At 33.7% G+C, this 71,514-nt stretch overlaps 8 protein-coding genes across 12 annotated transcripts; 3 read left to right on the top strand and 5 right to left on the bottom strand.

Annotated features, from left to right (window-relative positions):
• Window positions 1-3,326: 3,326 nt before the first annotated feature.
• LOC106113679 (delta-like protein 1) lies at window positions 3,327-10,847 on the bottom strand. Of its 2 annotated transcripts, none has more exon segments than NM_001312360.1 (6): window positions 3,327-4,348; window positions 4,666-4,857; window positions 5,628-5,819; window positions 5,946-6,104; window positions 6,212-6,365; window positions 10,662-10,818. In NM_001312360.1, coding segments are annotated over 6 exon segments (1,038 nt in total). In that variant the 5' UTR covers window positions 10,749-10,818; the 3' UTR covers window positions 3,327-4,094.
• Window positions 10,848-15,368: 4,521 nt separating this feature from the next.
• FucT6 (alpha-(1,6)-fucosyltransferase 8) lies at window positions 15,369-34,072 on the bottom strand. Of its 3 annotated transcripts, none has more exons than XM_013306844.1 (13): window positions 34,038-34,072; window positions 31,832-31,999; window positions 25,644-25,766; window positions 22,341-22,550; window positions 21,844-22,009; window positions 19,105-19,291; window positions 18,727-18,826; window positions 18,382-18,519; window positions 18,081-18,234; window positions 17,443-17,616; window positions 16,811-16,972; window positions 16,206-16,280; window positions 15,369-15,821 (listed from the first exon to the last, which is right to left on the bottom strand). In XM_013306844.1, the coding sequence occupies exons 2-13, from the start codon at window positions 31,963-31,965 to the stop codon at window positions 15,717-15,719; spliced, it is 1,728 nt and encodes a 575-aa protein (XP_013162298.1). In that variant the 5' UTR covers window positions 31,966-31,999; window positions 34,038-34,072; the 3' UTR covers window positions 15,369-15,716. The 3 variants fall into 3 exon arrangements, with proteins under 3 accessions (XP_013162298.1, XP_013162299.1, XP_013162297.1); XM_013306845.1 differs by lacking the exon at window positions 34,038-34,072 and adding an exon at window positions 33,889-33,974; XM_013306843.1 differs by lacking the exon at window positions 34,038-34,072 and adding an exon at window positions 33,276-33,478.
• A 111-nt stretch (window positions 34,073-34,183) lies between these two features.
• On the top strand, window positions 34,184-42,892 carry mael (germ-plasm component protein maelstrom). 2 transcript variants are annotated; one of them, XM_013306847.1, is made up of 13 exons: window positions 34,184-34,389; window positions 34,490-34,622; window positions 35,062-35,155; window positions 35,743-35,850; window positions 36,887-37,033; window positions 37,279-37,506; window positions 38,430-38,593; window positions 39,436-39,579; window positions 40,515-40,577; window positions 41,031-41,109; window positions 41,348-41,401; window positions 41,718-41,792; window positions 42,396-42,892. In XM_013306847.1, exons 2-13 carry the CDS (start codon window positions 34,494-34,496, stop codon window positions 42,443-42,445), a joined length of 1,335 nt encoding a protein of 444 aa, XP_013162301.1. In that variant the 5' UTR covers window positions 34,184-34,389; window positions 34,490-34,493; the 3' UTR covers window positions 42,446-42,892. The 2 variants fall into 2 exon arrangements, with proteins under 2 accessions (XP_013162301.1, XP_013162300.1); XM_013306846.1 differs by lacking the exon at window positions 34,184-34,389 and having other exon boundaries at window positions 34,408-34,622.
• An 837-nt stretch (window positions 42,893-43,729) lies between these two features.
• LOC106113687 (uncharacterized) lies at window positions 43,730-45,344 on the bottom strand. The gene is made up of 4 exons (XM_013306546.1): window positions 45,181-45,344; window positions 44,593-44,751; window positions 44,207-44,336; window positions 43,730-44,112 (listed from the first exon to the last, which is right to left on the bottom strand). Exons 1-4 carry the CDS (start codon window positions 45,301-45,303, stop codon window positions 43,871-43,873), a joined length of 654 nt encoding a protein of 217 aa, XP_013162000.1. The 5' UTR covers window positions 45,304-45,344; the 3' UTR covers window positions 43,730-43,870.
• A 2,200-nt stretch (window positions 45,345-47,544) lies between these two features.
• SrpRalpha (signal recognition particle receptor alpha) lies at window positions 47,545-53,426 on the bottom strand. The gene is made up of 10 exons (XM_013306897.1): window positions 53,200-53,426; window positions 52,844-53,096; window positions 52,458-52,574; window positions 51,564-51,696; window positions 50,188-50,332; window positions 49,792-49,921; window positions 49,372-49,514; window positions 48,925-49,080; window positions 48,493-48,697; window positions 47,545-48,169 (listed from the first exon to the last, which is right to left on the bottom strand). Exons 1-10 carry the CDS (start codon window positions 53,314-53,316, stop codon window positions 47,739-47,741), a joined length of 1,830 nt encoding a protein of 609 aa, XP_013162351.1. The 5' UTR covers window positions 53,317-53,426; the 3' UTR covers window positions 47,545-47,738.
• Window positions 53,427-53,803: 377 nt separating this feature from the next.
• Rpn2 (Regulatory particle non-ATPase 2) lies at window positions 53,804-57,517 on the top strand. Its single transcript, XM_013306766.1, has 2 exons — window positions 53,804-54,444; window positions 54,874-57,517. Exons 1-2 carry the CDS (start codon window positions 53,925-53,927, stop codon window positions 57,354-57,356), a joined length of 3,003 nt encoding a protein of 1,000 aa, XP_013162220.1. The 5' UTR covers window positions 53,804-53,924; the 3' UTR covers window positions 57,357-57,517.
• A 523-nt stretch (window positions 57,518-58,040) lies between these two features.
• On the top strand, window positions 58,041-59,856 carry LOC106113794 (Ribosomal RNA processing 47). Its single transcript, XM_013306765.1, has 2 exons — window positions 58,041-58,153; window positions 58,234-59,856. The coding sequence occupies exon 2, from the start codon at window positions 58,254-58,256 to the stop codon at window positions 58,728-58,730; it is 477 nt and encodes a 158-aa protein (XP_013162219.1). The 5' UTR covers window positions 58,041-58,153; window positions 58,234-58,253; the 3' UTR covers window positions 58,731-59,856.
• Window positions 59,857-59,869: 13 nt separating this feature from the next.
• Window positions 59,870-63,852, bottom strand: LOC106113793 (ADP-dependent glucokinase). Its single transcript, XM_013306764.1, has 3 exons — window positions 63,343-63,852; window positions 62,606-63,048; window positions 59,870-61,969 (listed from the first exon to the last, which is right to left on the bottom strand). The coding sequence occupies exons 1-3, from the start codon at window positions 63,684-63,686 to the stop codon at window positions 61,278-61,280; spliced, it is 1,479 nt and encodes a 492-aa protein (XP_013162218.1). The 5' UTR covers window positions 63,687-63,852; the 3' UTR covers window positions 59,870-61,277.
• Between the last annotated feature and the right edge of the window lie 7,662 nt (window positions 63,853-71,514).

Here is a 71,514-nt window from a genome sequence, read left to right as displayed (position 1 = left end):
TGAATTCATTCATTATACATTTATAGTAACTTTAGCTGTCCGCGACTCCGTCCGCGTGGAATTAAAAAAAAACTTAAATAGTATGTCTATGTGTTCTTCCAGGCTATGTTCTATATGTATACAAATTTCATCGAGATCCGTTCAGCCGTTTTGGAGAAACCTTCAAACAAACATCCATACATCCAAACATTCGCATTTATAATATTATATATATCATCAGCTCACTATACGTCCCCACCGAGGGGCTCAAAGACTACCCTAAGTTAGGGATGACTAGACCATAGTCAACCACGCTGGCCACGTACAAGTTGACTTCACACATATCTTTGAATTTCTTCTCAGATATGTGCAGATTGCATTTTCCTTCACCATAAGAACGTCGGATAAATGTACATATGTAAATCGAAAAACACATTGGTATATGGCGGGATTCGAACCCAGGTTTTGCAGATTACAAGTCAATTGCCTAAACCCCTGAGTCACCGATGCTCTCTCTGCTCTCTGATTTATAATATTAGTAAGATAAGAAAAAATGCTCTATATATTTATTTAATTAACTTTATTAGTTAGATTTTATTTCTTCATCAAAAGATAAGTTAATTCCGTTCCTCCTAAAAAGGGATGATTGGTGAAGTCTTGCAATAATTTACTTGCTATACAAGGTATAAGATATTAAATAAGATCGGTTTCGTTAACACTAACGAAGGTTTCTATAAGGGCATAAAGGTGAACATAGTTTTTTTTTTATTAACTAAGCAATCAGGTCATTGACCGAAATGTCGAGATGCAATAATGAATACATTATCTGACGTTCTTGAATGCAAAACATCATGCAACCTGCACATATCTGAGAAGAAATTCAATGATATGTGTGAAGTCAACCAACCCGCACTTGACCAGCGTGGTTGACTATGGTCTAATCACCCTTAACTTAGGGTAGGCTCCAAGACCCTCGGTGGGGACATATAGTGAGCTAATGATAATGACAAGATACATGTGATTTAAAATACTTTCAACTGGTAATATTTTACGCTTATTAATCTTTAGTTATTTGATTCGAATCAGTTGAAACTAAACGATATTTAATTTAATTTCATAGAAATTTTATCTTCCATAGATAGAGTTCTATTTATGTAATAAAATGAATTTAAAGGTAACACGATTATTGCACGAAACTTTACAAATTTTCGTTTAGTAAAAAATCCAACGAACCTATCTCTATTTTATCTTACTAATATAAATGCGAATGTTTAGATGGATGTCTTTTTGAAGTTATCTACTTAACATCTTAACGGATTACGATAAAATTTGGCATACATATAGAACATTTTATTTATTTATTTAAAACTGCATAGCATCCTTACAGTGTACAACCAATTTGACAATATACACACTTTACATAACAGTTTACACGATAACATATTTTATTATAACAGTAAATAACACATAACAATGATATATAAAAAGAAAAAAAGATACAAAGATAAACAGTGCCAGAATATATCAACGCGTAACTCTCATACTCTGGAAGAAGACATAGGCTACTTATGAAGCTTTTTTTAATTCAAGCGGATTAAGTCACTATACAAATATAAATCGAAAATAAAAACTAATTCCTAGGTAACGCATAAGCAGGAAAATATCGCATTATTATCTAACAGTAAGTAAGAAATGTTCCTAAAAACTATTCCTCTGGTATAAAACCACATAATCACGTAATTATAGGTTAGTCAATTAATTATATTTACAAGCAAAAAGTTACATTTTAAATACCTTCGTAACAAGAATCATAAGTCGGATGGGACGTGGTGCAACTGGGGACCAGTTTTTGTGCGAAATTCACAACTATGTAGTACAAGTTACCGTGGGTTTCTGAGACCAAAATTCCCGTTTATAATAATAATAATAATTTTATTTATCTCAGATAACATAGTTAGTAATGGCTTAAAAGTAATGTTAGTATAAACAATATTAAAAGAAGTGAAGTCCCACAGCGATGCCAGAATGCGCTAGTCTACATGTAATTGTATCCAATACTCTAGCATCGCAAAATCCTGCCAATGTTGATATCTCTATTTTGTTAAAGATGAAAGACAGATGACGATATGTTTTATACATCGATTTTGGTCTCAGAAATCAACGGTTAATCCAGGATGTTTGTACCAATGATAAATATCTCTACTTTCTACTAACTGTTGCCCGAGACACTGCTCGGTAATAAAAAAACTTAATAAGTAGACTATGTGTTCTTCCAGAATATGTTCTACATCTATGCCAAACTTTAATTAGATCCGTTTAGCCGTTCTGAAGATACCTTCTATTATATAATAACAAACATCCAACCATACGTGTTTTACGTGTTTTTTTTTTGTTAAAATATTATATTAGTAGATTTTTTTTGTAAATTTACTATAATATTTCTTTTACCATTCCTAAGCTCTATGCCTGTGCTAGGATATGGTTCACGACAATAGTCGAATGTCGGGATTCGAACCCCCGGCCTCGTGATCGGAAATCCGTACCCTTAACCATTAGGCTATTTTTTTTATAACAGCAGGGGGCAAACGAGCAGCTGGAACACCGAGGTGTTCAACGACGCCCATCGACATCAGCAATACCAGAGGAACGGCGGATGCATTGCCGGCCTTTGAGGTGGTGATAAGCTCGCTTCTTGAAGAACCCTAAGTCATAGCGACCATTCCACAACGCTGCTGTGCGATTGCCGCTTGTTTATAAAATTAGTACGATTATTGTATAATATGCATAGAAAAAAAAGAATTAATATCTCCATGAAATCTACAAGCAGATTAAAAAATACACAGTATTTGAGATCTCATTTTAAAAGTAATTTAAGTATGTTACGTACTGGAAATTTTATATTTTTTACTACCAAAGACATTAGTATGTCGTGTCGGTGGCTTTGAATAAAAATGAGACGAAAAAAAAAGGAATCGACTTTAAATGCCTAAATGGAGAGTAACTTAACCGCATTAGTTGACTGAGAAGGTGATTTTTTAATTGACCAGCTGGGATCGGCAACGCCTTTAGTAAAACTAGGTAAAGTTGATACATATGTATGCGTTTACGGAGTATGTTATTGAAGAATGACTCTGATAAAATAAAAGACGACCGCAATATTTAATCATTAAAAAAGAAAAAATCCTCGCTTCTAATTTCAAAATGAGGGCATAAATATTTAAAAAAAAATAATTAAATAAAAATATTTTAATACGTCAATACCTGGATGACTGTTGTTAAAGAATTTTTTTTTTAGCTAAATTAAATTAAGAAAACACGCTACGTAAGGTAAAAATAAAGTACAAACATAAAAAATTATCAAACTTTATTAAAAAATCAAGCCTCAAATCAAATTAAATCTATATTATATCTAGCGAGAAATAAATAAAAGCAGTTCACAAACATACAGACATACCACACTATAAATAAATTTAAACATATCACTCACATACATAACACGTCAAAAAAAGTTTGCGATCACCAAAGTTGGTTTATATTTTTTTTAAATATTAGCAAATTTTTTTTGTAAATTTACTTATATTTCTTTTACCATTCCAACCAAGCTCTAGGTTTGTGCTATTATATTATTTAAAATATGTCTTTATCAATTGGATTTTTCAAATAAAAATAATGGTTTTTTTTTACTAAAATATACAAAACTAGCTGTCACTCGCGAGTCCGTTGGCGCGAAATTAAAAAAAACTAAGCAACTTGTTCTTCCCGACTGAATTCTATATCTACGTCAAATTTCAGCGAGATCCATGCAGTCCTTTTGAGATATCTTCCAACAAACATCTATCCATACTTACATCCATCCAAACATGTATTAACTTTTGCGTGATCACAATTTTTTTGTTGTGTTTACATACCATACAAAAACCTTTAATATTAAGTACTATAATACCATATTTGACCTAAATTCCACTGCCATCAAGCTTGTAATAAAAAGTGTTGCTGTCTCTATTATATTCAAAGAAATGAGAGAAACGACAATAGTATTTTATACAAGATTTCCGGCAATAGAAGCCCACATTATGATAATTTATTTTTAATGTTGTAAAGAGTTTGTTTATTTTTTATTCAGTCTCATTATCAAGATTATCATCCTTAGTTGATACTTCTATTTCAATTGGAGTGACGTCATCAACATCGCTTCCTTCTGTGCTGTTCTCTGCTGCCGGTGTTGTCATATTAGCTGGTAAGTTTTCACAGAACTTTCCACTCACTCCAGAAGGACAATTGCATCTGAAGTTACCATCGTTTGCCTCCAATGATTGACATCTACCACCATTCTTGCATGTATCAGGATTCTTCTCGCAGTAATTTAGTTCTGCAAAATGTAAATCGTAAAAGAATAAAAAAATACAGTTAGTTTCTGAGACCAGAACCTCTGTATAAAGCATATCGTTATCCCTCTCATTAATTTTGACAAACAGAGATAGCGATATTTTTCAAACGAGGATTTTGGTCTCAGAAAGCCATGGTTAGATATCTAAAATGGTTTCTATAAAGTTTAAAAATGGAACTAAGCAAATATTACTCTTATTAGTATTTCTATCGACTTGAACTTTCAGTAAGGCTATATAAATATACAGACAACTTAAATAATGAAGACAGACAAAGGAGTTTACTCTAACTCTGACATACCTTCATCACACAGCATGCCTCCCCAACCTTCCTTGCAGATACATTCCCAGGGTCGGTTACACGTGCCATGCACACAGCCAGGGTAGGGATGGCATTGCGCGCAGTTCTTGCCCGTCCAGCCAACCTTGCAGCGGCACTCGCCTGGTCGTCGACAATAACCACGCTCCCCGTGACAACCAGGCGCGCAGATTGCTGCAAACATGACAATCTTACTTAATATTATAAATGCGAATGTTTAGATAGATGAATGTTTGTTTGAAGGTATCTCCGGAACAGCTGAACGGATCTCGATGAAATTTGGCATACATGTAGAATATAGTCTGGAAGAACAAATAGGCTACTTATTTAATTTAATTTACTTCCACGCGGACGGAGTCGCGGACGACAGCTAATAGTTTAATAAATTTAACAATGATCAAACTCTCCCCTCTGTATTTCTCTTCTAAAGTATGTAACCTGAGTACGTTTAAATAGTTTCATCAATTTCCTTAAGGTTAAATCGGACACAAGACTAATATAAACATTACTAAGTTAAGATTTAATTACTTCGATGATATTAACTTAAAAAAATCAAGTTTTGATACATGTATAAATGTTATGGTGTACAAGTATTGTCAAGTTATTATGTAACAATTGCAAGCGACAATCGAAGAATATTGATGAGCACTAAAACTTAAATAGAAAGAATAGAAAGTGACAATCTTTTATATGATTGGTTACGTAAGCGAAAGTGCAATAATCTTACTAATATTATAAATGCGAATGTTTGGATGGATGTATGTTTGTCAGAAGGTATCTCCTGAAAGGATGCTTGAATCTCGCTGAAATTTGGCATAGATGTAGAACATAATCTGAAAGAACACATAGTTTTTTTTTATTCCGCGCGGATGGTGTCGCGGGCGATAGTTTTCGCACAAAATAGTCGAGAAGTCTAGCGTTTGATAGACCAGCTGTATACTAACGTGTTTGACACAGTAGTCCAGTGTATCCAGGCAGGCATTTGCACTCTAATGGCTTGTCGCAGTAGCCATGCTGGCAGCCAGGCAGTGGCTGGCAGGCGCGACAGGTGGGCCCTGACCAGCCCAGCCGGCAGCGGCACTCGCCCGGTGCCTCACAGTACCCGCGCGTCGCGTGACAGTCAGAACGACAAATCGCTGAGACAGACAAGTATAAAAACATATTGTAACAAATTATTTTAGTTATAAGTAAACTGGACTAAACCTGTAGAATTACTGACTTGGAATTACTCCAATAATTTTAATTTAGATTCTAATACTTACGTTCAGTGCAGAATATCCCATCCCAGCCAGGACGGCACTGGCATTCAAAGGAGACGTTGCAGTAACCGTGTTGGCAGCCCGGCATCGGGATGCATTTATTGCAGCGCTCGCCGTAGAAGCCCATCTTGCAGCGACATTCACCCGGACGGTTGCAGTAACCTGAACAATTAGACATTATACAACGAAACTATGGTAGAGACCAACAGAAACAGAGACGTATCTGCAATTACGGATGTCTCTAATACTATTATAGAAATGTTACAAACCTTGTAAAGGGTCACATCCCTTCTTACAGATGGGTACGTCGCAGAGATCTCCCTGCCAGCCAGGCAGGCACTTGGGCTCGCCGTTGTCATCGCATACATAGTGGCTGTGTTCGCTCTGCACAGCGGGCAGCTCGCACGCCTGACGGAATGGCTTCTGAGATAACGAGATCATTGTCACAGGTGCATCGTGCAGTCAGTGAGTGAAGCCTTTAGCAGTTTAAGCTGTGTTAGTGACGATGAGGATTGTGATTTGCTTACTTCAATAATTGACGACATACTCTTCATGCTGTAACTTATTATGTTGAGTATTCTGATTAGGGTAAAAGGTAGCCTTTCATTATTTTACCTCAGCCAGATTGGTCATTGGTAGAGTATTACAAGAGCGTCGGTGGCTCAGTGGTCAAAGCACTTGACTTGCAATCTGCAGGTCCTGGGTTCGAATCCCGCCATGTACCAATGTGTTTTTCGATTTCCGATTTACATATGTACATTTACCCGACGTTCTTACGGTGAAGGTAAACATCGTGATGCAACCTGCACATATCTGAGAAGTAATTCAAAGATATGTGTGAAGTCAACCAATCCGCACTTGGCCAACGTGGTTGACTATGGCCTAATCACCCTTAACTTAGGGTAGGCTCCGAGCCCCTCGGTGGGGACATATAGTGAGCTGATGATGATGATGATGAGAGTATTACTGAAAGGTAAATTCATAAAAATGTGACTTCGAGTGACGAAGGGACATAAAATAGGTCTTGGCTTATGACATTAAAGTCACCATTTTTCTCATGTTTATCATATGTTATTAAATAATATTAATATCCAGCTGTTAAAACATAACGGAGCTTAGATGACCTAGCTCGAACGAGACTACTTTCATGCAAACAAACCCCGCCCCGCGCCCTCTTCGCTCCAGCGCCCCCAGTCAGAGCAATCCGGCAACGAACGACCTCGCTCCGCTAACGATCAAATGGGGAGTGAATGTACGAAACGGAAATAAAATAAACGAGTTGACATAACAGTATTATTATTATTATAAACTTTTGTATTTTGCGAACGTCAAGAATATCTGACCCGGTGGGCATAAATCAAACTAAATTATGATAGCTCACTAGCGCCCTCCTGTCAATGTCAAAAAGTATCACAAGGACCTTTTTGTACGGTAGTTGACATGTCATGTTTTTTTCTTTTATGCCATTTTTTACGACCACGTAGGTTTTATATATTTTTGGACAGCATTAACCGCGATAGCAGCGCCTCTAAACAACGCCAAGTATGCTAGTTTGACTATCTTTTTGTAATACTAAAAAGTTTAGCTACAGAAAATGATCGTTTAAATTTAGTAGTACCGAGACAGGTGTATACCAAAAACATATTTGTCTTTTTTCTCTTATCTCTCATTCTCTATGATAAAACAAAGACAACATTATGTTTTTGTAGTTGTAATTTCGGCATTATACTGAGAACTTTAACATTTAGTAAATGCTAAACTGTTTTTAATGCATTATTTCACATAATGGCATATTGATTGTCATTAATCAATTCAGAGAGATGTCATCTTTACTGCTTTAGAGTGAACCTTATGAACTTTCATCTACACGCAAATCATTATAAATACCAAGAGAAGATGAAAAGGGGATTGCGTATATTGCATTTCGTTGTGTTTATAGCAGTCTTATCGGATCCTGTACTCCAGAACATCCATAATCTTATGAATTTACCTTTCAGTAATACTCTCATCATCATAATCATCATTATCCGACGTTCTTACGGTGAAGGAAAACATCGTGATGCAACCTGCATATATCTGACAAGATATTCAATTATATGTGTGAAGCCAACCCGCATTGGGCCAGTGTGGTTGACTATGGCATAATCACCCTTAACTTAGAGTAGGCTCCGAGCCCCTCAATGGGGACGTATAGTGAGCTGATGATGATGATGAAGAAATGCCGATGCTCTGTCGGCTATAAAGAAAAGTGGTTATCTTTGGTTTGAAGTCCTGAATAGTATTTGTTGTATAAATCTAATTTGTTAGAGACTAGCTTTAAGGTAAATAAAAAAGGACATTGGTACAACTCGCGTTGAATTTCAAAGTAGTTCGATAAAACACTAATTATTCATGATTTAACCTTTTATAGTATTTAAACATAAATGTTGAGCACAGGTTAAAAAAGAAGACAGATTATGCGCGCGCAACGCTGTGCCTTACCTTTGCCACATTTAAGGCATCTTAGGAACGCAACAACTTCCAGTACGCCTTGCTTAACTAATTTAATGACTTAGTTTATTTAAATAGTGATCCAACAGCATAGTAAGTTTACTTGGTTGTCACGGTAATATTGGCTTCAATTCTCATCAACGGCAAAAGAATCATCATCATCATCAGCTCACTATACGTCCCCATCGAGAGGTTCAGAGCCTACCCTAAGTTAAGGGCAAAAGAATACTTAGGTATTATTCAATGAAGTTCGATAGTTTTAAAACTAATATTATTTTTTTAAGGTTACTATTATAGTTTTCTAGAGTAGTAATTCTAGGAGATAGCCTTTCCTAATTTTAGTAATATTATAATAAAAAGCGGAAGAGTTTGTTTGTTTAAACGCGCTAATCTCAAGAACTACTGGTCCGATTTGAAGAATTCTTTTTTGTTGGATAGTACATTTATAGAGGAAGGTTTTATGCTGCGACCAATAATTTTTTAATTCCGCGCGGGCGGAGTCGTGGGCGACAGTTAGTCCTAAAAAGTATTGTCTTCTAAAAATTGTCAGTGCAAGCCGATCTTGTTGATGTACCACAAAATGGTTACCACTGCCGAAAGATAGTCATACCTCTCTTATCTCTTTTATCAGACTGTCTTATCACCCTCTCTTGAAAAAGACAATAGAAACTCCTTTTTTTTTTTTTTTTTTAAGAGGGGGAATGCGTTTCGCATACCGGGTGCCTCAGGGAAAGCCACTCCGGTTATGTGGGACTCTCTCCACATCCCTAAAGGGACAAGGAGCCTACCCACTAAACCCCCTCTGGTTCCCTCGTCTCACTGTTTACCGGGGTGTGGGCACATGTGAAATACTCTTCGCACACACCGGTCGGTGACTGGTTTTGAGCCTCCACACTAGTGTAGACTCTGCACGCGGAAACCCGTGCGCGCCCTCTCTATCTCTTACTGGGTGGGGACTTCCCCTCATCCCTCACCCGAAACACAATAGAAACTCCTAGAAAGTTTAATTCGAAACAAAATACAGTTTTAGTAACAACAGCAAATACAATAGAAAAGAAAGCCATGACTCGACAGTTTAATCAAATGACCTATTGAATGTTGACCTAGCATATCTAATATATATTTGACCCGGAATGTTTTTTTTTATCTTTTCCTCCAGGACGGCAGCGCGGTGACTCACGACGGCCACTTTCTAATTTCAACGAGAAAGCAACAGAAAGTATGCTGGGAGGAAAACCAAGGAGAAAACATTGCGATATGCTAAGATAAACCCACTAAGATTTGTGACTCACATATTTTATGGTCATAATTTTATCTTAATGGAATTTGAATTTATTATAATGATTGACAAATAGTTTGTAATATCTTATATCTTTAAATGAGCAATTCTTGTATTGTATATATGAATATATATAATTGGAATCTCGGAATCGGCTCCAACGATTTTCATAAAATTTAGTATATAGGTGGTTTAGGGGGCGATAAATCGATCTAGCTAGGAATCATTTTTAGAAAATGTCATTTTATTCGTGTTTTATCGATAATCAACTTAAACATAAACTTAACTTTTTCTATCGGTAAGATCGAAAAATATTATTCATATTTCATTTTATTAGTAATTCATACTTAAATATAATTTCCAGGTCATCCAGGTACTGTTTTCCTTAAACACATTATTTCTTATTAATCGTATCTCCAATTAACTAATTTTTATCATCAGACACAAAAATTATTTAATATTTAGTTAAACACAAGACTTTTACTCAGACAAATATAAAACTTAACGCATTAAAATGTACCCGATTTTTTCGTCAATTCTTCGTAGAAATAAAAATTGGCAGCCATATTTAAATCACAATATTCGTTATGCAATTTATAATGATCGTAAAATTGTTTAAAAATGAATATTTTAACTTAAATCGTTAAGTTAACTCTATGTTAACTTTACTGTTTATATTTTCTACTTTAAGCCAAAGTATATTAATAAGTTTTTATACATGTTATGTATAAAACCTTAATCTTAAAATTTGCTTCTAATAAAAATGTTGCTAAATTATTTACGAGTTTGTTATAAATTTTATTAGTATTAATTATTCCACAAATTCGAATACATTTTGTAAATCATAAACAGATTATTTTAGTTAAAAACACAACACGGCAACATATAAAGCTTTATAAAAGCGAAAGCAAAATGCATAATTACAAAAAAAAATCATTAAAAAAACTTACCTGTTTTTTCCATTTAGGTAAATATTTCGCTGGAAAAACGATCGGTATAACGCAACAGAGAACAACTAATATAATTAAATATTTCATCTTCAATCCATTTAATATCAAGGTACAGAGCAGAGTGAATAAGATTTGCAATAACGGATGATGTTGGTAACGGTGATAGCAATGATGCGCGCGCGCCGGCTCGCCCGGTACTGTTATGTTGTGTTATTGAACTTGACTTTAGAGAGGCTACTTTCCCCGGATTCGCTTTACACTGGGCCACTAAACGAACGGAGTGAAAGTTACATTATTTGTATGATAAAATATACCGTTAAATAAATATAAAAGGACAGCGATGTAATATTTTAATATCTACACTAAATATAAAGAAAAAATATTTAATTGTTTGTTTGTTTGCATTGAATAGGCTACAATATCCCCGGGTGAGATGGGCTATATTTATTACTTTTTTTATTAATTCCGCGCAGACGAAGTCGCGGGTAATTGATAATTTTCAATATTCAAACATTTACCAGAAAAAGAAATGGTAAAAAAAAATTAAGACATAAAAAAACACAGCAAAATAAAACCGTGAAGTTCGTGGCCCAACGCCATCTAGACTGTACAGGCGACCTAACCAATCGCAGATCTGCAGACAGAAACAATTTCCATACCAATATCAAGTATCGAGATTCGAAATATTAAAGAAATGTTGTTAAAAACTTTCCAGTCTACCTGAAAACCTAAATACCGTACCAGCAAGAAAAGGATAAAATACCACTGTGAAATGACTTGATTACCGCACTCATAGTTGTAAAACGGTCATTTAAGGGTGCCCCTTAGTGTAATATCATAAATCAATAGAAACTGTATTCCTTTGTGAACAAAACGACTCAATAGGTTCAATTAAAAAGTTTTTAATACTTAGAGAAATTCGCATAGTAAAAACAGAGAAAAATATGTTATTATATTCGATTTAAAACAATAATTAGTAGCTTATCTGTTCTTCTAGACTATGTTATTCATCTATGTCAAATTTCTACATCTATGCAGCCGTTCTGGAGATATCTTCTAACAAACATCTATCCATCCAAACATTTTCATTTATATTCTTATTCATTTATTAACCTTATTCTTAATATATTACATTTCATATATAAAATACAAAAATATACATAATAATATATTATATTAAAAATAGAGCAACCAGTGGTCAGGGCTGCAGAGACAGGAACCTTCTCACGATGCGTGCGGTTTCTAGGATAACTGCCTTTTGTATCGGGCTCTTAATCCAACTGTGTAGCGAGAGCTTCTTGAGATGTTGGTCGAATTTATAATATTATTAAGATAATATCTCTTCTTACAACAGTCTTATAACAATGAATTATCCAGTTTTTAAGGAAATTTCACGAACATAAAGTAAACTTTGTCACAGCTAACGCCTATGAGTGCTTAAAGATATAAAAAAAAACTGATAAAAAATTTCGCATTTCGACTAATAGACGACCACTAGTTTTAGTAAATTGTATCAAAAATCTTATGAAAGGTTAAATAATAAAAGACAATACAATTATTTACTATTTAATTTATATAATTAATATTATATTGATCACCCTTTTATATACAATGTTATATACATTATTTAGGTCCATGATGCAGTTTTCATATATCAAAAGCCGGTGTAAATGCTTTACATATGTGCTAAATACATAAACAGAATCGTTTTAAAAAAATATTCAAAATCATTTAAAAGTATACAATATTGCCGTCTCTATCATCCTCAGGAAAAATTAAGAAAGAACAATAAATTATTTTAAAAATATTTCAGTAGTGTAATTTCGATGTTTAATATACAGCGTGGCCCAAAATTCAATAAGCCGGTATTTAACGTTGAATTTTGGGACACGCTGTATAATAAAATTTGTGGTAGAAAAACTGTAAACATTGAATTTTTGTCATCAGAAATCAACAGCCGTGACACTTGTAATATAGTTGTCTCTGTTTTGTTAAAGCGAATGAAAGGGATAGCTATATCTTATATGTTTGTTCCGAGTTATCTCCGAAACGGCTCAACCGATTTTCATGGGACTTCTACTAGAAGGTAGCTTACATATACGGGAGTGATATAGAATATTCGCTTTTTCTATATCTTTAAAAAAAATATAGTTTAAAACATTATTAACCCTTAATTCAGTAGTGTCCAGTGTGACGAACAACTAATTAAAAAAATCTACTGAACTAGTTTAGAGAAAATTACGTAAGTATGACTTTACTAAAAAAAAAAACATTTTTTTTTGCTGCAAAAAATTTCGTCGAATTAAGGGTTAATTAGAATCCTTTGGGACGAATGACGTGCTTTCATAACAAAGTCAAGTGTCAGATTTATTAGTGAGGTGACATAAACGACATTTTAGTTAAGCTAGTGTTGCGCCAGTACAACGACTGTCAGATTTTCTTCCTAACAATACAAGGGTCACGGCGAAGTCACGGCCAATGAAACTATTAAGTTTTTTTACGATAAAATAAATTATGAACACACTATCCATTTAATATTATAAATATTTATATAAATAATGCTAATATAAAATAATCTAAATAAGTTAAACAACATTAAATTATTTACTAATTCGCCCAAAGCACATTTTCAATTGCGATCATTTTGAGCAAGCTTACAAAATATTACACAAAATTATTTAAAAAGCATAATCACAAATATGGCAATATTCATTTCATTATAAACTCAATTAAGGTCGACTTCCACTAACACGTGACAATTTAAAAAAAAAACTTAAAAGGCTTTTTATTTTAATAAAAATATTTCACCAGTGGAAAAGATTTAACAAACATTATATTGAAATTAATTCCAAAATGCTTAAGGATATTTCTAGCCAAATTAAAATAGAATAAACTCATTTAGAACAATCTTTATGACCAAAGAAAAAAGACGTATTAAGATCTCTTTGGATATAACATATTTTCTTAGCATGTGTCTTTTGACCATTTAATTTCAGATTAATAAGTTTTGTTCGATTAATATTGTATTACATATATTAAAAAAAAAAGATTCAGAAAAGTTGTAGATAAACTCAGTAACTATAACTCTATGCAAATAAATAATAAAAATAAGACGTAAATAAGACATAAATAAAGTTAAAAATCCTAATAACTCTAAAATAATCTCATAGTGCTAATAAAATTATATTTAACATACAAAAAAAAACTATTAAAGTAAATCTCTTTTGATTTTGAATAAGATTAAAAAATTACTAAAAAAAGTGTTCGTTTTTCAAAAACAAAAAAAAGATAGCAAATAAAAAAAATTAATTTTAAGATTCAAATATAATGAGTTTTCAGTATCAAACAGAAAAATATTTAATTTCTTTGTACAAGTACGTCTACAAAGACTATCTAGACAAAGGAAACTAGTATATAAAAAAAAATCAATAATGTAATTCGGAGATTACGCTGCAATATCAGATCTTCAAAAGAGGTTCATAAGAAAAATATACAAAACATATCTTCTCTCATTCTTCACATTTCAAATTTTTAGTCTGTATTTAATCTGTCAAAACCTTTTTTCATAGACATTTGACACACTGAGAAAATATAAGTTCCAAATTCAAACGTATCTCCTGTCTCTTTCACACTCATGCACTCTCTATCTGCCTCTCTTTCTAATGCTGTCTAAATCACAAATAAAGTGGAATGCTAAATAAATACAAAGAAATTTATACTTAACCAGGATAATGAAAAGTAAAAGGTACATAAATGTATTTCCACTGCCGCGACACTTTTATTCACATACTAGTTGTTATCCGCGAATCCGTCCACTTGCCATTACAAAAATGAGTAGCCTCAGTGTTCTTCCAGACTATGTTCTATATCTATACCAAATTTCATCGAGATTCATAAAGCCGTTATAGAGATATCTTCTAACAAATATCCATCCATCTAAACCAGTGGTTCCCAAACTTATTTTGTCTACTGCCCACTTTGAGAATAAATATTTTTTTAGCGCCCCCATATTTTCACATATTTAAAAACCACTATAACTTCAACTTAAATTAATTAGTTATTGTGACCTATATATAAGGAAACTTTTACTATAACCTGCAACTTGAGACCTGCAGCGACCACAAGGGGGCGTTATCGTCCACTTAGGGAAAGACTTCTAAATCTACAAAAAATATCGTTCATTGAAAAAGTTAAATACATTTTTCCAACACAGATTTTAGGTTAAGGGTACGGATTTCCGATCACGAGGTCGGGGGTTCGAATCCCGTCACTCTACTATTGTCGTAAACCATATCCTGGCACAAGCATAGAACTTAGTTGGAATGGTCAAAGAATAATTAGTAAATTTATATATCTGCTAATATTTAAATAAAAAAAATATGAATTATTACGAATATATGTCAATACAAGTGTCACCACAGTAAAAACCTCAAAGACATTCAAAACCGTGCAAAATTATATCCATTATATCTGCCTACCCACCTTGAGAATGTTATTTAGTATATTTTTCATATATTATAGCAAAATAAAATTATGTAGTTATATATACTTCGGTGGCTATATTTTGTAGTTGTGTTATTACGTTTCAAATATACTATAAAAAGAAATTACTAATAATAGGATTAAAAAGTTAAAATTTTGAAATAAACTTAGCATTTGACGTTTAAACTTGTTTAAAAAAATCTATCGTAATAACTGCGGGTTTCTGAGACCAAAATGTCCGTTTAAAATCTTATCTCTGTTTTGATTGTTTATACAGAGATTTTGATGTCAAAAGCACACCATAAATGGTGGTTTTTAACAGTTTTAGGCATCTCTTAACTTTAAGTAAGATTTTTTCGTTTATTCAATCCATAATGTCCTTTTTTTTAGTAAATCGTGTGAATCCGACAAATATCAACTTTAACGTACACACATAAAGCACACATTCCAATAAACAATACAAGTGAAACAGATAATGGAATTGAGTTAATAATTTCCACGATTTTGAACTTTAACAGTTCTAACGTAAGGTCCATTTTCTGTTGTCTGATGTCCATTTCAGTTATGTTCAATTTATCCTTTTTGTCGTGTATCACTATACAAAGGCACTTGTTTGTATTCAGGGAATGGATACAGCACCAGATGATCTGCTGTCTTGTACCATGGGATTAAACCATTCTGTAAAAGAAAAAAAATCAACTCTATGATTTTTTGTGTTCCTTTACATATATTTCATGATCGATAAAAAAAGCTCAGCTCAGCTCACATACGTCCCCACCGAGGGGCTCGGAGCCTTCCCTAAGTTAAGGGTGATTAGGCCATAGTCAACCACGCTGGCCAAGTGCGGGTTGACTTCACACATATCCTCTGAATTACTTCTCAGATATGTGCAGCATCACGATGTTTTCCTTCACCGTAAGAACGTTGGGTAAATGTACATATGTTAATCGGAAATGGAAAAACACATTAGTACATGGCGGGATTCGAACCCAGGGCCTGCAGATTACAAGTAAGTGCTTGATCCTTGAGTCACCAACGCTCTATTTTTTAATTAACACTTACCAAATTAGTTCTCTTATTAGTGCCTCGGCCAAAACCATTCCAGTGATTACCAGCAACGCCTATCAAGTCTCCCACCTGCAAACAAAAAATATATTAAATAATTCAAACTTTCGTGAGACATTATATTGAGCGAGTGAGCTGAGGGCCGCGTCCGCGAAATAATACCAGTACCACCCACCCTGATGAATGGCCCCCGATGGGCTCGAAACTAGTCGGTGCCGCCACCGGACGTATATACGTGAGTGTTTAGCCGTGTTTATATATCAGTTTAAACAATATATTAGTCACAAATATCTTACTTATATTATAAAGTTTGTATGGATTGATGTTTGTTAGAAAGTGTCTCCAGAACAGATACATGGATTTCGTTGAAATTTGGTATAGATGTAGAACACATAGGCTACTCATTATATTTTTATCACCGAACAGACGAATTCACGGGCGACAGCTAGTTACTAATATTATAAATGCGAATGTATAGATGAATGGATGGATTTATGTTAAAAGAAATCTCTAGAACGGCTGTATGGATCTCGTTGAAATTTGGTATAGATGCAGAACCTAGTCTAGAAGAACTCATAGGCTACTTATTAAGTTTTTTTTACCTGGAAGGATATTTCATCTTTAGCATTAGCTGTATGCGGCATGAGAGCGCGGCGGTCGTGCGCGTTCTGTCCGCCGAAGTAGTAGATGTCGTCCAGCGAGAAGAAACTCTGCGACGCGTCCACTCTGTTCGTCTGCATTATCTCGTACGCCACGCGACCCACCTGCACACAATCACCACAATTACACACACAATCTCTCACATAATAGTTAATGAGACCCTTAGTGTAGATTTAATACGAGAAATGTCCACTAAGTTACTGCTTAAGTAATAATTATACAATAGTTAGTACGAGAAATCTATATCAACTATGTAAATAAAATTAATTTGTCCGAACGATATTTTGTTACTGTTTAAAAACTAAAACTTCATATTTCATGGACATTAGTCTCGGTCATCACCAAAATTTACCTTTTATTGTCTCCCTTAAACCGTGTTATAGTGTTAGGAAGAAAATCCGACACTGTGCCGGTGTACTGGCAAAACACTAGCCTTACTAAAATATCAACGTTTGTGTCCCCTCACTAATCATTCTGACACTTCACTCTATAATGAAACCGCGCGATTCCCACCAAAGGATTTTAAGTAATAATGTTGTGAAGAAGAAGAAAGTAGTGGTTGTAGTATAATGACCTGGCTGCTGAATGTGCAGACAATGTAGTCGCATGTGGAGAGCATGTGCAGGTCGACCAGCAGACCGGCCAGCGAGAGCGGGGTGTAGCGGCGGTGTGTCGCGGCTGTCTTCGCGATCGACGCGTCCCCTATGAACTCGTACTCCGGGTACTTCTTGCGCGCGTCCTCCAACACCTGGAATGTTGCACGCACATTATTCAGCCCGAATGGCAAACTGTTTACTAAGAAATAAAAAAATCTTATATATATAAATATTTCGTGTCATGACGTATGTTCACAATAAACACCGAAACTACTGTACCAATTCTTATGAAATTCTGTAAGCAATCGTAATTTAGTCCAACTTGGGAAATAGAGTTTTATTTGAATTATTCATCTTTTTTTTTCATTCTGCGTGAAGAAGTCGCGGGCAACGGCTATATAAATATAATATTTTAAAATTAACAAATTTTATCATTACATTTCAAAATTACTTAAAATCTGGGGCAACTTACAATGAAAATATATACATTTTAGATGGGAATAAGGTAGACAGACGTCTGATAGAGATTTATCAAAGAGTAGTCCTACAATGTGACGTAGGAAAAAGGAAAGGATGATGATGTTGATGATGGTAAAGATGATTTCAATATACTTACATTTGCATCATCAGAAGCAAGGTATACCCTCCTGGTATCAACAGGGCGGGTGAGCTCGAGCTGGTCGTAGTAGTCTTTGACATGAGTCATGTACTCGTGGATATGATGGAAAGCGGCTTCCGTGCCCACTTTATCAGTGCGCCGAATATGTACCCTGGAATTTATATAAGAATAGCTTTAAAAAACAGGTAATTCTCAGAACACAGGAAGAGAATATTTCCCTTTCCTATGCGTTCTCTTCCATCAAATCCTTATAAGAAAAGTGTGGTATGTGAGAAGGGTAATTAAATGTGTAATTTACCCTACAATTGGGGACTTGAAGTTCATATTGGCGATGGTCTCGTTGATCGCCTTCTGCATGGTGGTGCGCGGCTTCAGGATGTACTTCAGCATCTGACCTATCCACCAGGAGGCTGGGTCACCGTTGAACCTCACTATCCTGACCACAATGAACGGAACTATTTAATATTCAATATTATTTAAAAAAAAAACGGTTTGAAAAGATGACCTGTGAAAGAGGAATTGAAGGATTTCATATTTGATTTATGCTTTTTGGGTAACAGATAAAAAAAAATTAAAAAATACATTTTTTTTTTGGAAAATGATAACTATAAGTAATATAAAAATTAAACAAACCTATGCATACCTATGTGCTAGATCCTTCGGTATAGCAAGCGGCAGGAACTTTGGCTTCTGAGAAATTGAATCTATGAACGGTAGGGACACCACCTTCGCGTCGTAGCTCACTGAAAAACAAACTTTATATATTAATATCTTACGGAAATCTTAATAAAATTATAAAAGTAAATGTTTGGATGGATGGATGTTTGTTAGAAGGTATCTCCAAAACGGCTGAACGAATGTCGATGAAATTTGATATACATATAAAACACATCCTAGAAAAACACATATGCAACTAATTGTTTTTTAAATCCCACACGAACAGAGTCGGGGGCAACAGCTAGTAAAATATAAACCTATATTTCAAATACAAAAGAAACACTTTCACAAAAACATAACTCACCTGGCCACGGCATAACTTTATCATCATACGAAGTGGTACAGCTATCTGAGATTGGATGGAACACGTAGTCCCAACCCTTACTGTTATATCGCCAACCCTTAGAGTTAAGGATTAGTGTCCTTTCGGTCGCATATGCGAATATCAAGCAATATACGATATGATGTAACTGACAACCAAAACCACAACCCTGGAATAAAAAAATATAAAAATAAGTGACAAGTTTAGAGTACCTACGAATTTTAGGAATAAATTGAACAGGACAAGTCGATGGCAGTGAAAGTGTTAAACAGAAGTAAAAAGAGAATTCCTACATCAATGTATTTACGCAAAATAGCAATGATTTCGATCAGTAATGTGTAATTAATTTTCTTCCTTGAATTATCATAAAAGGTCCCGGAGGCCTAATTTAGTCCTCTTTCCCTTCCCACCCTTTTTCTTATCAGGAAAAGATGGGAAGTGGAAGTGGACTTTCCGAATGAGAGGATGCATGGAAAGAGAAATTATTTTTTCTCCTCCGTCAATTAAAGATCGGCAACGCATATACAATTGCGTATGCCCATTGACAACGGTCACTTCGCTATTTCAGCGATTTCAGGTGGCCGCTCTCTCGTTTGCCACCTTACACTATAAAAAAGGCATATTGTTTTTTATAACTTAATTGCATAATATAATATTACCAAACTCTTTACTGATACCAGGAAAACAGAAAAAGTGAACAAATAATTAAAAAGTATAATAAAAGTGCAAGTGATTACAACCAACATGTAACCGAGCCAATAATTGTTCACTTCACCCTAATCCCTACCATAGAGACAGACAAAAGAAAACAGAGTCACAATTTTTAAGTACCATCGTATACACTGCTGATTTTAAATAGGCTGTGGATTAAACATTTTTTATAGTATTAAGCATTTTCAAAGCTTATTAAGTTTAATAAGGGATAAGCATATTGTTGCCAAACTGAAAATTTATAACTACGTATGAATTTAATAATATTGTAAAATAATCGATATTTTGCGAGCGAGAGAGATAGCTTGAGATAATTTTTAGGGTTCCGTACGTTATAGGAAAAAAACGGAACCCTTATAGGATCACTTTGTTGTCCGTCCGTGTCTGTCAAGACCCTTTTTTTGGATACTCATGTTTTTTCCGTCAAAGTTATGTCTACAATAATGCAAAGCACGTCACTTTGGGTTCGGTTTATAACAATTTTGTTAATATAGGCATCAAATATATTAAAATTTATCGTGTAACATTTATTTCTATGAATATATAAATAAATAATATAATATATAATATGCTAGCTATTTAGTAATGGAAGTAATGGAATATTTAAATTATATATAATAAAAGTGTATTCACTACATATAAACATAGTTACGTGTGTACGAATACTAGTTCATTCACCCTACCATGATGTTTACCATCAAAAATTCACACCTAACCAAACATAGTTGACGGTAAATTGTGACAGATGACGAAACATGTCGTCGACCTGTCTGCATCTAGTATACACAAACATATAATATAACAAAACTCAGTAGAGTTTTAATTATACCAAAATTGAGATTTGATTTTTCAAAAACTATACAAAGTCTAATCTTACTAATATTATAAATGCAATTTAGATGGATGGAGTATGTATGGAGATGGATGTTTGTTTGAAGGTATCTCCGAATGTTAACGGATCTTGATGAAATTTATCACAGATGTAGTACATAGTCTGGAAGCATAAGCTACTAAGATTTTTAATTTATCAGACGGAGTCGCAGGCGACAGCTAGTAAATAACGGACTAAAACATAATTTCTACTTAGTAACCATACTTAAATAAAGACAAACACATAGCAACACTCATAAATAGACAACGTAAGCGTTTCATTCATCATTGTAAGCTAGAAATAGTACTTTATTTCCATGCCAAACAATAACCATCGCTTTACGATCGAACATTATTATTTAAATGCGTGTAAACTGTTTATGTTTACTTTTAAAAATAAAGCCTTGACGTTCACCACACACGGAACGTAGCGATTAAATGCGCTCGTGTACAGAGGCCCTAATATGTCATACATATTTTCAAAAATGTCATTTTTCATCCTGCCCTTTTCCCTAAGGAATCATCATCATCAGCTCACTATACGTCCCCACCGAGGGGCTCGGAGCCTACCCTAAGTTAAGAGTGATTAGGCCATAGTCAACCTGGCCAAGTGCGGGTTGGTTGACTTGACTTCCCTAAGGAATGACGGCACAATATTTAATACTCTTCCATATACAATCGAACCTCAAAAAGCGAGAAACTTTAATACGCGAGAGTCATATCCTATCCAAAAAGACAACCTACACCAGTAAGAAGCGGGTTAGAGAGAAACCTCTATAAGAAAAAAGAATATCACGGTCCCCTGGATTCTAACTTATCCAGATTTCACTCTATATAATACCTGAATCCACTTCCTTCTTTTACACAATCCATACTTTCTTTAATCTTCTTTTACTTTTTTTATTTTATATAAAAAATATTAGAACATTTTTCCTAATTTCCTAATGTTTCTTGTACCATCCAAGTAAGCTCTACACTTATTATATGAGTTACAAGTCGAATGGCGGGATTTGAACTCACGACCTAAACGGAAATCCGTACCCTTAACCTTTAAGTTATTAGCTCTCTGAATAATTTGTAGCTAACATTTAATTTCAATCTACAAAAAGATATAAGTTTACAATAATTATAAATTCCTACCTTATTCAAATTACATATGACCTTCCTAGCGTCCCTACAATCAGGGGGGTTCTGCAAATGCTTCAATCTTCTCTGTACCAACTCGCTCACATTTGCCGCTTCTGTTTCCCGCCACTCGTTGTACCCGTCTAATTCTGGAAGCTTCTCTTGGTCCGATAACAACGACCTACAAATATATGACAGTGTCTACTACTATTATATAAAAAAAATAGAAGTATTTAAAATTATTAGAGTAAAGGAAAATTATTTCAATGTAATTCTTACGGGAGAGCGTCGGTGGCTGTGGGATTAAGCACTTGTCTTGTAATCTGCAGCTCCTGGGTTCAAATCCCGCCATGTACCAATGTTTTTCGATTTACATATGTATTATACATTTATTTATTTTATTTTTGACTATTAGCCATTGATTTAAAACTACCCTGCGAGTTCACTTCAACACATAAAAATACTAGCACGGCATTTCTCAAGATATACCTTCCTTACAACCAAAAACATACCTTTTCCTATCAGCTACTTGGTTGAGAATCGCTTGCAATGAATCCGCCTTGACCTCATCCGCGATAAGTTTTCCAATCTCATGGTTGATGTAGTACCATATTTCTTTGGTGTTGGAATAAATACGTCGTCTGAGATTCTCATACTCCTCACTCGGGCCCTGACCTGACTCTAATAGAGACGGGTCCAGATCTTTGAGGTTACCGTTTAACCTAGAACAAAACATGAGTTACACCTATGACAATAGAGGAACAGACTAGGCAAAACATTCTGACACTTTTCGTAAGGATTTGAGGTCACTTGGAGATGACATTCACCCATGTGCATATTATGTTGCAATGCACGAGGTTTACGGATCCTGTCAAATAAAAGTCAAAGAGTCAACGAAAAGGATTGATGTTTACATAAAATTTGTTCAATTAAGTTAAAGATTACCCTTGGCTGAAACACTAGGGACCGATAGTTACAGTACGGCTGTGCTCTAAAGTATGTATTTATCATTCAAACATAGTAATCTTACTAATATAAATGGATGGATGAATGTTTGTTTTTTTGCACGAATTGGCCCAGCTCGTCCGGTGAAATACCACGACCACAAAGAAGACAGGCGTGAAGTGGAAGCAATTCCGCGTTTCGTCTGATGAGTGTGCGTTCCGGACGCCTAATTTAGTCCTCTTTCCCTTCCCATCCTTTTCTTTATAAGGAAAGGATGGGAAGTGGAACTGGACTTTCCGGATGAGAGCATGCAAGGAAAGGGAAGATATTTTCTTTCTGTGCATCCTCTCCTCCGTTGATAAAAGGTAGACAACGCATATACGATTACGTATGTCTATGGGCAGCGGTCACTTCGCTATATTAGCGATTTCGGGTGGCCGCTCGCTCGTTTGCCACCTTAACATATAAAAATAAAAAATAAATTGCTAGAAGGTATCTCCAAAACGTCCGCATAGATATCGCTGAAATTAGTTATAGATGTAGAACAGATTTCTAGAACACATAGACTATTTAATTTCTTTTTAAATTTCGCGTACAGAGTCGTGAGAGACATCTACCATTGGATTTCGAAACCAACATCTCTGTATAAAACATATCGTCATCCCTGTCATTATGTTAGACAAAACAGAGATAGCAATATTTTTAAACGGAGATTTTAGTCTCGGAAACTCACGGCTAGACAAGTAATTGGTTATCTATTATTTGTTAACTAAGATAGTTAATATGTATAGTGATGAAGTAAGAGATTATTGTTCTATTGAACTTTTATAGTTAAGGTCATCAGTTAAGTTACAATGACCGATAAAGTCTAGTTTTATATTTTTTTAATAAATTATTTTTTTATTATCATTTGTGTTGTAATATATTGACATGTTTTCCTCAGTATCGAGGATTTTCCTTTTAAAATGTATAATTTTAACATAAAAAATTACATTGTCATTTCTTAGTTATGTTACTACTAGCTTTCGTCCGCGTGGAACTAAAAAAAGGCAAAATAAGTAAATGTATTCTTCCAGGCTATATTCTACATCCAAGCCAAATTTTAAATTCCGTGCAGTCGTTCAGGAGATAACTTCTAACAAAAATCCATCCAAACACTCACAATTATAATATTGGTAAGTTTTTCTTAAAAGGAAAAATTGTAGTTATTTTATCAGCAACGCAAATACGTCATCTGTACGAAATATGATATTTTACGATATTACATACAAACAATTTATTTTTATTAATATGTGTAGAAGATAAATAGATTATTTGCTTGATTTTTTTTGGCTACGGTTTTACATGACTTATGCTAACAATATCAATGAACGCTGTACGAATATTGAATGATTACGTTTTCAAACCTATATCAAAAACAACGGAACGACCAATTGCATTAATAAAACTATAATTTTATTCGCAATTAAAAAAGAACCATCCCACAAAATGGACGTCAAAGCAAAGACCATGGATAGAGAGACAAATTATACTGAAACAGTCCGCATAGAACTTTCTAGAGTCCGTTGCGAGATTACAGCAATTAGTTCCTTTGTACATTCCCACAGGAGAAATTGGACAGACTATGAGATGATGAGACAATCCTACAAACACACGTATTCTGTATATATCGAAAAACCGACATAGTATAAAAATAATTTACATTTAAACAACTGTTGAATTTGTGTAATGAACTCGTCTATTTACCTTTCAAGGTTACTCACTATGTGTTCAATTACTTTTGTCCAAGAAGTAAAAATAAGGTAAAAATTCGCTTCCGATGTTAGCTATGCTTTTAAAAGAAACGTAGAATCTATAACCATACGTAGGGCTACTATTTTTTTTATACATCATAAGGTGGCAAACAAGCGAGCGGCCACCTGAAATCGCTGAAATAGCGAAGTGACCCTTGCCCATAGATATACGCAATTCCATATGCGTTGCCTACCTTTAATCGACGGAGGAGAGGACGCACAGAAAGAAAACATTTCCATGCATCCTCTCATCCAGAAAGTCCACTTCCACTTCCCATCCTTTCCTTATAATAAAAAGGGTAGGAAGGGAAAGAGGACCTCTAATTTAAGCCGAAATATTCAAGTATACGTCTATTGAAAGTAGCCAGCCCTATACAGTGTAAGCAACGTATGTTTTGTTGCAGACAGGCTACATAGTTTGGAATGGGGACGTCGGGAAATTTCAGCTAGCTTCTATTGTACCCAAGTTTCATAACGACGCAGTTTCCAGCCACTCGACACACAAGCGAGCTCAATAAGCCGGTACAAGTTTTAACAACAACCCTATATCTATATTATGCTTAGCAAAAAGATATCTACAAAAAATATTTAATACTGTATTTTATAAATTCAATAGGTTCATAAAAAGCAACACAAAAAGATTACCATGAAGAAAAAAATGCTATTTGCACATTGCCTTAAATATAATCACAAAAACTTTTAGGCATCATTTTTGTTATAAAGTAATATTATTTGACAGAATTACTATCTTAAGATGAAAAGATATAACATAAATTGATTGATTCTTGCCCAACTGACTAGTTTGTCGCCCGACTCTGTCCGAGCAGCATTAAAAAAAACTTAATCAGTAGCCTATGTGTTCTTCCTAACTATGCTCTACATCCGTGCCAAATTTAATTAAGATATGTTTAGCCGTTCTAAAGATACCTTCAAACATCTATCAATCCATCTATACATTCGCATTTATATTAGTAAGATCTCTTCGGTCCATATGACATCGCATTTTCGGAGAAAAGTCAAACAAGCTATACTTTTCGACATCCTTCATGTTTCAAGTTTAAGGTCAGTTCAACTTACCCCGATGACTTCCTGATCTGAGCGATTAGGTTGCTGTGCTGCTGACGCAGCGACTCCAGCTGCGAGGACAGGCTCCTACACCGCTCTTGATATTCCAGTACGTCGTCTGTCACGCCATTGCATCTGGAAGATATAATCGTATTAGCAAAATCCTCTCCTCACATTAGAGATATTTATTTTTTATCATTTCTCAGAAACTTTGCTAATAAAATAATGCTTACTAATATAGTTTGTACGTTCAAATTTCAATAACTATAAATGTGATTTGAAAAATTATATTTGTCGTCCGAGCGGGATCAAAAAAAAATTAACCTATGTGTTCTTCCAGATTATGCTCTATATGTATGCCAAATTTCATCAAGATCCGTTGAGCGGTTCTGGATATACCTTCAAACATTCATACACCTATCCATCTAAACGTTTAAATTATATTCGTAAGAAATAAGAAGTAAAATTTACTACTACAATTATTAAGCCAAGTTACTACTAAAGTACATGTCAACGTCTTAGGAGCTGGACAGAAATAACAATGGTAATAAATGCGCTTATGCCTAACAAGTTTATATGATTAATTATTCAAGACTGAATAATATCACAAAAACGTTGCAATACTATTAAACTAATTAAAAGCGACTAAACTCATCTCCACGATGTCACACCAAAATGTTTAATTTAATCTAATATGTCATAACTTCAAAAAGTATGCCAAATGAGGTTACAATGTCAGTCGTATTGATCTTTGACGTCATATTTTTATCAAACGTCAAGTATCAAGATGAATCTCGGGGTTACTCATTAAGAGCCAACGCACACTAGAATTTTAGTCGGCCGATAGTTTGATCGTGTGAACAACATTATGCTCATGTAATCGGTTTAATGCGCACCTCCATACGCTTAAACTATCGGCCGACTAAAGTCTCTAGTGTGCGGGAACTCTTACATAGATGTAACCGAGCTGAACACTGAGCTTTTAACAAACTAATGCAGTCTTAAAATAATTTTGTATAATTTCTAGTCAAGTAAGTGACCTAAATATTTCCAACCACGATTATAAACGTAACTGCCAATTGTTTTACAACTAACTGTCGCCCGCGAGTTCGTTCGCGAGGAATTAAAAAAAATATATTAGCTTGTGTGTTTTTTCAGACTGTGTTCTACATCTATGCCAAATGTCAATGAGTTCCGTTGAGCCGTTCTGAAGATACCTTCTAACAAAAATCCATTGATCCCCCAAACATTCGCATCTTACAAATACTATAAATGCGAATGTTTAGATGGATTGATGTTTGTTTGAAGGTATCTCCGGAACGGCTTCATGGGTCTTGCTCAAATTTGGCTTAGATGTAGAACATAGACTGGAACAACACATAGGCTACTAATTAAGTTTTTTTTTACTCCACGCGTATTGAGTCGCGGGAGACAGCTAGTTTGGGGAGATAATAAACGAGTATTTAATTTTGTAGAATAGAACTTAAATACTGGTTTAATATCTTTAGAATAAGTCTATTTTTAATAAATTTTTCTATAATTTTTTGGAGTTATAAGGAAAAACATGTAGAATAAGTTAACATACGCTTTCAATATTTTCTTACACGATCCGTTATGTTAGTAAAATACATAACGGAAAGTTACATGAACTCCCTGTTGCTATATTTAAGTTCAAAATCAAATAGACTATGTCACCGTCAAAGTACGCCGTCACTTTCTAATTTACCTAGTTTGGACACAGTAATATTTTGACAAGACAGTTATGGGCCTTAGTATATTTTCATTTGATTGTAATATAAACAAATTCTTCAGTAAAAAGTAATTCTAATAATATTAAAGTAAGGGGTGACAATAATCCGTGGGAATCCAAGGATGTATATCTAGAAATACGATAAATTATATGAAAAGAAAACTGACATGTTTTATAAAAACATCCTGTATATATGACAGATCCTTTTATAATCTATCTTCTCACTAATATTATAAATGCGAATGTTTTGATGGATGTTTGTTAGAATGTATATCAAGAACAGATACATGGATCTTAATGAAATTAAGTATAGATATAGAACACGGACTGGAAGAACACATAGGCTACTAATTAAGTTTTTTCTTAATTTCGCGCGGACGAAGTCGCGGTCAAAAACTTGTAATCTATATATGCACAAAACTAATCATCATCATCAGCTCAGTATATGTCCCCATCGAGGGGCTGGGACTAAGATAAATGCACGTATGTAAATCGGAAAACACATTGGTATATGGCAGGATTCGAACCTAGGTTCTGCAGTTTACACATCAAGTGCTTAAACCTTTGAGCCACCGACATCATATACAAAACTAATCATCAGCCTTTTATTCTGATCTCTTATCTCTTTCATTCTCTTTGAAAAAACTGAGATAGTAATATATTTTGTAAAGACGTCCCTACAGTCTAAACTCTCCGTTAAAATTATGGAATGTATTTACAAAATTCGTCTCATCTACCTGACCTTAACAAAGTGGAACTAATGGTCAGCAACCATGACTTTCCCCTATACTAATGTCACGGATGTAGACAAGGACAAACTAAACTACCCATCGCTCATTATTTCGATTTGGTCGTTAACTTTCCGTGTAGATAATAGTCTGATACTGCTTACGCACGCTACCTTTACTTATAATTATTATAAACTAGCTATCGCCCGCGACTCGGTCCGCGCGGAATAAAAAAAAACAATTAGTAGGCTATGTATTCTTCTAGACTATTTCCTATATGTGTGCCAAATTTCATAGAGATCCATTCAGTCATTCTAAAGATATCTTCAAACAAGCATCCATCTAAACCAGTCTTTCCCAAAGTGGGCGATAACACCCCCTTGTGGGTGCTGCAGGTCTCAAGTTGCGGGTTATAGTAAAAGTTTCGTTTAGAATTCTCCGTTAATATACATATATAGGTCACAATAATTAATTAATTTAATTTGAAGTTAAAGTGGTTTTTAAATATGTGAAAATATGGGGGCGCTAAAAAATATTTATTCTCAAAGTGGGCAGTAGATAAAATAAGTTTGGGAACCACTGATTTAGACATTCACATTTATAATATTAGTGAGAAGTAAGATTCATTTTCAAACAGTAATTTGTATAAATTCTGACCATTTATTTTTTTCTTACGGTTAAGAAAAATTTTGTGATGCAACCTGCACATATCTCTGTGAAATTCAAAGATATGTGCAATCAACCAACCCGCAGAGAGCCAGCGCGATTGACTATGGCCTAGTCACACCAAACTAAGGGGAAGACTCCAAGGCCTTCAGTGGGGACATGTAATGACCTGATGATGATAATTTATTATTCCACGTGCATAATAATTGTTTTTAAAAACATCGCAAAAATTACGGCCAGTAAGATTTTTTTCACTTTTTCAAATATTTAGAAAAAAAATTGATAATAAAGCCAAGTGATATTGTCAAATAATATTAGTTAATTTTATACAATTAATATGTATATTTTACGATAAAGAAAAATTATTAAACTTAAAATATTTTGCATTTTACCAACAAATCTGCAGTTTGTGTGGTGAAAATATTTCTGATTTAAAAAAAATATATACCTAACCTGCTCTATACCTTTTAATAACATATGTAGACTATAGTTATAAATAATTCAATAGGAATTTTTACACACGCAACCGTGAATTTGGTCTTGACAAACTTCGGATACGCTTAAATATGTAGCAAACATTCTTTGTCAAAATGTTATGCATTTTTTGTGTACATTACACGGTTACGCCAAACAATAACTTCGAATGCGAAGTATTTCATAGCTATCGTAATTTTAATGATGAACGGAAACTTAGGTAATTTAAGTTAAATTACTATTATTGTTGACATTTTGATATAAATCCTTTTGTTATGCTGATTTCTCATACATTTATTAAATCTTCGTATATTTAAACCCATAATTTTATCTTCAGAAAACCTACTAATATCATAAATGCGAAAGTTTAGATTGGATTGTTAGAAAGTATCTTCGAAACGGTTCAACAGATGTTGATGAAATTTGGCTTAGACGTAGACATAGTTTGGAACAACACATAGGCTTCCGTATGGACGGTGTCGCGGGCGACAGCTAGTTGATGATAAAATAAGAATAGGTTAAGGTGATATTTTAATATCTAATGATTAACAAAGATTAAAAATTAGACTCACTACAGGTTTATGATTATTAAAAATATGTATTTTTATTAAATTGTAATAAAAAAATCACAGTAGCATTTAAAAATAATTAAATTAATCTTGTAAAAAAATAACAATCGTTAAACCAATAAAAGTTGGCTGCAGCGATTAAACAATTAATGTTGTTAGTAATCGAGAATCTAACGAAAAAAAAAATAGCACGTGAGAAATAAATATCCTTCACATTTCATTCTTGGTTCAATAATATTTACAAATAAACAGACAAAAAAAAGAAATTCATTTTGCACATTGAAAGACTATATTGTAGAATCTTTGGCAAATAATCGTGTGATAGCCATACGATAGCTTGAAACAAAGTTAGAGGTTCACAAACCGAAGAACAAAAACCAGCTAAATTAAAAAAAAAACGTAGAGACCACAAAAATTTTGAATCTGTGGTCTAAAATCGATTTCAATATACTTATACCCAAACACTGGTGACTAATAAAACCGAACAAATTGCTTGCGAAAAAAAAACTCTAGCCCGAAATACAATATGTAACCATGGAGAATTTGAATTTCGAAAGGTGGCAACCCTCGCGAATCAATATCGGTATACATTTCAATGCAAGTTACATACGGGTCATGGAATATTTACCTCAATGCCAATGTCTTTTGACTAAAGATCGTTGAACTAGAATTATGTAATGTTTGAAAATATTACGTATGTTTACAAAATTCGGTAAACAAAGACACGTTACATTTTGCCGTTCAATAAACGAATTTTTAATTTAAGAAACATTTTTCTATTTATATTTTTTACATTGGCCGAAAATTGTTTAAAGCCTTAATATTATATTTAAAACAAGAAAATTGATAGAGAATTAACTAATCAATAATATAACAAAAACATCTGTAAACGTAAACTCTATCTGTAAGTGAACAAACCATTAGGTTCTTGTTGACTAAAAATATATCGCGCGGAATTAAAAAAAACTTAATTTATAATCTATGCTTTCTTCCAGACTATATTCTATATCTATGCCAAATTTCATCAAGATCCGTTCAGCCGTTCTGGTGATACCTTCAAACAAACATCCATCTATCCAACTAGCATTTATAATATTAGTAAGAAGAAACATGTATACATAAAATAATATGTTGCGTAAACGTGCAATCTTCAAGTATGCGAAAGACGAAAATAAATAATACGAAAAATATTGCGTTAAGCGCATTACTACGAAATGCTGCGTATTGAATTATTTACGACCCATTCCGATGTCCCGATAATTTAGGGCATTTATTTACGACTGTGTTCATACATAAAATGTATATAATAATTTATATTCAAGAGAATTGATATAAAACTGTACATATAACACTAACGTAAACATGGAAACTAGCCTTCTTATATACAGTCTGCTTGAAGCTGTATTCTTACACAACTAAAAACCGTGGTCTGTGAATGCCTGACGTCTACTTGAGATGCTAGAAATGGTACCAATTATTAAAAACAGGCGAGGCAAGGCCCTTCCAGTTATTCAAAGGTTTTTAGTATATCTTTGATAGTACAATTAATCCTTCCCGATAGTCTATGGTCTCTGTTTATTCATCATCATCATAATCAACCTAAATTTATCCACTGCTGGATGTAGGCCTCCCCTATCGATTGCCACGATGCCCGATCCTATGCTGCCCGCATTCAGTGCACTCCCACAACCTTGACCAGGCCATCGGTCCATCGTACGGGAGGTCTACCTACGCCGCGTCGACTCGTCCGCGGTTCATCATCATCATCATCAGCTATACGTCCCCACCGAGGGGCTCGGAGCCTACCCTAAGTTAAGGGTGATAAGGCCATAGTCAACTACGCTAGCCAAGTGTGGGTTGGTCGACTTCACACATATCTTTGAATTTCTTCTCAGATATGTGCAGGTTGCATCACGATGTTTTCCTTCACCGTAAAAACGTTGGATAAACGTACATATGTACCCGTCCGCGGTTAGTCTATGTTAATTGTGAGTTGTGTTCCTTGTTACATACCTTAGTGGTGATATGACGAGGTATGTGACAACAATCCACACAAAGAGCAGTACAACAGCAACCCGCTTCCATTTGGCTAAGTACATCATCAGGTAGTCATTGAATGTTGCGTGGCTGATAGGATACTGCTTCATGATAACCGACACATTGTCACTTCTGTGTCCACACCTGAAACAATGTCACTCTTATTATTATTACTACTACTACATAAACTAGTAATCTAGTAGTACTGATAATGGTAGCAGTAAGGACTACTGTTTTCGAAACTCTTACTGCCATTTATTTTCTATGAAGGTCAGACAAGGACTACTCCAGCCAAATCGGCAAAATCTTTATGTTACTAGCTATCTGCAGGAGCATATATTCCGGATCAGAGTGATATGAATATTTTGTTCTTGACTGAATCTGTCTGATGATTTATAGCATTTTTACTTTAAATTCTTATTTCTACTGGAGGTTAAAACCTATTTTGTAGTGCAATCCAAAGATAAGACAATACTAATATTGAAAAGAGGAAAAGTTTGTATTTTTGTATACACAAATAAACTCAAAAACAACTGTACTGAGTTTTATGTTCTTTTTCCATTAGTAAGTAACATTACCACATAATAACATAAACTATATTTATTACCAGATATTCTTGTAATTCCTAATAGACAAAGTCACATGAAAAGCTTGTTTTTTTATGTAATTAAATCTTAAATAGAATTTAAAGTTCACCACCCTTACTACACTTATCACACAGATCATAGAAAATAATATTTATATTGAGTTAAAACAGTTTGTAAAAATGAGAAAACATTTTAAAAGAGCAAATGCATTTTACATGTTCATTAATATCTGATAACAAATGGCTGATTTAATTAACTTTAGGAACTAGTGCAGTTGAGTTGTAAATATGAAGTGACATATATAGCATTTACAATTTTTACATTTCCAACATATAATATCAGTCCTAATTTAAAAAGGGGCGTCTACACATTACATTGAAAGTTGGTATAGCTTATTAGTATTATAAATGAGAGTACAAAGTGATATAAATAAATTTAGTAATTAATATGAAAAAGTTATTGACAATATATAAATCCATAGCAAAGTAATATTATTAATAAAGTAAATAATTACATGAGTAAGTGTTTAATATAGAATTTAATATAAATTTAACTATGTTCTTGTTGGATATAAACTCATGTGAACACTCTCGATATAAACGTATGATATCAGACACAAACTAACTCAGGATACAGCCCGGATACCGACAATTTAGATCAAATCTTTCTAATAGAACATAGAACACAATTCATGCCCCACATCGCAGTATACATATTTTTCAACATAAAAAAACATAGATGTCAAAATGTGAAACACAAAAATTAATGTTAATGAGTTAGACAAGTTAATCAATTATAATAAACATATTTAATGGTATCGAAAAACGATTTACCTCTTAGTAGCAACTTGTAAGATATACGCAGTTAAAAAAGGTCACAAATTCTATTAGTTTTAATGAATTAAATCACAATGTTACTCTGCATTTACTTTTAAGATTTTATCTAATTTTAATATAAGAATATAACGTTAGACACTAGTAGAAACTAAAAACGAACAAACTCAGCACTTAATGAGCAACTATTGGAAATTGGACAGAGAAAATATTCAATTCAATGACAGAACAAAATGACAGAGGCATAGAGCTTGAAATTTATGGATCGACAAAGTTATCTGAACCGGTGGCCATAAGTTAAAGCAAATTATGACGGATCACTAGCGCCTTTCTGTCAATTTCAAAAAAGTGTCATAAGATCTTTTTCTTTCATCAACCAGTCATTTGTCAAATAGATCTATACTCCGTCTATCTCTCTGTTCTTTGCTAATTAATCTTTTAATCTGCCCTTTTTTCGTTTTCAATTACCTTCAACCTTGACGTTGGCGAAATCATCGAAATTAAACGATGGGGTCCACTAGCAACTAAAAGAAGAAGAAGAAGATCTTTTTCTTACTTTTACATCCTTTCCTTTCGGTTTTACATATTTCTAACAGGACTGACCAGAACTGACCGTGATAACAGCGCCTATGACATCGTTCCAGATATCCTTGTTTGACTATAGCTACTAGCTACTGTTAAGAAAAGAGGTTCACCAGGAAGTATATTTGAACATTTAATATTTTTTAATTTAAAGCTGTCTTTTATTTTGATAGAACTAACTTGGAAATAACCGCGATAGCAGCGCCTCTCTTACAGGATCAGATAAGCTTGTCGCACTATAAATGACAATGACATGATCATTCTTTTGACGTCCTAGACGTAAAATGTTGCAATATCAAAGAGGATTATGCAGTGCTGAGACGGGCGAGAATTTTCCCTTTGTGAGGACAAAGTTTTTGTGGTCAGGGTTTCTGTACAATGAATTTGTTTTGATTCAATTAAGATATTTCGAAAAAGTTGAATTAAAAAGTTATTAATAATACGAAACGACTGAAAGCAAAATACTAAGAACAAAGATAGACTAAAACGGCATCGTATGAATTTTGGGGGAACCCCTGGATAACTGGCAACTGTAATTAATTGTTAAAAATTTTCTCTTTACGTTTTGGCCGGTCGATACTTGTCACTTTTGGTTCAGATTTAAATATTAAGATACTTTTATATTATTTAAGGAAAATGCCGAAAAAAGCACCACGAAACGCTTTTTACTATTATATGCTTAATTTCAAGAAAGAACAGCAAGAAAAAGGAATACACTATGCAAACATGGCTGAAATTGCAGAAGCAGCAGGTCCCTCTTGGCGGGTAAAGTATATTTCTATTTATAATTTTTCATTATAATAGTTTTTTATGGTTCATTCTATTAAAACGATATAAATATAGAATATAGATACATATGGTATAAACATTTCAGTATTTGATATTTACAGAAATTCTTGTTTTGGTTTTATTGCATATGAGATTTTAAATGACAAATGGAAATTGCAAATAAATATATTCTAGAGGTACTTATATGTTAATTGTATGGATAAAAGTCATACATAAATGATATGTCACTGAATAGTGGTTTTAAGCCTGTACATGTAATTTAAATTATTATTTTTATTCAATATGGAGGGATTAAAGGATTGTTATGTAAACATAATATCACCAACTTGTTTAGCTTATGTTTAGGAAAAGTCAACTTACTTGAATCTATAAAACTATGATATAAATTAACTTTGGTTTTTATGTTTAAAATTAGGAGGTGCCACCTAGCGTCCGTTCAAAGTACGAAGCTATGGCGAAACAAGCAAAACAGAAAAATGGTCTTCCCATTACAAAGTATACATCCACAGGTATGTAGCAATCAACTTTTTAACAAATAACTAAAATTTACCTATTCAGTTTCTACTTATAAGATAGAATTTAGGAAAGAGTATTTCCATATGTAAGATATAAGGATATATTCATAAGGTGGCAAACTAGCAAGAGGCCACCTGAAATAGCTGAAATAGCAAAGTGACTGTTGCCCATAGACATATGCAATTGCATATCCAATGCCTACCTTTAATCGACAGAGGAGAGGATGCACAAAAATAAAATATTTTCCCTTTCTATGCATCCTCTCATCCGGAAAGTCCTTTCCTTATAAGCAAATTGGCCTCCAGGACGCACACTTATCAGACGAAACGCGGAATTGATTCCATTTCACGACTGTCTTCTGTGTGGTTGTGGTATTTCACCAGGCGAGCCGGGCCAATTCATGTGAAGATGTTAAAGCTGGCTCTACCACTGTTAAAATATCAACCTTTGTATTAAAAAGTATTTCTTATATTTGTTATTTGTCATGTGATTTAAATTATGTAACTTTAATGATTTGTGGATTATTATTAAATATAAATTGTGTAATATGTAAAAATTAACTTGGCATTATATGCTATAGGTATACCACTCTCTCAGATTAAACTCCAGGAAAGAGAAATGCGTGAAGCAGAAGAGAATGAACTGAAAGATATAAAGAATATTGTGACCTACAGTCATATGAATGGAAGTAAGTTATTATAGGTTTTAAATTACTAAGATTTATGTATTATGATGTATGCTACAGAGCATTACGTCTTTTATAAGATCTCAAGACACATAACTCTATGTTAGATCACCATCACCAGCTCACTGTTCCCACCGAGGGGCTCGGAGCCTACCCTAAGTTAAGGGTGATTAGGACATAGTCAACCACGCTGGCCAAGTGCGGGTTGACTTCACATATATCTTTTGAATTTCTTCTCAGATATGTGCAGGTTGCATCACGATGTTTTCCTTCACCGTAAGAACTTCGGATAAATGTACATATGTAAATCGGAAACCGAAAAACACATTGATTCATATCGGGATTCGAACCCAGGACCTGCAGATTGCAAGTCAAGTGCTTGACCCCTGAGCTATGTTAGATAGTATAATATGATAAAGACTAGCTGTGTGATTTTTTTCTTTGAGCAATGTATAGTTAATTTCAATAGATATAAGAAATTTACATTTCACTGGCTGACATAGATGAGTATTGTTATGTATTTATTTTGGAAAATTTCATTGTTTGTGGTTACTGCCTTATAAAGGTAATATGGTTTTGAAATGTTTGTTATTTCTCATTTCCATTGAATTTGATTATAGTGGAGTATGTTTATTTTACTCATTTCTTTGTATTTTAATCTGATGTTGACAATGTAGCTTATTAAAACATGTAAGTTACGTATAACAGTTCTTAGTAAAACAACTTACTATATGATATTTTATACCTATCTTTGAATGGTTTCATTTGCAGTTATAGCTTTAAAGCAAAAATTGTTTGAATAATTGATTATTGCAAAATATTAAAGACTATGCAATTGCTTCAATATTTATTTTGATGTATTCAATAAAAAGAGTTATATGTTTCTATGTATATTTGTTGTAGGCATTTTGTTTTTAATATAGATATTTAAATGACAAATAATGAAATAGTTAAAGGAATAGAATCAATGTAGATTTCTCTATCATTTTCTTGCATTTTCTTATGTTTGTTTTTAAATTTTCTTTTTATTTTCTTTAAGCTTTGCTCTCCGAGGTGTTTTATGTATTGGATGTAAACTACTACTGCAAAGTTAGTGACAGTTATTATCTTATTGGAGAATGTTCGATGCTGCGATTCAGTTTAGCCGGAGGCATAGAAGAGACGTACCATAAGATTATTAACCCAGGTAATATATCTTACTAATATATAAATGCGAATGTATAGATGGATGGATGTTTGTTTGATGGTGTCTTCATGGTTGCATCGATCTTGGTGAAATTTGGCAAATTTGTAGGATTTGTTTGGATGAACACAGGCTAGTAATTAAGATACCGCGCAACAGCTAGTTACAAAATAAAAGGTTTTGCTTTGTTATATTTTTCAACATAAATTAGTTTTGTCGAACTTTAAATAATTTACTTCTCTTTTCAGGCTTCATACCAATAGGTTACGCTAATGATGTGAAAATGGGTTGTATGGAAAATGGATTGGAAATGCCGGATGAATGTAAGCCAAGGAGTGACTATTTGGAGATTCAAGCACATCTTTTGGATTATTTACAAAAAGGAAATCCTACTAAAGTTGTCCGGCCAATATTTACGATGCCAGATAAAGTTTTGCCCATTCGGGATTTCTTCAGACAGCTATGTAGTAAAAGTTGTAAGTAGATTTTATTTTTTTTTATATCATAAGGTGGCAAACGAGCGAGCGGCCACCTGAAATCGCTGAAATAGCGAAGTGACCGTTGCCCATAGACATACGCATTTGCATATGCGTTGCCTATCTTTAATCGACAGAGGAGAGGATGCACAGAAAGAAAATATTTTCCCTTCCCATGCATCCTCTCATCCGGAAAGTCCACTTCCATTTCCCCTTCTTTCCTTATAATAAAAAAGGGGGGAAGGGAAAGAGGACTAAATTAGTCCTACGGGACGCACATTCATCAGACTGTAGTTAGAATTGCTTCCACTTGACGCCTGTCTTCTGTGTGGTGGTGGTATTTTACCGGGCGATCCGGGACAATTCGTGCGAACAAGTTAAAGCGGGCTCTACCACTGTTAAAATTTCAACTATCGAATGATTTTGATGCAATTATTATCGACTTTATTATAAATTATCTAAAAAAAAACAAAGATAGTTTTGATAGTGTAATCAGGCAGTAATGTTTTCAAATTTAATTTTTGTTTGGTACTACTGCATCGACGGCGGGGCAGCAGTGCGGGGGACAACCTTACCGACCCCACCCGCCGCCCCGCGCGCCCTTCTCCGCATCTACCAGTTGCGCCACGACATTCCGCCCGACGACAGCCATATCAAATCATATTTGCTTTCATAATCATTTGCATTACAATCATCCGCCACAACCAGTCTTTCATTCCATCATCATACTGTCCACTCGCTCAACAATTTTTCAGTGTAGTATTAATTTTAAGAGTTTTTTTTTAACTAAATTGTTTTTCCTTTTATAGATATAAAAATTATATTTCTCAAAATAGTAGATAATAATACAAATACGATATTTCCATTATTTTTTTAATTAAAGCGAAAACTTAATTGTAAATAATTTGAACTTTGTTTCTCAGCGGAGGATGACTCAGTGTACCGTATATACAGGCTGGACACACTATTCTACAACCTGATAAACTCCATAAAGACGAGGACTGATGAGGGCTTCCCCAAGGAATCTTTGGCGCTGGTACAACTCCAGAGGGATCTATTTAAATATACATCAGGACTTGGTTGCGAGGTATATATTACTAATTAAAAAAAAAACTTAAAATCAATGTAAATGAGCCTATGTTACCAGGGCTGGAGTATTTCCGGCGTCAAGAGGAAGATTTTTGCGATGCCCCTTCTTTTTTTTTGTTTTAAATGAATTTTAAAACACAGGTTACAATTTAGAATTGTGTTTACTTTAGTTTTTTTAATTCCATGTGAATGCGGACGTAGATTTATGTCATTAGATGTCGCCCATGATTCCGACGGGCGGAATTAAAAAAAAAACTATAATTAGTAGCCTATGTGTTCTTCCAGACTATGTTCTATATGTACGTCAAATTTAATCAAGATCCGTTCACCCGTTCTAAAGATATCTTCAAACACCCATCCATCCATCCACATCACATCCATCAAAACATTCGCATTTATAATATTAGTAAGTTAAATAAAAGCAGCTCTTCAAGGAATAAATTTGAAATAAAATTGAATAAATAGTATCCTATGTCCGTCACCCGGCTGTAAGCTACCTCCTCACCAATTTTCAGGCATATCGGTAAAGCGGTTATTGAGTTATAAATAACTAACACAACTTTCTTTTATATATATATATATATATATATAGATTAGATGTCGTCCACGATTCTGTAATTAGTAGCCTATGTCACATCTATGCCAAATTACAGCGTCATCCATGTAACCGATCTGAAGATACCTTCACACAAACATCCATCCATACAAACGCACTTATAACTTTTAATTTAAATTGACTTACATGAAAGAATAATTTCTTTAACCAATTCTTTACAATCAATTTGAGTTCTGCTTAGTATATATATTTTAACAAGTGTTTTATGTACAATTGTTTGACAGTACCACAAGGAGACGGAGAAGGAAGTGGAATGCAGTTCATACCGCATCAAATGCTGGTCCTTCACAGTACTGGATGCTTGCTGTGCTGTCGCTGGCATTGATATCGTGCCGGGCAAACATGTACCACACGGATATGATATTGAAGTAAGTCATTTTATATATACAATCGAACTTTTATAAGCGAGAAACCTTTGCAAGCGAGATACCTTTATAAGCGAGAAACCTTTGCAAGCGAGATACCTTTATAAGCGAGAAACCTTTGCAAGCGAGATACCTTTATAAGCGAGAAACCTTTGCAAGCGAGATACCTTTATAAGCGAGAAATCCTTAATAGGTGAGAAACCGTTATGACCTAGAGTAATTATCTTGACGGACATAGAAACCTTTATAAGCGTTATCTTCCATTTTACTGCGATTTTTTTTAATTAGTAAAATACTTAGGTTCTCACAATTAGAAGTTAACCCTTACTTAGGGTAGGCTTCCAGCTCCTCAGTAGGGTCGTATAGTGAGCTGATGATGATGAAATAGAAGTTTACAATGTAAGTGGAAGGAAAATAAACTTAGTTCCTGGCAATTATTCGATTTTTTCTCACTTTTCAATTCCCTAGACCTCCATGAACATTTCAAGACCAAGATAAGATAAATCCGTTCAGCCGTTCTCGAGATATAGCAAGACTAACGAACTGCAATTCATTTTTATATATATAGATTAGGTTGTTGTTAATTGTTGAATATTAAGTAATTAATATTAATAATTGCAAGCGTCGGTGACTCAGGGATCAAGCACTTGACTTACAATCTGCAGGTCATGGGTTTGAATCCCGCCATGTATCAATGTGTTTTTCGATTTCTGATTAACATATGTACATTTATCCGACGTTCTTACGGTGAAGGAAAACATCGTGATGCAACCTGCACATAACTGGCAAGAAATTCAAAGATATGTGTGAAGTCAACCAACCAGCACTTGGCCAGCGTGGTTGATTATGGCCTAGTCACCCTTGACTTAGGGTAGGCTCCGAGCCCCTCGGTGGGGATGTATAGTGAGCTGATGATGATTAATAATTGTCTGTTTCAGGGTATATACGCACTTCGAGAACAGAGGAGGGGTCGCGTGCCGCCAAGCGTTGCAGGTTTTGCTGTAAATATTTATTTATATCTACTTAGTATATAACCTATGTGTTCTTACACACTTTGTTCATTATCTGTGCCAAATTTCAATGATATCCTTTAATCCGTTTTGGAGATATGTAAAGAAAAAGATCCATCCATCCACTCATACATCCAAGGCTTACAAATGTGTTATAAGTGAATCATCTCATTTAACCCGACTTCCTATAAATGAACATTACAGGATAATTAGTTCATTATGCAACAGATGGCAAACTAGCTGTCGCCCGCGACTCTGTCCTCTGAATTCAAAAAGAATACTTAGCCTATGTGTCCTTCCGGACTATGTTCTGCATCTGTGTCAAATTTCAAAAAGATACATTGAGCCGTTCTGGAGATACTTTCTAACAAAACAATCATTTATTCGCGTTTATAATATTTTTGTAAGAATATATAATTATTTTTTTAATAATGATAATTTCAGGAACCTTCTTCATCCAATACATCAACGGTGAATGAATCATTGCTCGACTCCACTACGAGTAGTTTCAGTGAAGTAGGAGGTAACTATAATAATTTTATTACGCTTTAATTGTCAATAATTAAGATTTTTATTACCGTAATATTTTTTTTAAATCGGTCCAGTAGTTTTTGAGTTTATTCCGAACAAATAAAAAGTAAAGTAAGGTAATCAATTTTTTGCGTTATAAAAATAAAACACATAAGTATAACATTAATTTTTAGATAATTGGTATATTTGCTTTTTTTTATTACTGAATTATATATTTTTTTTATTTACAGGCAGAAAAAAAGAAAAGAGAGTTCACGTGCCATTGCGGATGCCAAAAACTGATTGTATGTATTTATATTATATGATTAAACATGTTTCTTTAGTATTTCATAAAAAGTTTGATATGCTTCTATGACTTTTCTTATAAAATGTTACTAAAATTGACTTACTGTGAGTTTCTGAGACCTTAATCCTCTTATAAAATATATTGTCTTCTCTGTGTAGTTAGATAATGCCGGGAATGACATGTTTTTGTACAGAAATATTGGTCTCAGAAACCGATGGTTAATGGTCCTCAATACTAATGGATTCTATACCTTGTTTTTTTTCTTATTTTGTTCAAAAAGTATACTTTTTTCTTAAACTGTGTTATGTTTGCAGATTCACACATGATCCGAGCGGCACCCGCTCTTACAGAGTCCAACTTCCCCAGTCTAATCTCAGGACATGGCAGAGGTGAGAAGATACCTACTTATTTTTAACTAGAGTTTGCCCTCGAATTCATCCGCGTGGAATTAAATAAAAAACATAATCATTAGCTTACGTGTGCTTCCAGACTATGTTCTATATATATGCCAAAAGCCATCGAGATCTATGCAACCGTTCTGGAGATAGCTTCCAACAAACATCCATCTAAATTAGTCTTTCCCAAAGTGGGCGATAACGCCCCTTTGTGGTCGCTGCAGGTCTCATGTTGCGGGTTATAGTAAAAGTTTGCTTTAGAATTAATCCGTTAATATACATATATAGGTCACAATAATTAATTAATTTAATTTGAAGTTTAAGTGGTTTTTAAATATATGAAAATATGGGGGCGCTAAAAAAATATTTATTCTCAAAGTGGGCAGTAGACAAAATAAGTTTGGGAACCATTGATTTATTATATTCATCGTCATCATCATATTCAGCCCCAATTCGTTCACTGCTGAACGTAGGCCTCCCCCATCGATTGCCACAATGCCCGGTCCTATGCCGCCCGCATCCATCCATCCCTTATTATATTAGTAAGATTAATTAATTAACAAATAATGTTTATATTAATAAATCAATTTATTTCAGGTCGTGGCAGCCTGTCAAGTAGCATGAATAAACTGAAATTTGATAATTAAAATGTACTTAACATTTACTGGATTGAAGACCTGAATCTCTTCTGAAAATTACTTCTCTTGACAATTCTACGATGAAACTAAGATGACATCCAAGTGAATATTCTAAGTGTAAAGTGTTTATAAAGTGCTAATAATTTGACATATGTTTGGTTCTGGAGTTATTTAGACCACTGTGTTGTGTTAAATTTGGTGATTTTCAGTGTTAACCTAAATGTGTATACTTTTAAGACTCGGAGATTATTATGTAAGTACAATTATATTTTTCTGTATTTATAGATTGCATATTAATTATTAAACATTTCATCGTTATGTTCCCTTCAGCAAAAGCAAAACATTATTATAGTGGACCACAATTTTTTGAACATAGACAAACTGTTGCCCGCAACTCCTTCCTCGTGGAAATAAAAAAAACTTAATAAGTAGCCTATGTATTCTTCCAGACTATTCTATATGTGTGTCAAATTTCATCAAAATCCGATTAGCCATATCAGAGATACCTTCGAACAAACATCCATCTAAACATTTGCATTTATAATATTAGTAAGATTTAATTAATTTTAGTAGTTTATGTAGTACCTTAAAATATGTCACAGTTCAAAATGTTGACTGTGCATGTAAATTACGCATCGTTTTTTTTTATTGCGCGTTATCATATACTACACTTTTGGTATGCTTTGTTTGCTTTCGCGGAAAAGTGCTAACAATTATTTTAGTCTCTGTTTTGACAAAGTGTAGGAAAGAGATGGCAATATCTCTTGATAATAATGTCTTACATATTTTGTTGTAGAAAGGAGTCACAATAATAAAGTTACTAATAATTTATATGCAATCTATAAAAAATATAATCTGTAGTTATATCTTGATGACATTGTTTAAGTTTTTAAACATACTCAAGTGATATTGTCCACTTGTTTTTTTCTTAAGCTGTGATTAAACCAGTTTCTTTAGTGTATAAGTTGACTCTAGTTGTTAAGTGAAGATTTTATAATCTGTTATTTTCACGACATTTCTTATGTGATTGTAATGTAGGACATTTTTCTTAATTAGCAAAAAATATTATTTTGTTTTTCGGTAAAGCCTACCTCAACTGTTCAAATATTTTTATAAGATAACAATTTTTTTTGTTAAGTTGATAACTTCTGTTATTTTGTTCATTATGTATGTAATAATTATTAAAATTATAAAGATAAGAACAAAATATAGATAAAAAAATTTGTAATACACTTTTTTTATTAACCCATCACCTCCCTTTTATTAGTGCCCTAATATTTAATTGATGTAAAGTCATGGAAATGATTTGATGTCAAAAATTGGTTAGGAAAAAGAAAATTAGCCCTTTTCATTGGCAACGAGTCTCAGACTACAATTTCTCCTAATGTAGGGAATAAATTATAAAAGATTAAACAATGATTTATTTTATATATGTTATTGTTCTTCTTTCGAATTCTCATTGACTGTTTCTAGCTTAATCTTCTCTTCTTTCTTCTCGTCTTCTGTAACGTCACACTCAGTTTCTGGAGGAGTTTCAATGTCTTTTATGACAGTTGTCTCTGGTGTCACCTTTGTCACAGAGTATAAAGTGATGTGACCGTTCTTCTGTTCGTCGAGTTCCTCTTTGATGTCAACTATTGCACTTCTTACTAGAAGTATGACGTAACACTGGAATACTGGAAAGGTGAGAATAGTTTTTATTGTGAAGAATTAGCATACTTCTCCATATATATTGACTTGAGCTATTTTTATTAACTTTTGTGCACTTACCGAAATTGACAATAACATTTATCTTCGTAAGAAGTGTAATGGCGGCGATTACCATAGAGTATACGAGCACAGAGGCGACAACCGCCGCCATGCCAAAGTACATATAAGTCCGCAGTAAAACTATGTCTTTCTAAAACAATATACGTTTGTTCAAAGTAATTAAATAACGAATGTATGATGTATAAATAACAGATTTCATTTGATAACATCTTGACATATTTTTGCATAATATCAACAATAACCTTAAACACTCATCGCATAAAGAAAAAAGGGTTTTTTTTAATATAGCTAAGTTTGACACTATCAATAACTATCAATTTACAAGAGTCTGTCTCTTAAGCCAAGGTCAATTATAATCAGTAATATCACATTTAATAAGCATTTACCCGGTACATAGCACACAATAGTAGCATGTTGAAGGCGAGCTCTGTGCCGTAAGCTAGCGTACCGATCACCTTGGAGCCCTCGTCATCCAGGATCACCTCCTGCACGGCCATCAACGGCGGGGTGATGCCCCCGTCCGCGGTGCCCACTAGCGACAACATCTGTAAATGCATTAAGATTCCATTGACAAAACTTTTTTTTTTAAATATAGACGAATCTAAGCGAGAGTTTAAAGGGCTGCGATATTTTCCTCCCTTTGACTAGATGCTTCCTTCTAATCAGAGTTTCTCGATCATGGAGGTCGTCTATCGAACAGGACAGTGATTCTCGCTTATCCTGGTTGACTATAAATTTTTTTTCAAAGAAATAAACTGATGATGATGATTTATAACAAGGCGGGAAAAAGACTTTCTATATTTGGTAATTGAAAAAAATAATACACTTATATTTATACTAAGCTTAATGCTTAACATAAAATTTGACTAAACTAAATGCAATAAAAAAACTAAATTTCGTCCCTGTTGGGAATCGAACCGGCTGCAAAAATTACTAGTAATATACTGAAATTACTAAATCATAACAAATCTTACCGAAATAAATATGTTAAAATATCCAGTTATCAAGACTCCAGTTCTTATTGGCGCGAAACAGCAACATGTGTCCAATTTAAATGTAAGTATAGCAGTTTTTACATTGTCGTATAATTTCTCCATCTTCCTTCAATACTGAGCAGTCACTGGCACACGGCAACTAGGCGAGTGTCATCCCAAATATGTGAAAACACGACATAATTAGGATGCGTCTAATCAAAAGGTCGAATAAAAAATTTAATTGTTACGAATGGCTTTTGCAATGTCACAATAATGTAACTATTGTAGTTGATATTTTTAGATGCGTTAATAAAAGTACGGATCTATTTGTTGAAAAACTAACCTCAAACTTTTTTAATCATATTTTGAACTTAATACGCATTAATCCTAGGTTTTTATGACCAAAAATCTCTGTTTAAAACATATTATACCAGTGTTGTCAAAGATAATGACAGGGATGACGATATGATTTAGGCGGTGCTTTTGGTCTCAGAAACCAAAGGTTAATCAGTTAACTCCTGTAATGATTTAGTACGTAAGTAAAAAGAATATTAATGTAAATAAAACTTCATTATTTATAATTCATTTATTCAGTAAGTAAATGGTAGCAAAGGTATTTTCTTAATAACTTTCCATTGACTTAACTAAAATTATTAATTGCTGGTCCGTAATAAGTACATATTAATTATTTTACAATGATTACGATTGTTGTATAGAACTAACGAAATATTTTAAAAATTAAACTAGCTAAGGTTTATCTTATTTTAGGTTTTAGAGGTGCAATTTTTTATATAACATTTTAAAATAATAAATACGATAGATATATAACCTATAGACAGGGCCGGAGTTAGGCTAGGGCGTGGTTGGGCGACCGCCCATGGCATTGGATAGAAAGGGGCGCTACAAGTCTGAATTACAGTCCCCCATAAACCGTAACAAGGCATGGTAAAAAAAGAGAACCGTACAATTGTCACCCAGGACTCTAGGAGAGCTAAAATCGATGGAATATTATATTCAATTTTGACAATTAATCGAGAGTCGAATTTTGAAATGTCATTTTCTATAGGAAATAACAACAATGTAGAAATTTGTCTGTCTATAAAATGGCAAGAAAGGCTTTTTTTCGCTGCATTTTTGTTCCCTTTTTTTCCCAGAGAGGAATGCTTTATGCATACTCCGCGCCCCGGGGGGGACGCGGTAGTTATGTGGGATTCTCCTCCATAGCGGAGGCATACCCACTAAACTTCTCTGTTCCTCCAACGCATCGGGACAGAACCACGGGCACGCTTTCGCTCGTCCGCGACCCTCATTTTTGTTCCCTGGATTAGGCATCAATGGGTTATATATCTATAGATATCTACATAGTACTTTGTTGTAGATGAATGATTCCACAGTCCCGTATTAATTTGCACGCATAGTAATTAATAATAAGGTAAGGTAACAATAATGTTGAAATTTCGATTCCCTTTTCTTCGGGTGAAGGCACTTAAAATGTTATCCAATTGCTTTTTCTTAATGAAAAACGTTAGGTAACATACCCATACTACGTGACCTATTTATTTTAGTTTTTTTCTAAGTTTTTTAAGACTGCATCATCATCATACTCAGCCTAAACTTGTCCACTGCTGGACGTATTCCTCCCCCATCGATTGCCACAATGCCCGGTCCTGTGCCGCCCGCATCCAGTGCAATATGACTGCATGCATATTTAAATTACTAGTGAATTATGAAAAAGAACAACTAATGACTACGTGACAAAAACCTGAGCCACCCTCCCCCCTCCTGTGACTGACCGTAGTATTTTAAAGTCTCCCCACCCCCCTAAATGGGTTACGTAGTATGGGTACGTTCCCTTATCTTGTTGAAAATGGTAAAGTTTGGGAACTAAAAATGTTTGAATATTTGATATGTGCCTAAGATTACTTATAATTTTTTTAAGGGTGATTTTAAAAAAATCAAACTTAAATGGAATGTCAATGAAAATATAATATTTATTAACCAAAAAAAAATTTATAAAATAATATGAATTATGATGGTAAATATTAAAGCATATGGAATCGACTTAATAATTAAAATATTTTCTCGTTGATATTTTATTAATAAAGAAAAATTCCCTGTAACAATTGTTTAATAAGAAAAATAATATATATAATATAATAACATTTTTTTATTTAACAAAATAGACCATAAGAATTCTGATTTTTGTAAAAATTTAAAATTCACAACGAATATCATTACAGGCACAAATTTTTGACAATTATTATGTTTCATACTGTTATTACTTTGTATGGGCGTAGCTGAATTATATAAAATTTTTAAAGTGTTGAAAAAAGTTGACATTAAAAAAAATAAGTACAAATTTCAAGCAAATTCACCAATAATTTTTGTTATAATTTGCGAAACAATTAAAAAAAAGTTGTGACAATATAATAGTTATTCAAAAATCGACTATCGACTGATTCATCGATAGATCTTTTCACATCACTACTGTGGCTGTCAAACTGACAGCTGTCACTTTGACAGCCGCACCTGATGACAAGCTACGCCCTTCGTGTACCTTACTTCATCAAAGCGCGAACCACAGCATCAGGATTGAGTGCCTTCAGATCAGTATAAGTCTGTCCTGTGCCAACAAACACTATCGGCTGACCGGTTATATAAGTCATAGATATGGCAGCACCGACTTTATCATCAATCGTATCGAATTTTGTGAGCACAATCCCGTCTATTACATGAGGATCATTCGTAGCACTGTGGTCTGCGAGAGCCTGGTTGAACTTGACCAGCTGATCGACGGCTTCGTTCCCTACTAGGGCTTCGCCAACAAAGAGCACCAGGTCTGGCTGGTTGACGGTGATCAGTTTGGCCAATGCTCGCATGAGAGGCTCGTTGTCCTGCATCCTGCCCGCCGTGTCCACCAGCACCACGTCTATCTTAGAGTCAGCCGCGTAACGGATGGCTTCCATTGCTATACCGGCCGCATCTTTGCCTGGAATTATTTAAAACAAAAATAGTTTTTAAATGAGTGTAAAAGTAGGTAAATTTAGAATTAATGTCTATTTCACAATGTCCAAGTAAGTCCTTAATAAGTTTCTTGGAACTTATTTGTTTTTTCTGTTTTGTCTTACTAAAATTATAAATGCGAAATTTTAGAAATTTGTTATAGATGTAGAACATAGTATGGAAGAACACATAGGCTACTTATTAAGACAATATTTTGAAGAAAAGTATTGTCAGTTAATTTATTTGTTATTTATCTAATTTACTTGGACATTGTGAAACTTATCAGTTAGGTAAATAGTCAATACATACCATATCCCTTCTCATACAAATGCACCATACGACGTCCATGCGCTTGCATCGGATGCAGCGCGTCAAGACGTCGCACATGTGTGCGCAGCTGCTCCACTGCGCCTGCGCGGAATGTATCACACGCGGCTATCAACACGGATAGATCATTCTCCAGCAGCCAGAAGCAGATCTTCGCTAAGTTGGTCGATTTGCCCACACCATTCACCTATACAAAAGATTTATGATAAATTAGATAGATGGCGCTGATATATAATTCCTAAGGTTATAAAAAAAGTAGTTCGATAGATGGCGTTATTACGATATTTAGACATTACAAATTTTTAGTCTCAAAAAAATTTCATACCATGTGAAGCAAACAGAAAAAATGTAATTGGATAGAAAAACATTTTTCTCTATAAATCCTTAATTTTTTTGCTTCATAAAAGCACTCACCCCACAAAATGTCATAACGTAGGGCCGTCCCTCTTGCTTGGCGTGCATGCAGTCCCGTAGGATGTCAACTCGGCGCTTCGGTGACAGAATCTGCACGAGGGACTCCGTCAGCGTCGCCCGCACCGTCTTAGCCACCGTCTCGAATGTACCGAGCACCTGCAAAGATACAAAATATTAAGCGCCTGTGAAATATTACATAGCAAAATGTATACGCCAAATGTGACAAGTAATATTAGCGCCTGTTAATTATTATATAGCAAATTATCAAGAACGGATATTTAAGAATATAATAAAATAATATAAAAAACATCAAAATTTCTATTTAATTCATTCAAAGTTTGAAAACAAACATGGTCACCACATTTTATATTGTTAACGCAAACATTATTTGTGTGCTGTCGAAGTCGCGAACGACTACTAGTAAGCCAATAAATTGAATTTCCTCACCTTGCCTTCCAGTTTGGTAGCGACGGAGTCACACAGTTTGTTGGCGATGTCCGCGGCGACGTTCTTACCAATGAGGTGGTCACGCAGCTTGTCCAGTACTGGACGCATTGTCTCCTCGCTCAGAGCCTTCGAGCCCACAAGACCTAGAAATAATGTTTATTAGAATATATACAGCCGATCATCGTGACGTGACGTCTTTGGGGGAAGCCTCTGCCCAGCAGTGGGCGTCATATGGCTGAAGAAAGAGACCGAATCTTCGAGGTTATATGTTGTTAAACCTAAGCATTCTAAATAAAGGGTATTTAGTTCACAAAATATTGTAATCTTCATTTTTTTTATTTGATTACAATGTTTAGATATTAATTTGGAACATCTTCAACAAATAAATTGAGTTAATATAAGAATTCTTTTCTTTTTTACCTTTAAATATGCTGAACATGCCGCCAGACTTCTTGCTGGTGGGCTGAGTGTTGTCCACTTCATCATCACTGCTGCTGTAGTCTGATTCCACTTCTAGATCCTTGATGGCACCCGTCATTTGACCCACCAGCTGGAATAAACAATTTACAATTTACATTTCTATCCGGCTATTACATATGGAAGAAGAAAGGAATTATCATACATAAGGAATCATCATTATAAAAATTAGTAAACAGATTAGTACTACAAAGAAACACACATTTAATTATGTAAGACATACTTACATCGTGGGCCATAATACCCAACAGTGGGCAACATTCAATTATATTACCAAAAAGATTTTAATACCAAATTTTTTACGTTTAATTTTGGAACTTTTTATTCATCGGTATTTACCTGTGTATCGGGCATAATATCATTAGGCACAGCATCCTTGTCGGTCGTATACTCCAGTGTGGGTAAATCCCGGCTACCTCCACCCAGCTCCCACACGCGTGGCTTCTTCACGCGATCCACTGCTTTAGGACTCTTCGGAGACTTCCTATAATAAAAAAAAGCAATAAACACATGTATAGTATTGTAATTTTCATATATATAAGCGGGTAGGAACATAATTTCAGGTGTAAGGTAAAGGTGCGGAGAACACTACTCAAGGTCAGCCACCAAAAAAATTAACTGCAGGTTTCTGATACCAAAATCTTCATATAAAATGTCGTTCCTGTCTTTCATCTTTAACATAAAAAGCGATATCGACATGTTATGTTATTTTAAACGGGGATTTTGAACTACGAAACCCACGGTTAAGCACTTTGTTTCAGTTATAACAAAAGACAAATAGATGACTTTAAAACATAAATAAGCCCACCAGTGGCATAGTCCGGAGAAAGATACAAATCGTATAATCAAAAATTCAAATTATGTAAACAGAGAAATGCTTAATTCTACACAACATAGTGTCAATTACTCTGTTTCATTAAAAAAAATGAGAAATAAAATTATGCAATTTTACTAATATTATAAATGCCAAAGTTTATGAATTGGTGGATATTACTTTGAAAGTATCTCCAAAACGACTTATTAAATCTTTATGAAATTTGCCACAGATGTAGAGAAGATGTGTGTCTGGAAGAACAATACAAGTAGCCTATACTTATTAAGTTTTTTTTTATCCCGTACAGACGGAGTCGCGGGCGATAGCTAGTAATGTATCAATATAAATATAGAATGCCGTATATTAATAATAAAAAAAGTTTAGCAAATATTTTTTTATCTACATATTGTAGCAAAAATATTCAGTTTATCTATGGTTGATAAAATCAATCTTTGTATTGGAACTTGACAACCTTCAACTAAGGCCAAGAGCTAAGAATAATCTAGTTTACTTGCAGTAATCAAATTAAATGAAATCTTATAATGATAAATAGTTTTAAACTAAGATAAGATACAATATTTATGCTTAAATTTAAAACAGATAAAATTTTATATTATTTTTATTATAAATTACAATTTTGTAAGCAATAAATAAATATCAAATAATTTGATTCAAATTGATTGATTTGAAATTCAAATCTTACTAATATTAGAAATGCGTATATTTAGATGGATGGATGTATATTTGAAGGTATCTCCGGAACAATTAAACAATTTTTTGGCATAGATGTAGAACATAGTATGAACACATAGGCTACTAATTAAGTTATTTTAATTCCGGTCGGACGAACCCGCGGGCTACAGCTATTAATCAATAAAAATAATGTTATTAAATAGCTTACTTTGGCTCCTTCTTGTTCTTGGAGGCGAGCTTCTGCGCCAGCTTGGCTCTGTTGGCCGCAATCACATCATCCTCCTGCTCTAAAGGCTCCTCCAACTTGCCGTTGCTTAGATTCTTTGATTCAACTATTTTTACTGAAACAAATTGTAACGGAAATTTAACAGTAAATTGTGGCATTAATATGTTTATTAAGAATAGAATTTGTTAAAATTAAAAACTATTCAGATATGAACATTATACAACTAAATAAAAATGAATTTTCTTATACAGTTCAACCGGGATAAGTAAAAATCTATGTAAATAAATATTTGTTTATAGAAAAACACCTATAAGAGAGAAAAATATTGTGGCCCTTTGGACCATTGCTTATCCAGGTACATCAAATTTCAAATGTCTAGATTGTCTAAAACTAACTAAGCAGTAATTTTGAGGCTTCTTATTGACTGAATGAAAGTATTTAAGGACAAGAATCATTATTGTTATTCATAAAAAATTCAAAATTCAATGTTGCCTTGCCTAAACTAGGAAGACCTGTATTTAAGGAGCAAAGGACTTCCCTTACATGTAAATTTAATAATTGTTTGTGTAGAAAAACAACTAAGAATAACATTGAATTTATGAAATGATTTTATGAAACAATTTTTGTGTAACATTGTACATGAAAAATGTATAGTACATAATGTAATTGCATAATATACATTACATTATATACAAAATTCTCATGTCACCATATTATATAGTTATCATACTTCTTCTAAATTGCTTCAAATAAATGCATATTCAATATGTCTGAGAATTGCCTACTATCTAGTTTTTAATTCCGTGCGGAAAGAGTTATGGCAGAGAGCTAGTTATGTTATGTATTCCAGGTAATTATAATTTCAACAAAACTCACCAGATTTCTTATTTTTCTCATCACCTTTCCTCTCTATCATAGATGCAACAGTCTTCTTAGATTTCTGAGAATCCTCAAAGGTTCTCATTTGTTTTGGAATTTTAGCTTGTGACTTAGCTGTAAAATAAGTATCAATTTTAAAGTATAAATTAAAGAAACATGCTCTTATGCAATGTACAGACTACATAAGGGAAAGTAAATAATGGAAAGAGGTTTTACTTCTTTTAACAATGGATTTTAGATGGATGTTACCAAGAAATCCTAGAACAACTGAAGGAATCTTGATGTAATTTGAAAAAGACAGATTCATCTGGAATAGACTAATCTTGTTTTTTTTTTAAATTTTATGTAGATGCAGTTTTGAATAGTAGCCAGCCAACACTCACCCCAGTTCTCACATTCCTTGAGGACCTTGTCAAAGCACATTTTGAACTCATAGTCAGAGTTATAGCGGCCAGTCTGCAGTTCATTTTTGTATTTGTCTCTAAACTCCAAGTGGACATCGTTCAAAAACTTATCAACGTAGGACAACTGGAGTATACGCTGATATGCTACCACGAACACTAGTTCAAACTCATTATCGAGTTTATATTGTAATGTTAATGAATTATGATTAAACGTATTATTTCCTGATCTTTCCTGCAAATATATCGAATGAATTACATATAAGAAAGGGATCATTGTAGCGTGATATAAATGAATTTATTTAATTATTTTATTGAAAGGGCTTCAGATAACTTACTTGCAAAATTACACTCCGTATTAGAGCGTTTACGGATGGCGAGAATATTTCGCTGGTACTCTGGAAACACCACAGCACTATACCACCTTTACTGAAGATGCTGAATAAGTCGAGCATTTTGGATAAATATCGTAAAGAAAGTTGTAAGTTGTAGTAACAGATTGCAAAGTAGCTACGTAGTATGAGTTGGTGCAATATGTAAATTGTAAGCTGTCAAACGAGTTGTGACGTATAACGTGTGACGTTTACGTTTGTGTATTGCCTGCATGATTTTCAGTGCTGTGCAAAAATCGATTCAGCTAGCACTAGTTTACAATGTAATGCAGTAGTGTGTAAGTAATTTTTAAGCAAAATTAAATTTGCAACAAACTGTGTATCGCCTTATTGATTTTAAACATTTTATTTTAAACGATATTAATTTTATTTTTCAAAAACTTGTCTATACTCAAATCCTTGCGCTATCTTGTTTTATTTTTCCGAAATACAGACTCAAACTCATGAACGACCAATCATAATCTAGAACAACCATAACCTGAAGTTTTCATTGGTTAGTTTTGGACTCGAAATAAGCAATTTAGACATTGAGAACAGAACATAGTGAATTGCTTATGGTGGACAAAACGAAACGAATTTGTCAAATCATTCTCAGCGTAGGGATTAGTTTATAACAAGAAAAAGTGTTCGCTGTTTATTTTAATAGAAAGTTAAACAGAAATTAAACTAAAATGAATATCACATCAGCCGCAGGGATTATATCCCTGCTCGACGAACCTATGCATGAAGTGAAAGAGTTCGCATTGAAACGATTGGACAATATCGTTGATCAATTTTGGCCTGAAATTTCTGAATCTATAGAGAAAATCGAGATACTGCATGAAGACAAAGTGTTTTCACAACATCAGCTTGCAGCGTTGGTGGCCAGTAAGGTGTACTATCATTTGGGTGCCTTTGAAGATTCACTGACGTACGCACTCGGTGCAGGTGACTTGTTCGATGTAAATGCAAGAAATGAATATGTTGATACCACAATTGCAAAGGCAATTGACTTCTATACTCAGAAACGCAAGGCTTTGTTCGTGGATAATTCAGCGGAGACGATCGATCCTCGCTTGGAAGCCATCGTGAACCGGATGTTCCAGCGATGCCTCGACGATGGACAGTACCGTCAAGCCCTGGGCCTTGCCCTGGAAACTCGTCGCATGGATATCTTTGAAGAGTCCATCATGAAATCTGATGATATATCAGGTAAAATTTATTATATTTTTTCGTTCCTTTGTGTTTCACTATTTTTTTTTAATGAAATTATTGGTATAATTCTATGAACAACCATAATAGTAACAAAATTATAATGTTATTTAAAAAATCAAAATACAGTACTAAACAACAGTAGACAATAGATAAAAAATTACTATTAAAAATCTGTATCTCAACGCTTGCAAATTAATGTAAACAGCATTGTTTTATTATACTATTTTCTATGACAATATTAAAAGAATTCCTTTGTTTCTTTCCCATTGAAAAACTGTTTAAAAAGTTATAAGGTTGTTGGTCCTATTATTTTCACAAACGGAAAAGGTCAACAAGCTCTGTCCAAACATAATTGGATATGTGAAAAGCTTATTTTCCATTAAATTAATGTTTGATCTATTCGATTATATTTTTTTTGTGTTACAGGTATGCTCCAATATGCCTTCACAGTTGCGATGAGTCTCCTTCAAAACAGAGGATTCCGGAGCACAGTCCTTCGTTCCCTTGTTGGTTTATATAGAGGTCTGAACATCCCTGATTACGTAAATATGTGTCAATGTTTAATTTTCCTTGAGGATCCATTATCAGTTGCTGAAATCCTTGACAAATTGACCCATGGACCACAAGAATCTGTCCTCATGGCTTATCAAATAGCCTTTGACTTGTATGATTCCGCCACTCAACAATTTCTAGGCAGAGTGTTGCAAGCTTTAAGAACAACTGCACCAATACCCAGTGCTCTTGGTGGTAAACCTCAACCTCAGGGTGGACCCTTCCCAGAATCTTCCATGGAAGTAGACCAGACACCAACTGAGGAGGCTAAAAAACCAGAGAGAGATATCGAAAGCCTGAATGATGAAGAGAAAGAGCACCAGAAAAGAGTTGAAAAATTAATTTCTATATTAGGTGGAGATGTATCAATAGGTTTGCAATTGCAGTTCTTAATTAGGTCAAATCATGCAGATATGTTAATCTTAAAGAACACAAAAGATGCAATTCGAGTTTCCATATGTCATACAGCAACAGTCATAGCAAATGCCTTTATGCATGCTGGAACAACCAGTGATCAATTCTTAAGAGATAACTTGGAATGGCTCGCCAGAGCAACCAATTGGGCAAAGCTAACAGTAACAGCTTCTCTAGGAGTCATCCATAGAGGTCATGAAAATGAGTCATTGGCTCTCATGCAGTCTTATTTACCAAAAGAAGCAGGACCATCATCAGGCTACTCGGAAGGTGGTGGCTTATATGCTTTAGGTTTGATTCACGCTAACCATGGTGCCAATATCATTGACTATCTTTTAACACAACTAAAAGATGCTCAGAATGAAATGGTACGTCATGGTGGATGTCTTGGCCTCGGTCTGGCAGCAATGGGTACCCACAGGCAAGATGTCTATGAACAGCTTAAATTTAACTTGTATCAAGATGATGCAGTCACCGGAGAAGCTGCAGGTATCGCTATGGGCATGGTAATGCTGGGTTCAAGAAATGCAGCAGCCATAGAAGATATGGTTGCGTATGCTCAAGAAACTCAGCATGAAAAGATCTTGCGTGGTTTAGCTGTGGGCATTTCCTTTACCATGTATGGAAGGCTTGAAGAGGCAGATGCTCTTGTTCAACAACTATTGAGAGATAAAGATCCATTGTTGCGACGAGCTGGATGTTATACTATCGCGACTGCTTATTGTGGTACTGGAAATAACGATTCTATTAGAACTCTACTGCATGTTGCAGTTTCTGACGTCAATGATGATGTACGTCGTGCGGCCGTGACCGCTCTCGGATTTTTGTTGTTTAGAACTCCTGAACAATGCCCATCAGTTGTGTCACTGCTGGCTGAATCATACAACCCTCATGTACGTTATGGCGCTGCTATGGCCTTGGGCATTGCATGCGCCGGTACTGGTAATCGTGAAGCTATTGGTCTTTTGGAGCCCATGGTCAAATTTGACCCCGTTAACTTTGTAAGGCAAGGAGCCTTGATTGCATCTGCAATGATACTTATTCAACAAACTGAAACACTTTGCCCGAAAGTTACTTACTTCCGCCAACTGTACGCTCAAGTTATCTCCAATAAACATGAAGATGTCATGGCTAAATTCGGAGGCATTTTAGCTCAAGGTATTATTGATGCAGGTGGACGTAATGTCACTGTATCCCTTCAGAATAGAACTGGGCATATGAATATGTTGGCTGTAGTAGGTATGTTAGTTTTTACTCAGTACTGGTATTGGTTCCCTCTGGCTCACTGCCTCTCACTAGCCTTTACCCCGACCTGTCTGATTGCACTTAACTCTGATTTGAAAATGCCTCAACTTGATTTCAAATCTAATGCAAAGCCATCACTTTATGCTTACCCTGCACCATTGGAGGAGAAGAAGCGTGAAGAGAGGGAGAGGGTTACCACCGCCGTGCTGAGTATTGCCGCTGCCAGAGCGCGCAGGAGGGCGCACGGCACTGATAGCTCCAGCAGCAGCAGTGCCACAACCTCAACTACTTCGAAAATGGAAGTTGAGGAGGAAGAAAAGAAACCAACAAAATCACCCAACCCTAACATAACTGTTCACGGTAAATCTGACAAGGATGCTGGAACATCAAAGGAAATTAAAAAGGAAGAAAAAGAAGGCGATGAAAAAGAGGCTAAAGAAAAGAAGGAACCGGAGCCTAACTTTGAAATATTGAACAATCCTGCGAGGGTTGTGAGGCAACAGCTTAAGGGCATCACAGTTGTTGAAGGTTCCGGATTCATACCTTTGAAGGATGTTACAATTGGAGGTATTGTGATGTTAAACCATTCCGGTGATGTGGAGCAAGTTCTTGTCGAGCCAGTCGCCGCATTTGGCCCGAAGACCGAAGAGGAGAAAGAACCCGAGCCACCGGAACCATTTGAGTACTTGGATGATTGATATTGTCTCTTCACTTAAAGTTCTTCATGTTACTAGCGTTAGGACTACATGAATCATAAATGTATTGAACAAGTTTATATAACAACATAGAATATTATTGAAGTACATACTAACTGGAAATTATTGATGTGTTTTCTGTGAAATAAATGATTAAAATTAAAGATTTATTTATTTCAATTATGTTTACTACATATATTTCTTTCTTTAATATTTCTTATTAATACTATCCTAGAGATTTAATAAATAATTTAGTCTCTTTTTGTTGGGACAAGGAAGGAGTAAAGTAAAAAACAAATCTGAGAATCTTTTATTTATCCAATGTAACCATCGCGATATGTAGTGTCCTCTGCCGCTATACATAAAATTATGTTCTACGCCTGTCTCGACTCGATCGAAATAAAGAGCTGCCAAGATATTTGAAAATTAAATTATAAAGCACATTCATTTTATCTTTGTAATTTATAATCTGTATTTGATTTCTACCGTATTGCCAAGGTTTTCTACAGTTTTCTACCAGATCAAAGGAATTATAATTTTCATGTTCACACGTAAATGCTTTTGTTTAAAAAAAAAACTAATTAATTAATTTTTTTACAGAAAAGCAGTATTCTTTAGTTATGAATTTTACAATTATATTTTGATACCTATACTTACCCATGTTGGCAAATTTATTAAATATGGCAGCACTTCGCACGACACTTTATAAAATCAATAATACATTGTCAAAATAGTATTTGCATTTTCATGTCGAATTGGTGTCGTCTGAAACGCAAAACCGGTGACGACGCATATTAAAGGTAACAGTGCAACTATATAAATATTAAAACATTTAGAAATTGTATTGATAAGTTATAAAATAACACTTATTTTTGTACAGATCCTAGAGATTGAGAAGTAATGCGCCTTACAAACAAAAAAAACAAGATGGATTCTGATATAAATTACGGCGATTTGTCATACAGTATCGATTTAGTAGAAGACTCCGAGCAGCTGAAGAATGATTTGATCGAAATAAAGGATGTCTTGGACCATCTTTTGCCCCTAAAGCCTGTATACAATTCACTGTCTCTTCCAGTGAAAATTGAACTCGATTTATTCCTTTTATTTGCTTTGAATTCCCTTCAATGGATAAAGCTGCAAGTAAATGGTGTTGATCCGCGCACCCATCCTGTTGCGGGAGAATTGCAGCGCGTGAAAATAGCTATGATTAGATGGCATGAAGAGTGCGATCGTCAAAATAGGCCCAGGCTGGACATACCGGTGGTGAGGCGGTTCATCCGAGGTGGACTGCAAATTAGAAATGTTGGACATCAGCCCTACACTGTAAAGAAACCAACAAACAATACCAATCAAGATGAAAATGATCAGTTGTAAATTGACTGATTTTATTGGTAGAAATTCTTTTGTCTTATTCTCTTTGTTGCCTATTAGATTTTAATTGCTAATCTTATATTAAAATAGTTGTTCATGGCTTCGCTGGCATGAAGTTAATCTCACATACTTATTATGTATCAGATATCTTCCATTCAAAGTCCAGTCAAAAATCCAGCCATTTCCGAGATCAACTGGAGCAAATATACACTTACTGGACAATTAAAAATATGTTTTTTTATGATCTCCAATTTTATGACCTATATATATTTATGAGTATGAATTAACAAACTATTAAGTTTTATTAGGTTGTAACAAAAAAAATGTTTTAATTTTATTATGGTCAATAAGTTAGGTAACCAAAGGATCTATTTATAACTTTCCTGTTTTTTAAATTGTCAGTGTATGTATCTATAAAGCCTAGCCAGGAATACAAAAATCCTCAGAAAAATGGAACTAATTCCTCTGCCTACATTACAAACAATTGTCCAGGATTTTTATATTCTTGGTTAGGCCATAAAATATTTTAAGGCATATAATCTTAGTAGATTAGGTATACTCATTATATCAAGAGTAATTGTTTATTGCTACAAAAAAAAGTTTGAAATAAAGTCATCCTATTCCTTCATTCAATGATCTAAAATTTAGCTTGTTATTTTATTTAGAAAAGAAGAACAGTTTTAACTTAAAATTGTCATGTAATTTTAACAAAATGTATTTAAACTTGAGTGGATAATTAAAAGCCATCATCAAACTGCCAATATATCTATGGAGGGTTGGAACATGTATGTACTACTCCATACATCTCTATCAAACAAAAAAAGAATTGAAATTATTTAAAACTTTAAATATATAATACATAAAGTGTGAACTGAACAATATCGGATTCAAAACAAAACCATAGACAAATATGCTATATTTTATGTTGAAATTCATAAAATTAAATTTCTCATTTTTTTTGACAATTTAAATATTATATAATAGCCACCATGTATGTAGTTGGACAAGCCTCTACTTAAGCTTTCTATGTTAAAGGACTTAGGAACTAGGAATAGAAAAACGCTTGTAGTTTTTTTCTAATTTATTGCTTGTCTTTCATATATTGTAAAATTAAATAAAATATTCATCATAATAATTTTCTTTTCATTTCCCATATATATTTTGGAATGTTTTAAAAAGGCGAAATATTTTAAACAAAATTCATAAATCTGCATTAGTAAAAATCAAATCCGTAAGCCTCATTTTTAGTCAAAAGATTAAAACTGGTTACTACGAGTTTCCACTGTTGAAATACGTGTACAAAAACATTTTATACCGATTCCGTAGTGTAAACCCATGTTTGACAGTTTCTTGTGACTGACTAGCAAATATTTTTAATAAATTAAGTTTTTTTTTTAATTTGTAAATATATAAAGGCTTTTTAATAATTACAATAATATCAATTAACAAGATAACAGTTACAAATTGATTTTGTTCAAATTTGTTTCAAACTTTTTATAAAGAGTAAGTTGTAAAAACAGTATGAAAGTCTGGTTACTAATAAATAAATTCGTTCATAAAAATAATAAATATTAGGCATTTTTTTCATACAATATTGCGTTATCAGAAACACATATATAAACCAAATTTTGGATTAAATGTACAGGAAGTGGCTGTAATTTAAATGACCGTTTACCATACCGACGTTTTTTAGCTTTTTCGACCCCTCCCTCCCCTGGGTAGTAATTTATAATTATGATTTTTAATCATTTCACAGGCAAAAATTGAAAAAATAAATAATTTGGCTCATACTCCTCTTTATAGCATATTTAAATTACTAGTGAATTATGTATTATGAAAAATAACAAGTAACGACTATGTGACAAAAACCTGAGCCCACCCCCACTCCTGTGACCGACCGTAGTATAGTCCGCTATAGTATTTTAGTAGAATCTTGAAAGGAAATATTGTTAATATCTTTTGAGAAGATTCAATTTAATAATACAAAATGCTGTAGAAATTACTGAACCCTTCTCTCTCGGATCTAAGTGAGTTAATTGATAAAATGTTCTCAACTGGGTTTCAACTGTTGCTACACATGTTTAAAAACACCAACTTTTTGTATATTTGTTCGCAATAAAATGGTAAGTACATACAGGGTGTTGATAAATTGAAAAATTCTTAATAGAATTTGAATCCGGCAGCTACCATAATTCAGACATGTTTAAATTAAATCCTATTTACTTATGATTAAGTACCAATAACCACATGTACATTTTGTTCCTTAATATGTCACTGTTTGATCTACAATTTAAAAACATTTAAGCTTGAATAATAAACCCATTTCAAACATAACCTGTAAATGTATATATAAAACATACAAATTATAGCTTAAATTCGGGATATCAAACTTTTAATTTTACAAAATAGGTTCCTAGCTGGCAAGTTTCTGATTACATTTTTTTCATAAAAGTAATAAATATTATAAATATAATTATTCCTCAATATATTAAGAATTTAACATATGGTTATAATTTTTTTATGGAATTAAATATGAATTTAAGTAATAACTCAAATTTCAACCTGCAAAACCAAACCTGCTGCAGAGATATTATCCCCCGCACCTGCGGTTAATTGAGCCTCCGTACATATAAGAACTGGAGCGACACATATCTCAACCTTGTCACCTACAATCGTCTCCTCCCAACATGCTACTGGTTTATTAGGCTCAAAGAAAACTCTACTATTATTATCATTGTTAGTAGTTGTTGAAAAACTGTCATCGAGTAATAATTTTGTCTTTTCAAGGTTTATATTTTGTGAATTACAAACATATCTATGTGCTGTCAGTGATGCTTTAGCTGCTGCTGCAGCTGTTCTCTTCCATTCTGAATTTTGTACAGTTAAAATAGCTTGATAAGCTAAAGTATGTACATGCATTCTTGTCAACTTTCTCTTGCTACCGAATGCATTGTTCTTCTCACGTATGAGTTTGTACGTGTTTCTCATTTGATCTAATGCTGTTGCCACTCTTGGATTGGAGTCAGCGACGACAACAACACGGCCATGTTCTAACACACTATTGAGGTTTGATAATTCTTGTTCGTTCATACCAACGGAGTCAACAAAAGGTAACACTTTAGTTGTAAGATGTTGTAGTAATTCTAAATCAACATAACTTGCCATTTCAAAATGAGCTAATGTGTTCAAAGGTTGTGATAAAATTTGTTCTTTGACTAGATCCAGTCTTTCCGCTCTTAAATCTGTAAAAGACAAATACAATGCTTAGAGACAATTTACCAAACTGATTTTTTCGTTTTATCTTTAAGTAAATGGTTGAAATTAAATATTATTTTACAATAAGGAAGGTAACATATTTTTTATTTGATAAGATAACTGATGTAATAAAACTTAACAGCATTTTTTATGTTATACTAGCTGTCGCCCGCGACTCCGTCCGCGCGGGATTAAAAATAGACGTTGGCCGATTCTCAGACCTACTCAATATGCTCACAAAATTTCATAAGAATCGGTCAAGCCGTTTCGGAGGAGTATGGGAACGAAAATTGTGACATGTGAATTTCATATGAAGAAAAAGATGTCAAATACCAGAATAATACTCAAAAAGATGGAGTTGATACAGGCTTTGGATGTAAGCTGTCAAAGCATTGGTTTATATGACTATTTTAATCTATTATGGTTTTGCATGTTGAAAGGAAAAAAAGAACCCTTATGGGATCACTTTGCTGCTCGTCCATCTGTGTGTTGCCCCTTTCTTTCAGGAATGCATCAAGGTATCAAGCTGGAATTTATATCAAATACTCAGATCTGCTGTCTCTTGGTGCTGTGCAAAAGTCAAACTTTGAAGCCAATTTTTTTAATCATATAAAATGTCTTACCTCTACCATCTTGTTTGAAAGGGAAGTTGTCCATCATTTGTAGACCGCTAATGACTAGCAAATTGGGTTTGAAGCTGGTCAAATGTTCACCGAGCTTCTCTAAGGAACTTAAAAGTGGATTATTTTCATCATTATGCATGATGTATCTATTTGCTCGGGGAGCTTTGTATTTACCAAACTTTTCATCGGCCTTGTATTCTAAAATCATATGTATATCATCTTTCACTTCTTCATTTTCATTATCACCAACTATAAGGATTTCTTCAGGGATATATTTTTTCAGTTTTTTACTCATTTTTGCTCCAAATAGTACTTTCCAACCCTCCAGAAAGAATCTTCTGGCCATTAAGGGTGCATTTCCACCAATCGCCCATCTTGTGTCTGGCAGTTTAAGGGCTTGTTCCACTAATTCATCATATAACTTGCTGTTAGACATGAATCTCCTGAAATATATAAATTAAAAAATATTACAACATTTTAGAGAATCTTATAATATTCTTTGCCATTAAGTTATTAAGTATTACAATCAGACTGATGTAAATTCATTGCTTTAAATTTCTTTTCCTTCATTGACTGGAATTGAAATAAAAACAATTAATGTAAATGAATAAAGAAATAAACAGAGTATCAGGAGATATACATATTTTTAAGAATGTGTAGCACGTGTGTGCGTTTTACTTAATTATTATTATTTGTTAAATTAAATTAATTAAAGTTAAAATGAGTTGAAAACTTACTCAGCAGCTGCACCATGTTTGAAAAAGTAAGTGAAGCTTTTAACAAACTCCTCTTTATTTGTGATCTCGTTGAAATGTTCAGGGTTGCCTTTAAGATCTGTATAGTCCAGAAGCGAAGTAGCATTGACGAACAAGTCATGACATGCTCCATAACCTAAAGCAACTTTCGGCTGACTGTTCCCAACACCAACTTTGTTCTCACTCTCCAAAAACAGTAGATGATTCTTCACAGGTGATAATCTTTCATCACCTATGTCATTACGGCGAAAATACATCGCATAAAACAGAATAAAAAATGAAAGAATAGAACCCAATTTCACCGGGGCACCCGCCATTTTTAACATACAATTAAATATTTATGACTACTACTGGAATGATTAGACTTTTAACTTTAACTAGATCCACGTCACCTCATATTTAATATATTGGAATGTAAATATTTAATGTGGATTTAATTCCAACTGACAACCATGCAATCGGCCATTGACTTGCTGTCAAAGTCAAAGTCACAAACCGAAATGACAATGACAAATGATAATGACGAATGATGTGACGTCGAACAACAGTGTGACCAGATTTAATTTAAACATTCTGTTGCCTACATTAGGAGAAAATCCACTGATTGTGAAGGCTTCTAAAATCTAATGTTATGAATTATTTTCTGCGTAATCGTAAACACACCGTAATATTGAAGATTATGTTCACAAATTAATTTAAAGTAATTTTAAAACTAACGGATATCACACTTACGTAAAGTAAATTGCAGATAGATTTTAATATTAGGCAAACAATGCAATCATTATACAATAATATGTATTTAATAGCATTGCAATCTTGATAAACAAATATTATAATTAGTACTTTTGTAAAGTGCACACTTTTAGACATCATGAATTAGAATTTTTTTCGACTTTGTAATGAAAGTATGTCATTCGCGCCAATGGATTCAGATTAATAATGTCTAAAAATACCTATCTCCGCTTTTTGAAGGAAAATACGAAAAGCTGTGCCTTATTTTGTAATCTCTAAAGAAGTCTAAACGCTCTACATTTCCCAAAAAAATTGTTGAGTATGGGCATATCTAAATTAACACTGCGTGGGTTCCAGTGTTTAAGTTTTCTCCAGTTATAATCCAGCGCTAAATATAATTGTTGGACTGGAATAATGCAAACTCGGCATTCTTATTTTACGATCGTGGTAAATCGTCAATAAATTTTTTACATAACTAAAATTTGTTCATGAATATAATACTTGTTTTGCAGAAAGTAAATTGTGAAATTTTGTCACTTAATTAACGCTATTATACCTGATTTACTTGTTATGTTGTACAAAATTATTATCTTTAATTAAATTCACGAGAATTTTATCATTGCACTGTTTACTGCAGTGATTGCGTAAACTTGAAATAAATATTTTATTGATAATTCTATTTTAAAAACTTTATTATTTCTTAACATATTGTACGACTGAATACCTTGACTTGCATAACTTTTTTGGGTGTTATTATTTACATTGTAATTTTCCATCTACATTATTTATTCTTATTATAAAGTATTTTTGTAAAGTAATGTGTTAATAGTCATCAGTCATCATCAGCTCACTATACGTCCCTACTGAGGAGCTCGGAGCCTACCCTAAGTTAAGGATGATTAGGCCATAGTCAAGCACGCTGGCCACGTGCGGGTTTGTTGACTTCACACATATCTTTGTTAATAGTGGATAAAAATAATTACTGTATATTAATTTAAATAACATGTAAATATTTTTATATTACATTTTATAGATTTATAATATAATAAAAAAATATCTTGTAATCTCAGAGTCTATAAGTCACTAAGCAGTACTCTAGTGCAGAATTAGTACAGAAATTTTACACTAAGGGCCGCTTCACTAACCTAGCACGCTTTAGTAACTTCAGTGTAGTGTTTGAGGAACGTTATAGGCACTGGGTATTGACCCGCTATCTTTTTCCGTGCGTTATTAAAAAAAAGTTATAAATAAAACCTTTTTTTAATAAAAAAAATAAATCCTATGGTATTCAGTGAAAATGTAGTTTATGGCAAAGGAATTTTTAAAATCAGTCCAATAATTTTGGAGATTTTTATTTTGAAATATATATTTCGTAATAAAACAACGTGTATATACTGTCTTAAATTAATCACTTGTAGTATAAAACACAAGCTATTGCGCCTAAAGCTTTACGCGCGTCTTGTCCTTCCATTTTAGGCGCGAGATGACCGGTCCCGCCTTTTGCAGAATTATTTTTTCGGCTTTCGAAATCCGTTTGCCACTGCCAGTACTTACCGAGCATTCGTGATTTAATAATGTTTAATTCTATATAAATTCAATATGTATTTATTCTTTTTTTTTTAATTATTTCTGAACTTTATAAAATGTTTTATATTATTTGTAGCCTTTAACATTTGGTTTTAGTCAAATTATTTTCAAAAATTTTTACTTAATTATTGCTTCAGATTGAATATTTTCATGGTTATGGAAATCTTATGTTCTGTTGTATGTTAATACAGGTTGAACCTTGTGTATATTCTCCGTAATTAAAAAACCTTTGACAAATAAAAAAAAATAAAAAATCATAGAGCGCATTTTTTACAGATAAAAAATGAAATTTTTAACTCGGTTCTATAAGCAAAATTACTTAAGACAAATTAATGCACACTAAAGACAGAATTATCATTGCTAGTCGTGTTTTTAACAGTCTGTGTGTAAAAGATAAAGTTTTTTTAAGGTGAAAACTTGAGTAAAAGGCATAAAGGTAGACCTTATACGGCGATCACGTATTGTTGCCGAAATGAATGCTGCAGATGAAATCTGCCGCGAATGTCTGGCGCCGGTGACCGTATACTGACACCACAAACGCTATTGACTTGACACAAAGTTTAACATGAATTTGTTTGTGTTTTTTTTTACATCATTGTTAACACTTACCTGCATATGAACTACTGGCGTACGCCAATATTGTTTTAGATGCAACACCTCTTTGTTGAAATGATGCATTCAAATTTAGACAAGATCGAGTCAAGGTCACAAAGTAAAGTAAGCCACTTACGTATTTTCCAATTTTAACCATTAAACATTTAAAATATTTCATTGTAACGTTTAATGTGCCACAGTTTACGTATGTTTTCAAAACATAAAACATTCTATCGTACTTATAAATATAAGAGTAAATACTCTTATTATAAGGAAAGTCATCTGAACTTGAGATTCTCGACGTTAGTCCCAAAAGATAATGTACAAGTCCATAGCTTAGTTTGTTAAAGGAGGCTACATATCGGGTCGAATGATTCACTCGAGGAGCGAGGTCAGGATATCCAGTTGGCGGGAAATTAATGCCGCTTAGCCTGCAAGTTGTAGCAAACATCGTGCGATATTGACGCTTGCTTCCACTGACTTGTTTTTACTCAAACTAGCTGTCGCCCGTGACTCCGTCGGCGTGGATTAAAAAAAAAGAAATTAGTAGCCTATGTGTTCTTCCAGAATGTGTTCGACATCTATAACAAATTTTAGCGAGATCCATGAAGGCGTTCTAGAGATACCTTCAAACAAACATCCATCCATTCATCCAAGCATTTGCATTTATAATCTACAGAGGAAATATTTGATTATATGGTTTCATTGAAAAAGCTCAGAAACTACTGAACCTATTTGAAAACTTATTTTAATGTTGGCAAGGTACACTATTTTAGTGACATATGCTTTAATTAAAAAAACATTAAATTCATCGCGAACGACGTCACGGGCAACTGCTGGAAAAAAAATTGAACCACTAAAATTATTTTTTTCCTGCCAGTTTCTCTCCATGAGATGCGAATTTGACAATGTTATCTATGAAATTAATAAGTAATCTTCCAGCCTTTTTCACCAAGGAGGATCGGCATACTATGGAGGTACACTACTATACATTTTTTCGGCTTCGTTGTCTTATACGTGGGGTAATAGTCACAAAAAAGGAGACAAACATTTAAACATTTTTACTGATGAGAGACTTCCCTTTTTCGAATAGCATAGAGGTTCGCTATAAATAACATTTAATATTCGAAAAAAAAATCTCTTACATTTACGACACGTTTACATATTTATGAGCTGGATAAATATGCCTGGCTGCATATTTAAGTAATTTTAAATTAATACATTACACGCACTCTCATATAACGGTATTTTTTTTTACTTTTTACGTTATCTTGATCGGTTTTAATTATTTTTTTTCCATGCATATGCTTCGGCTGTGCTTTTGAAATTAAACGTCTTGTTGTACTTGTTTTTTATTTATGCATCATTACAAATATTATTACAATTCTGTATGCAAATCCTTTGAGTCTCGCAATCGAATTAAATAACATATATTTCTTGCGAACGTTTATATATTTTAATGATTTAACGTCGACTCGTCAATAATATAAACTCATATTAATATAAAGATAATTAAATAAGTAGATAGATTTCCGGAGGCCTAATTTAGTCCTCTTTCCCTTCCCACCCTTTTTCTTATAAGGAAAGGATGGGAAGTGGAAGTAGACTTTCCGGATGAGAGGATGCATGGAAAGGGAAAATATTTTATCTTTCTGTGCATCCTCTCCTTCGTCGATTGAAGGTAGGCAACGCATATGCAATTGCGTATATCTATGGGCAACGATAACTTCGCTATTTCAGCGATTTCAGGTGGCCGCTCGCTCGTTTGCCACTTTTTGCGTTGAATACCTGTTAAATATTGGAATATTAAAGGTATTTTGGCGGTGAAAAAATCCTTTAATCACATAAATTTTAACTCCGCTGGTGCAGTGACCCATAGTGGTTATTGGCCTACGACACAAGAGATCGACAAATTCACCTGACCTACGCCTTCTTGTGCTAGTCCATCGCTTGTAGTTCCCGCAGGTCCAGCTCGATGTCGTCTCACCAGCAGTGTTTAGGCCGGCTGATGGGTCGTCAAAATTGCACTTTTAGAATGCTCAATGCATACTTTAGAACGTATACAAATAACACGACATTGATTTGTTACAAAATAACATTTTTTTATACACGCAGACTACGTTTTAAAAGTTGTTTAAAGTATGTGATTTACTTTATAAGGTGAAGTGTTGACACGGTGTTGGCTTAATGCAGATTTGCATGTTAATACTTGACAGCGGGAGATAAATATGCGGTCAAGATTACGAGCACTGTATTTTTTCGGTAAGGATAAAGATCTACGTAAAGGATTCGGTACGAATATTTTAGTTTACAGTTTAAATTAATCACAACTGCGGGTGTTTAATTTTTTTTTTGTTTTAGCAAAAGAAATTTGTTGTAATTAATAAATTTTATAATCTTTGGATGTGTCTAGCGCCATCGACAAAACTTACTCTTTGGTCTCTCTTCGGTAAAATGTCATTATGTAGGTATGTACTAGAATTAATTAAGAAGTAATAAATGATTAAGAATAACTTCTTTTCTATTTATTTCAACAAGAGTTTCTGCCTAAGCATCTAAAGAAAACATTTTTAGACATCAAACAGTGGTAGAGCCTGCTTTATAGTCTTTTAGTCCTCTTTTCTTTCCCACCTTTCTTCTTATAAGGATAGCACAGTGGAAGTAGATTTTCAGGACGAGAGGATGTTTGGGAAGGCAAATATTCTTTTTCTGTGCACCCATCCATCGATCAAAGGTAAGCAACGCATATGCAATTGCGTATGTCTATGGGCAACGGTCGGTTCGCTATTTCATCTATTTCAGATGGCCGTTCGCTCATCTGCCACCTTATGATATAAAAAAGTGTGTTTTTTTTTCGCTAGTGGAAACTCATTTTAAATCTGTGTTGATGTTGATATAATGTGACGATGCGTAAACATGTCAAGTTTGAATGTGCAATTTTCGGTTTAAGCTTATAAGGAATCAAGGTAAAACAGCTTACTTAAATACCTGCTATGTATTAAGATCAATCAATTAATTTCGTATATATATTTATTTTATATTATAAAAAAATATATATTTTACGTAAAAAATGACGATTATCAAAAATTTTTGCATACGCCAAAAGTAAATATTTTTCATTGAATATATTTATGCAGCTCAAATGCCTCTAAATAAGAACAATGGCGACTCGAAAAAAGTTAATTTGATTGAATCAAAGTACACAGTAGTAATAGTAAAGTTCAATTGAAGTCACAAAAATATAATAATATGACATTCACATTAGAAATATGTTTTAAAAAAAAAAGAACATATTTCTTTGAGCATGGATTAAAAGTTAATAAAACTTAATTCACCATAACGCACAATCAAAAAAATCTATTTTTACTAATTTAAAATTTAAACATGCTTATCTTATTCGTAATTTAAAACGTAATAAGAGTTCATTGGCATTATGGTTACGAATCTTTTGCCTCTTGTCTTGTCTTATTAAAAATAAATAAGGCATCATAAAATGTTACGGTTCGTTTACTCCATCTATGTTAGATCACTAGACCGAATAGATTAAAAAAAATTTGTTTATAACAAAGTTCGTATTTTTCTGTATTTTATTACATCTCATTTGAAATAAATGAACAAATTAACTTTAATTATGAATTTACAAAATAAATCTCATTTGTTGGCAGCATTGACAAAATGCATTAATTTTTTTTGTGTCGGGAGAGTTACTTATGACTCCAATTCGTAAGTCTGTTATTAAAAAAAAACTGCCATTTATTCCTTTCTATTTGTACAATTAAACTTCTAAAATGTACTTTTCCATGATTTCCTTCGCCGAATAATAGTAAAAATGTAGCGAGATCCTTGGTTATAATTTGCACGTACATTTTTTTTAATAAAATATTGTTACAAACCTTACTTCTTACTAATATTATAAATGTGAATGTATGGATGGATGTTTGTTAGAAGGTATCTATCAAGCAGCTCCATGAATGTCATTGAAATTTGACATAGATGTAGAACATAGCCTGGAAGAACACATAAGCTACTGATTAAGTATTTTTTAATTCCACGCGGACGAAATCGCGGGCTACAACTTAGTTTATATTGCGATATCACGGAGAGCTTTGACATGGATCAGTCGGAGCTGTGCCAGTAATTATAGTAATTGAAGACCAGTCGCTGCGCCGCCGGTTGGCGCCACTCGTTTACAAACTATTGCACGTTTGAATTTCATCAAATTTTTAATGATATTAATTAAGAAAAAAAGTATGTTTCATGTCGCGATATCAGCGAAACAAGTGGTAAGGTGTGGTAATTTTTTTTTTAATAAAGCAAGGAGGTGACATCATTGCTCTTGTGGCCAATAATTAAAGATGAAATGAACGTTGATGGGTAAAAGTAGACGAAGAGAAGAGTAGGTATCACTTTTTATAATACGTGAAGCGAAAACTTTGTGTACCTCTTATCAAGAAATTCGCGGGAAAGGAACAATGTGAACGGTTGACACGGTTGTGGAAAAATGTCGTAAAGACGTTCATTTTTTTAAATGAAAAAATATAAATAGCCAATAGGTGAGAAATAAAAATGTATATCTTTATACCACTGACATATTCAGTTGGTGATTTTTCGTAGTATTACAAAATGCAAATTTATATCTTTATTTCGAAATTTTTCTTTTCTTTATTGCGTGCATGTCCTAATTTCTTTATTGAAAACGCACCTTAAGATCAACCATTAATTAGGTTGATTGCAAAGCAACAGAGGTTTAATTTATTTTCGTACTATACGTGTAATTATTTAATTGAATCCGACGTGCCTATAACTCGATTGAGACGGACCATGTGAACCACTCTGTCCTCACCCTGTAATTACTGTGAAGTCTTAATCTTTGACGGCATACCAACACATACAAGGATTATTCTTTGACCACTTTACTTTGGAAGAAATTTTACGTAAAATTTGATATAATTTTTTTATCTTTGATTTATGTTTCCTTTGTGTGTGTGATCATTACTTTAATAATTAAAAAGGATAAAAACTTATATTGATGCCAACATGCATGTCTACTTGCGTTAGTCGAGTCAACGTCTTGTTGCAAAAAAACAATAACAGAATCCGTCTTCATTGTAGAAAACTCTTGTATTTGTGCTAATTGGAACTTATCTTGAGGGCATCTAACCGAAACAATTTATTTACTATTTGTAAACTAAAATAGAAACCTTATTTCATTTGTCATAAAGTATATAATAGGTTACTTAA

Source organism: Papilio xuthus, unplaced genomic scaffold (assembly GCF_000836235.2).
Source record: "Papilio xuthus unplaced genomic scaffold, Pxut_1.1 DF828177.1, whole genome shotgun sequence".
NCBI lineage: Eukaryota > Metazoa > Arthropoda > Insecta > Lepidoptera > Papilionidae > Papilio > Papilio xuthus.
This window is presented reverse-complemented; position numbering and strand designations above follow the sequence as displayed.

Coding starts and splice junctions, on each gene's coding strand:
- FucT6 (XM_013306844.1), bottom strand. CDS start 31,965: ATGAAGCAGTATCCTATCAGCCACGCAACATTCAATGACTACCTGATG. Junction 19,292..21,843: donor TCATATGTAATTTGAATAAG/GTAGGAATTTAT, acceptor TTTTTATTCCAG/GGTTGTGGTTTTGGTTGTCA. Junction 17,617..18,080: donor TTGCTTCTGATGATGCAAAT/GTAAGTATATTG, acceptor GCAACATTCCAG/GTGTTGGAGGACGCGCGCAA.
- LOC106113687 (XM_013306546.1), bottom strand. CDS start 45,303: ATGGAGAAATTATACGACAATGTAAAAACTGCTATACTTACATTTAAA. Junction 44,752..45,180: donor ATTTTAACATATTTATTTCG/GTAAGATTTGTT, acceptor ATGCATTTACAG/ATGTTGTCGCTAGTGGGCAC. Junction 44,337..44,592: donor TATTGTGTGCTATGTACCGG/GTAAATGCTTAT, acceptor ATATTGTTTTAG/AAAGACATAGTTTTACTGCG.
- SrpRalpha (XM_013306897.1), bottom strand. CDS start 53,316: ATGCTCGACTTATTCAGCATCTTCAGTAAAGGTGGTATAGTGCTGTGG. Junction 51,697..52,457: donor TGAGAAAAATAAGAAATCTG/GTGAGTTTTGTT, acceptor AATTTGTTTCAG/TAAAAATAGTTGAATCAAAG. Junction 49,081..49,371: donor CTACCAAACTGGAAGGCAAG/GTGAGGAAATTC, acceptor GTATCTTTGCAG/GTGCTCGGTACATTCGAGAC.
- LOC106113679 (XM_013306535.1), bottom strand. CDS start 10,748: ATGAAATATTTAATTATATTAGTTGTTCTCTGTTGCGTTATACCGATC. Junction 6,351..10,661: donor TACCTAAATGGAAAAAACAG/GTAAGTTTTTTT, acceptor CCATTCCGTCAG/GCGTGCGAGCTGCCCGCTGT. Junction 4,858..5,627: donor TGGACTACTGTGTCAAACAC/GTTAGTATACAG, acceptor TCATGTTTGCAG/CAATCTGCGCGCCTGGTTGT.
- mael (XM_013306847.1), top strand. CDS start 34,494: ATGCCGAAAAAAGCACCACGAAACGCTTTTTACTATTATATGCTTAAT. Junction 34,623..35,061: donor CAGCAGGTCCCTCTTGGCGG/GTAAAGTATATT, acceptor GTTTAAAATTAG/GAGGTGCCACCTAGCGTCCG. Junction 35,156..35,742: donor TACAAAGTATACATCCACAG/GTATGTAGCAAT, acceptor TATATGCTATAG/GTATACCACTCTCTCAGATT.
- Rpn2 (XM_013306766.1), top strand. CDS start 53,925: ATGAATATCACATCAGCCGCAGGGATTATATCCCTGCTCGACGAACCT. Junction 54,445..54,873: donor GAAATCTGATGATATATCAG/GTAAAATTTATT, acceptor TTTGTGTTACAG/GTATGCTCCAATATGCCTTC.
- LOC106113793 (XM_013306764.1), bottom strand. CDS start 63,686: ATGTTAAAAATGGCGGGTGCCCCGGTGAAATTGGGTTCTATTCTTTCA. Junction 63,049..63,342: donor AAACATGGTGCAGCTGCTGA/GTAAGTTTTCAA, acceptor TATATATTTCAG/GAGATTCATGTCTAACAGCA. Junction 61,970..62,605: donor TTTCAAACAAGATGGTAGAG/GTAAGACATTTT, acceptor TGTCTTTTACAG/ATTTAAGAGCGGAAAGACTG.
- LOC106113794 (XM_013306765.1), top strand. CDS start 58,254: ATGCGCCTTACAAACAAAAAAAACAAGATGGATTCTGATATAAATTAC.